Below are 72,089 nucleotides of genomic sequence, written 5' to 3'. Positions count from 1 at the left end.
TGCTCTAATCATTCTTGCTTTTGTCCAATGTGTTAAGTTTTGTAAGGTGGCAGCTTTTAGGGCACAGTGGGAACATAAGGTAAACCCAAAATCTAAGTTTAGTTTATGTCCAGTTCTACCTTCACTTTTTCCAATCATTTCCCCCCACTATTCCCTCCTAAAAATGCAACTTATTTCATTTTGTCAATAGGAAGACACAGTCATTGATGCTTTTCTGGGATTCAGGGTAAAAGCAGTTCTGATGCTCTAGAAATCCAGTGGTTGAACTGGTTTTTCCCAAGAGCAGTCAATGGTAGCACTACCTCATTTAAAAAACTTCACTTATGTGTAACCAAAAAAAAAAAACCAAACAAACCACGAGCTTCATTTTCAATGTTTGTGCTACCATGTGCTGAGTTTTAGTATATAAACTCATGCCACTATTTTTGAAGACGCTAGCACTGTCAAGCTCATAGTTAAAGATGATTTTTTACATGAGTTGGCACATGGAAAAGTTCAGATACTTACATACTTAAACTGTAGCTGGTACAATTCACTAAAGACAAGACTGCCAAAGGAAGAATTAATACAAGTAGTAATATTAGTTTCAATATAACCCATTGTTTTGTCATTGGCAAGATACTAATATATTGTGCACTGTATACACACCAGCAGAGTAGTTACTGTTTTGCCTATGTAGTATCTAGTGAAAACATAGATTTCAAGCAACCCCAAAGAGCAGCTGCTTACAACTATGAGCTCTTTAGTGCAGGGACCATGCCTTGGGTAGGTACAACATCTAATGTAACCGCTTTATTTAGGAGAAATTTGAACTCATCTGGTTTTGTAGACAACTTTCTGAAGAAACATGCCACTAAGTTTGCTCAGATAGTGAGAGCACTTTTCTCCCATTACTGAAACTGCAAAGTAATCTTTCTCCTTTCATCTACTTTCCCCTGTAACTTACATTTAAAGCAGAGCATGGAGATATTCTGCAACTTGAGACACACACCAGTCAAAATAAATCTTTATTGAATGCAATATTAGGCATTCAGCTTTCATTTAAGACAAGAGTTTTCCAAAAAGACTCCCTTTTACAGTTTCTAAAAGCCAAATTCTAGTATAGAAAAAATATTCATGGCAGAAGTCCCCAGATGGTCAGTCCATTTTGTTTGAATTATGAAGTTCAGCATAAACTTAAGCCTTTCTAAAAGGATGATCATTCCTAATAGATGCTAGAAAGAGAAATAGGCAGTTTGCTTAAGAATAAACTGTTTTTAAATCAATTACACCAATTCAAACAAATTCTATACTTTATCCATCTAGAGTGAGGTTCATAGTTTGAGGGTTTTATTAAACCTGTATAAAAGTGGCATTTATTTAAGTGAGTGAAGAAATGCAGCTGGGAGGGCAATTCATCACTATCGGTTTCCAAAATAATCATACCGGCAACCTGAATATTCAACACCATTTCCACAGTACATCAGGTAAACAGCACTTCAGTCCAATAATTTAAAGTGTAGATATTAATGTCTTGCTTTGGAATGCAGATCATAAATCCTCATGTCCAGCAGATGGAGGTGCAGTTGCCAATGTCTCTACTTCTTCTCCTGTAAGAAGGGTCTCACTTAGAATAAAGCCTCTAATTACATTTTTACAATAAGTACCACCATATTTGTCACCTTTTGACTCTGGGAACTTACTGTGTTAAGAGAAACTACCCAAGAGTATCCATCAAGAAAGAACCAGCAACATGTGTCAAGTCATACTGGGGAGAGGCCTGCTTGCATTAGTCTCCTGGTCTTAGCTTTATAAATTGGTTCCAGGCTACAGAGCCTATGCTTACTTGAGCCAGTGTTTCTATATCATATACGTTCCAAAGGACTTAATTAGAATACACTTAAAGCAGAAGCAATCACAATAGCAGCAGCATAGCTTTTTCCATTTTAAGCCTTTGTTTTCAGAGTATTATAATTTTGACTTAAGTTTAAGAATAAGCAATTCAGATATTTTGATAACAAGGAGAGACACCCTCTTCCAATTAAAACAAAAAACTCTTGTACCTATATCCCAAACAGATGTGTAGGAGACTGACACTTAACAGGGAAATAAGGAGAAGTGCCTTTTGAACAGTCTGGTGACATTCAGAGTTATAAGCCCATAATTCACATTGTGAACATGTAATACATCTGTATTCTTTGTTAAACTCAAAATACCTGATCCAAAGCCCACTGAAGTAAATGGGAATATTTCTACTGATTTTAGTGGGCTGTGGGTCGGACACAGAGAACACAGCTAAGACTGCACACACGTGTGGCTAACTTAGCTATTTAGTGAAAATTATATTGAAAGCAAGCATAGCTCAATCCCTTCATGACCTTGGGAAGGGTTAAGGAGTTAAGGGGGGCTTCTGCACAATATGGCTCACATGGACTAATAGATTAAAAATCAACGGGGACCATCACCACTTAGTGTGACTGTCAGCTCCCCCATATTACAGGTCATATATTTCCACCCAGTAATGCTGGCATCAAGCTCAATAATGTGGTCAGATTAAAGCATCTTTTCAGTGGCTCTCAACCTTTCCAGACTACTGTTCCCCTTTCAGAAGTCTGATTTGTCATGCGTACCCCAAATTTCACCTCACTTAAACTACTTGCTTACAAAAATCAGACTAAACTACAGAAGTGTCATAGCACACTATTACTGAAAAATTGCTTACTTCCTCATTTTTACCATATAATTATAAAATAAAGCAATTGGAATATAAATATTGTACTTATATTTCAGTGTATTGTATATAGAGAAGTATAAACGAGTCATTGTATGAAATTTCAATTTGTACTGATTTCATTAGTGCTTTTTATGTAGCCTATTATAAAACTAGACAAATATCTAGATGAGTTGATGTACCCCCAAGAAGACCTCTGTGTACCCCCAAGGGTACACGTAACCCTTGTTGAGAACCACTGTTTCAAGTGACAGATCTGTAACATACATTAGTGATCTGTTCCAGTGGTTAATTTCCCTGACCTAAAAATTTGCACCCTATTTCAAATTTGCATTTTCTAGCTTCAACTTCCAACCATTGGATCTAATTATGCCTTTGTCTGCCAAAATAAAGAGCTCTCAGGTATAAGATATCTTCTCCTTGTGTAGGTATTTCCAGACTCAGATTAAGTTCCCCCAGAGTCTTCTCTTTGAACTTCATGGATTGATCTCATTAAGTCTCTCATTGTAAGGTGTTTTCTCCAGGCCACAAATTCTTGTAGCTCTTTTCTGAATCCCCTCCAGTTTAACAATATGAAAGACCCTGGTATGGATTTTTTTGACACCTTACACAAGAGGGGCTCTCTCCAAAGGGGACAACAAAAATAAAAAGTAGTAGAAAGAAAGGTACTATCAAAAAGAAAGAAGACCAGTAGGACAATAAAATTAAGTACTGATACTTCCTATCTGGGAATGCCTCCTCTACCCACAAACAACTTAAAATTAAAGACATTAAAATAGGAGGCCCAGATTAAGGGTTGATGGATGTGTATACATGCACCCACAGATGAAAAAGTGGAAGTGACTGGATACTCTCAGAACAAATATAGTGACAAAGCTGTAGAATATTCACAGCTTGTAAGCCTGATATGTTAGGCATGCTGTACTAAAGTACTTTTAGTTTAAGGGCCTTTTTTTTAAGTCACTCACCTCTTTTTCCCGTCTGAACACAAATACCATCTTTTTCTTCAAAGCTTTCTGAACAGACACATTTGTAACTGCCAGGGGTATTAATACAGTCTTCATTTTCTCTTAAACACACTTTTTCAGCAAGGTTACACTCATCAATATCTAAAAAAGAAATTAACTGCTTTAAAACAAGCAATTGTTTCATTTATAGTGAAGACTGCTAGCACCCAGTTCCATGAAAGTATCCAACAATCAGCTACATAGGGGGTTTGCAAAGAACTTTCAAGACATATTTAATAATATATGGAAATATACCTATCTCATAGAGCTGGAAGGGACCTTGAAAGGTCATCGAGTCCAGCCCCCTGTCTTCACTAGCAGGACCAAGTACTGATTTTTGCCCCAAACCCCTAAGTAGCCCCCTCAAGGATTGAACTCACAACCCCTGGGTTTGACAGGCCAATGCTCAAACCACTGAGCTATCCCTATAGCTATATCAACAAGGGAAGACAAACATTGCTCTCTTCCTCTGTGGATGTCAAGGCACTTCTAGTATATTCATTTACTGCTCCTCAGTACTGAAGAAGGCAGAAATGCTGCCCATAGTTTTGACTTCTGTCAGAGTAACCTGTCTTGATTCTGCTGACTTCAGACAGAGATGTCAAACTCATTGGGAGGAGTGTGCTGATTCCATGTTTGATTGTAGTTCATGGGGTGGGATAAGTTCAGGACTTTGTACTCGTCTCATATACAGCAAATCTCACAGATGTCAGTTGAAGATTTGCACAGACATCGAGGGGAGATTAGAGGCTTTGTGTAGTAAACCATTTTTTCAGTACCATATGGTCACATTCAGTAAGAAAATGCTCCTCTTTAGACCATCGATACTTCTCCCTGGTTTTTATCTTCCCTCCACTGTTTTGCTCCCTCTTTGTATGTCCTCTGTTCTTCTCTCCAAATTTCCTCCTCCACAGCAACTCCCATTTCCACCCCTCAAGGGCTTCACTCCATCCCTTTTCCCAATGCTAAAATAATCACCAATGAAATAATTAATGTTGACACTGAAGTATCATCCTGGGGCTTCAGAGTTGCCACTCTAATTAGATTAATAGGAGACAGAGTCCACATGTCTGCAGCATTGTTTCAGGCTGCCTGCTAACTCTGGCAGACATGACAAACTACACTGTTCACATTTGCAAGCTTCCCTTTAATAAAAATTAAAGCTTAGAGTCTGCAGAACGTGAGCATGTACAGTAATTCAGGTCAGAAATCATGAGGACTATATGTTTGACTCTCCTGAATGAGTTATCTTGTCACTATAATGGATATACCAGGAACAAACATTAAGTGTTAAACGCAATACCTTTTTCCCCTGTGTAGAAGTGTCTAGTCTTTTTAGGCCTTGCTGTAGATCAGTTTAGCCATATGAAGAGTGTCTGAATATTAGAAGGGATCTCTAGTGTTACCTAAAACCAGTGGACTGCTGAGCTTTTTATTTTATGAAACATTTTGAAGCATTTCCAAACCTGAAGCTCTAACAGACTAACATTAAAGAGACACTCAGCAATAACCCATCTTGTATTCCAGCTTTTGGAACATATGTTGATCCAGCAAGTGCACTACAGTACATTAAGAGTAACTCAAAAATCCAACTAACCTGTACACTTTTCATCTTCTATTGTGTATCCAGACAAGCAGTTTTTACATTTGCCAGGACCTTCTCCTGTGCAGCCTACACAGCTGACATCGCATGCTAAAACAAAACACCATTAATGAATACTGGAATGCAGATGAGCTGTAAACAGAAAAGACTGCATCTTGAACTTAATATCACAAATTTACATCGGGGGGGGGGGGGGGGGGGGAAAGAGTGAAAGAAATTATAGTTCCCCAAATAATACTAACTTGTTCACATGTTCAACATGAAACCACCTATAGGCCCCTCCCCATCTCCCCCCAATCAGGACTGGGCACTATTATAAGGGTGCTTAACTGAACAATAGGACAGCCCCTGATGAGCTCCAAATTAGTTTCTTCACTGTTGTGCATTTAATTTTGTAATCTTCAATTTGGATTTTGGGGAGGAAGGTAATTCAGCTTCCTTGATTTAAAAACAAAACAAAGAATATGAAAAGAAACTGCCTGCGCTGGTTAATATTAACATTTAAACATTCTTTGTGGGCAGTGGCAGTTACACATTAGTAAGCTGAATAGTTTCTATTTAGAATCATAGAATCTCAGCATTGGAAGGGACCTCAGGAGGTCATCTAGACCAACCCCCTGCTCAAAGCAGGACCAATCCCCAGACAGATTTTTGTCCAAGATGGCCCCCTCAAGGATTAAACTCACAACCCTGGGCTTAGCAGGCCAATGCTCAAACCACTGAGCTATCCCTCCTCCCTAAATATGGAACGCTTCACGAATTTGCATGTCATCCTTGCGCAGGGGCCATGCTAATCTTCTCTGTATCGTTCCAATTTATAGCCAGGCAGTTTTCTGCAGTGAGGGTTTAACATGGCAACAGTACATTAGTTTACATTGTGACGACTTTGTGAAACGGAAAAAATTATATATATTTAGTTTTCTTCAAGCATTCCAAAAGAGTCCACTTTAAGTTGAAACCAAGCACAGAAAGTTTGATCAACAAAGAAAGTTTCAGAAAGCTATGAGCAAGGAAAAGCTGAAAATAATTAATGGTATTCTAGGTGTAACTATGTCATCATTTACTGCTGCAAATACTATAAGAGGCTTTAAGTGTCTTATAAACAAAGTTAATTTATAATGGTGATGTAGACAAGGTTGTAACAAAATTGCAGTATGTGTCATTACTAATACATTCAGATTCTGAACACCAGTGACAAACTTCAAGACACGCTACAGATGATGTCAATTATACAAACATCCCTCAAATGAAACATGAAAAAAGGAAGAGGACACAAACAGCAAATTCTCTTATTCTAACTTGTGGTTAGGACAGAAAAAAATTATAGTTAAATTAATATGGGTATTTTTGAAACAATAGTATTAGTCACGCTTGTCTAGCAGAAGAAAGTAAGAGATTTGTTCCATTCTATATAGATCAAATATTACTCTAAATGTTAAGGTAATTGAAAGGAAACCTTTGCATATAAAAGATCCATTTGTGTTTAGACAGTACTGATCATCTTTGCAAGGAGAAGCCTCTACAGCACATTCATCCACATCTGAAACATAAGAAATGACACAGGTTATCTACAACTGTTGAATGTGGTTAACAGTTAGCATAATGTTTAAGTGTTAATCTTCAACATCCTGTAAGAACTACTTTATACAGGTCATGATCCAAGTCCTCTGAAGTCAATAGAAAGACTCTCATCGACTCCCATCCAATGGGGTTGCATCAGGCCCACAATGTCAAATTGTCCTGAAAGCAAAAAGCATTCAGTGCCCAGTATTAATTTGTCCAACTTGAAAATGTATATTTGACACTCAAGTACTAATGAAGCTTCATTCTGCTTAGAGCAGCAGTAAGACAGACACATCAGACTCGAATGATTTCAAGTTAAATAAAAAGCAACTGAGATTGAGAAAACCTCACATCCTGATGGGTTTCCAAGTCTAACACTTGGAGGTATGCATTCTCCTACACTAATCACATAAACACTACAGTAGAACTTCAGAGTTACGAACCCCTGAGTTATGAACTGATCGGTCAACACACATCTCATTTGGAACCAGAAGTACGCAATCAGGCAGCAGCAGAGACTAAAAAAAAAAAAAAGCTAATACAGTACAACACTGTATTAAATGTAAATTACTAAAAAAACAAAGGGAAAATTCAAAATAAGATTTGACACAGTAAGGAAATTGTTTCTGTGCTTGTTTCATTTAAATTAAGATGGCTAAAAGCAGCATTTTCCTTCTGCATAGTAAAGTTTCAAAGTTGTATTAAGTCAATGTTCAGCTGTAAACTTGTGAAAGAACAACCATAATATTTTGTTCAGAGTTACAAACATTTAAGAGTTTCGAACAACCTCCATTCCCAAGGTGTTCATAACACTGAGGTTCTACTGTATGTAACTTGCAATATTCAGACAGTCACTTCTACCTCACTAGAACACTTCTACTTTTGCTGCTCCTATATTACCAAGCCAACAAAGTGTTCTAGGTGTTGTTAAAGATACAAGATTGAAGAGGAAAGTACAATACAGGATTATTTTTTAAAATGCATTTAACTTTGTGTTAGTGTGGACAAGGCCTCGCTTACCCACACAGGTTTCTTCCTCATTTTTGATCCAGCCCTCTTTACAATCCTTGCAGTCTTTGTCAGTTGAGCCAGTGCAAGTTTTACAAGCATCATGGCAAGCTGGAAAGAGATTTTGAGCAGTCAGAGCTACATTAACTTATGCTTTAAACAAATTAGATTTTCTTTCAAAGTTTAAGTCTTCAGGCAACCAAATACTAGGACTGACCAGAAACTACCTGATCACATTAATGTATAAATATTATTCTTCAGAATAAAATCTGAGTTTTTATAAACATCATATATATTATTTTATTTTTAACCCCACACACTTCCATTCACCCACTACCAAAATCTGACTACCTATAGAGTGGAAGAGAGCAAGCACTTTAACTAGCAACACTATATAACAAGCTGGAATTTTTGTTTTTGTATTTTGCATAAGTTTAATGAAGAATAAAGTCAAGTGAAACTAACTACATGAGGTGCGACAGAATGTAGTTACTCACATTAGAATTTAGTAAGTACAGAGAGGTTGGCACCCTTGTGTTGAGAAGAGAGCTGTGAGATTATTTGATCACTGGAAGTGGTTAGAACCAATTTCACCTCTCAACAGAAATATAGCAACTCCTGCAACCCTTTGTTCACTAGCACAGTGTTGGAGCACTAGTTTAGTACTAACCCAGAGCAGTGCTACCTACTGAATCAGCAAAGTTATTTTCTTTTTAGCACCCAATTTTGCTTTAGGATCCAATAACCTGAGATGGTACTGGCCTCAAAAGGCCTGGTGAAACATGCTATGCATCCAGTATTAGGATTTGATACTACTGGATAAATTTCTTTAGATCATAATATGAATCAAGTCAGATGGAAAAAAAAAAAAGTGCTACATAACTGCATTATAACACGGCCAAATAGTGCTACTAATAGTTCAGTTAATGTTAAGTAACATTTTTAGTTAAATCCTACAATCAGGTTTTTTAAGCTACTAAATAAGTCTGCTCTTAACTGAATTGCAAAATTAGAGTGTTAGAATCAAGTTATACAACTGTGAGGTTTTTTGTTTTAGGTGGGACTTAAATGGATTTTGGCTAAAAATATTTTCAAGTGACCAGGATAGACTATTACACAGGCTATAATGTAGACCACTATATGGTAACCTACGGTCAAAATTTCATAGGATATTTGTTACATATTTTAATGTATTATCTCTGCAATTAAAATCAATAGTTACATTTAATAACTGAATTATGTTACAAAGTTACTTAAAGATTACTGTCAGAACAGATTAACAAAAAAACAAAGAACGTTCAGAAGAATGATTTGCCAGATCATCAGATGCTCCACCACAATGGAATATGTGCATGACTGATATATCTCACTAAGACACAATAATCTAACCATTCTGATTTTTTTTCTCGTTTCTTGTCAGCTCATATCCTCTACTTGCATGATTTTCTAAGATATTTTATTTAATATATTAGAATTCTTAATTACTAACAAAGGGTTATACAAAGAGGTAAGCAAATGCTAGTTACCTGCACAAACAGAATGTGTATCATTTTTCAGGATGCTGTAATAACCATCAGCACACTCTAGACAAAACTCTCCTGTGTACTCCCTGTTACAACTGCATGATCCATCCCCACCTCTAGTGCCATCTCCATCACAGTGACCATTTCCATGGCAAGGCCTTTCTGATCCACCACGACATGCTACAAAGAGGGTTAAAACATTATAACTTAGAACTTTTCATTACTATGGGGAAAAAAAAAAAAAAAAACCCTTGAAATTCTAAACAGGAGTATTTTCTATCTTCTTCCAGACCTACCCATCTCCTTCCAACCCCAACCCTTCCATCACCCACCCATTCCCAAATTAGCCAATAAAAAGTGAGAGGAAATTTATTTTTCACGCTGGAAGATCACATCATGTGCAGAACCTCCTCATTAGTTGTGTTCTACTCTTGAAACAAACAAACAAAAAAAGTCCCATGACAGGGTCTTACTTTTGTACTTCAGTATACAGGTCAATACCAATAATCAATGTCTCAGGGACATCTGACATAAAAATAATGCGTTTCAGATAAAGATTGGTTTTCATAAGAATTTTGGAGTTATCTGGAGTTTACCTGTTGTGCTGAATTTCTTTTTATATCATTTCTTGAAAAATAGATTTAAGAAAATAGATTTGCTGAAAAAAGGTAGCAAAGAGGTCTAGATTGAGGAATAGCCCTATCCTTTGCTCACTTGCACATACACATCCAAATGTTTCAACTCCAACCAGCGCCAATATAAAATAGCTATGTCCGTGCTACCTGCTTACTGGAGTTTTGACTAAGTTAATTCCACTTAAGTGAATTTGGGTTTCAGGAAGACAAATAAATTTCATGTAACTTGGAATTCATATAATCAGGCTTCATCTATTTAGCAACTAAGAAAAAGATAGTTGGATTGCGAAGAGTGATCAGATTGCAACTGCAGACAGGTATTAATGGCACTACTTATAGGAGAGGTCAATTTTTGAGCTAACCCTATTACCATGACATCACTTCAGAGGGCAGCCTTGGCCTGCCACTCAGCCAGGTCTGTAGTTCTCTCATAGATGCAGTGTCACTTTGATTTAACCCACTCCTCTTCCCACCTACTTCTCCTACTCTTTTCCCAGATTCACCTCCTCTGCTGCTGTTCCTAAACCTCTCCAGCTGCCTCCCTCCCATTTCTTCTACTCTTCCTTCCACCTGATCCTCAACTGTGGATTTGCCCGCGTCTTCTCCAGCGGCCTCCAGGATGCTTTGCTGTCTCTGGCCTCTCAACTGCTGCTCCATCCTTCAGCTACACTAGCTACTGCCATATGTGCACATACTTCTTGCTATTTACTGTACTGCTATTGTAAATATCACCACAGTATCTGGGTACTAACCCTTCTTTTTGCCTCACTGTTATGGTTCTCCCTGCTCAGCCCCCACTTCAAGATACCACTTCCTTCTCACCTCTTTTGATCTGGACCCCCATTAAATCAGATGGAGTCTCCAGCAAGATTCTATTTTTTTACAAAGCAGTTCAGGACAGACAAGCATTAGATGACTGGATAAAACAGAGCCAATATACTCATGGGCTTAAAATTACTGTAATATTTTTAAATTTAAAGAAATACCAAGGCAGTCTGGTCCATATGTTCCAGCAGGGCAGCAAACTTCAGTAGTTTCTATACAAAACCATTTAAACAAGTCAGGATACTTCTTCTTTCTGTAGAATAAAGACATTCATTTCTTAAAAGGAGTAAAGATTCCTGTTTCTAGCTCATCGCACAACTCAACAAAACTCTGTTTGAAATACACATGTTTAACACTATTCTCACCTTGGCTGACACTATTATAAAAAAAGTGAAGTGTAGTTTTGGAGGACAGAATAAAAATAATCAAAACATACAGATTAAATAATTTTAAAATGGATCACAATTGTTTTCTGTCAACAATGGAAAGAGCTATCTTAATTTAGTGACCAGTTGCTGGAAGCCTTCCGGAATCTGATGGTATTCCAAAACCAAATTACTTTATTTAAATAATGAAAGGTGTGTAATAAACAAAAAAAGTTTAGTTTTTGTAGCTCTCATTTCATATCCCCTGACTTAAAAAAAATAAGGGGAAAGGTAAAGAGTGAGGCAACAGTCCAACAAGCTAATTTTTTTTCTTAAGGTATGGAATATCGTCTACACCAGTGGTGGGCAACCTATGGCCTGTGGGCCACATGCGGCCCATCAGGATAAGCTGATTGCGGGCCACTAGACATTTTGCCGACGTTGACCGTGGCCAATGGGAACTGCGGGAAGCGGCAGGCTGCAGGGACGTGCTGGAGTACATGATGAAGTAATACAAGCACAATTGGCCCTACTAATCCCAGGTTAAATTGGCAGAACTGGCAGTTAGAGGAACTACTTTTTTACCTGTAAACTGAGAAAATATCTGGAATTATGAAGAAGAGACATGGAATCCTACAAAGCCATCCTCACCGAGTATGATTTTTATTTATTTATATTACAGTAGTACATAGAAGTCTTAACCATTGATCGGGATGGGAATAGTAACAGGAACCATCGGATTGTACCGAAGACTATTAGAAAAATGCTACAAGTTCACAAGGGATCAAATCCCTGGACTCACATTAGCATCAACCTCCTATACAGTGAGTAAGTAAGTCAGGAAAACAACAAAAAAAGAGGCAGTATGAACACACTGCTTTGTCTTCAAGGCAATGTTCATCTAGGACAAACAAAAGAAATTTCACAGGCTCATAGATCTAGCAACTCATCCATCCAAGGTAAACAGAACAATATGCCAATTATTGTGCATTATCTTTCAAAATTTAAGAAGAGCTAGATCTTTTTGCTCAAGGTATTTGAATAGAGATCTCAAGATACTTTTAAGAGGAAAGGTTTGCCAGGGTGTCTTAGCTAAATTACTACCTTTCCTCATTGCTGTACTGCATGCCAATTGGGTGCTACCTTCCAGTCCTGAGATTGCTGCATTTCATAATACTTTGCGTATAGAGTAATAAAGTGCTTTTAGAGCCTTTGGAATGAAAGGTGCAGTATAAATATAAAATAAGCTCAGAATAATATCATGGCTACACTATGAACTTTCTCCACAGTTTACCCTGATTCCATAATCCTAACTGAGCAGTAACCATAGAGAAAAAAAATAACTGAGTTATTGTAGCGTGGAGGGGTGGGGGGGAAGTGAGGCTGAGCTATTCTTATTGATCAGACACAGGATTTGGTAACCATGGGTTGTCGTCTTAGATTTTATCCACAAATAAAGACCTCACTAGAGATTTTGTTACCTACAGTTTGAACCACCAGTTCTCTATATGTTCTTCATGCTCTTCTACCATGTTGTTGCATTCAAAGTTACTGCTGTCACACAGGTTCTCTATGATCTCTACAAGACGGATTTCACTAGAAGTAAAAAAAGTTACAAGTTTAAAATTAATTTAAGAATGGAATGTGATCACCGAGTATCTAGACTCCAACCTCTTAACTTTTATTACATGATCACTTTGTGGTGTGATTTGGGCCAGTTCCCAAAGATAGCAACAAAACATCCCCCCGCAGAAGCATAAAGAGTTAGCTAATGTTGCATCATCAACTAAGAAGTCAGCACCAGTGAAGAACAAAATCGCAAGACCCACTTTAATTTTACCAATTATATTTATAGATTATAGTGGGTTGCAAAGGAAAAAAAGAAAACATTTTCAACCACAATATTTTAAATATTTATCTAATGTAAAATCAGATATTGACAAGCAATATAAATCCACAGCTTTTGTAGTAACTCAAATCTAGAAGTTTCACACTAGCATCTTATTACCCAGAGACCAAAATTCAATATTGAATTTGCAGATTGGGAGAAGACTGCAATTCAGACTGGCAGGTTTTTTATCCTGCATATGCAAGAAATGGGAAGGTAAAGCATAAACTGTTCTAGCATTGAAACAGGGAGAAAGTCTGGACCTTTGGATTGCTGTCTGTCAAAGTTGGTCCAATAAAAGATATTACCTCACCCTCCTTATCTCTCTAATATCCTGGGACCAACAATGCTAAAACAACACTGCATTCTACAATAGTGCAGGCATTTAGGGAGAGATTCAGCAGTTTGGGATTAAAATGAAGCCTATGATAGCTCTGACAGAGAAAAAAACAAAACAAAAACACACTACTCAATAAATTGCTAAATAACCTCAAGATTTTCAACAGCATGAGATAATGTAGCTTAGTTTTTGGTGTTGTTGGTAAAAATCAGATCGAGGGTTAAAACACTGGACTGTAGTCTCCACCAAAAACTGCTAATACCCCTGGAAGTATCAAATTGGTTGCATTTTATCAGAAATCATTAAGAACACATAGCTTTACTTTATTATTCTACAAAATATGTTCAATATTTATGCTTTTGTACAGATTGCTATAACATTATGGCAGATGAGAAGCATGGCTTAGTCATAAAAGTTCATAGATATACTGTACCTGGATTCATACTTGGATAGGGTTTTCTCTTCCCAAGCAGTGTTCCCACCACCAAAATTCTTTTTTGCTGTATCCGCTAATCCCTACAGAAGACAAAATACTTTTTAAAAATAAGTTTTATTGAAACAATTATCCATGTAGACCTTTACTATTAAAAAGTAATCACATTTTAAGTGTAATAGGCAAGCAATATTTATAACTTCCACAACATGCAAAGTTGTGATAGGTACCATACAAAAATATAAAACAAGATTTTGAAGCTTACAATCAAATGTTATATGAGACAAAGGGATGAAAGGCAGCAGGGGAAAGGGGAGAAGACAGATGGGAAAAAAGGTAAATTATAATAGTACATGGCGCCTAGATTGTTATTTGCATAATAAGGTTCTGGAATAGTCTTTTATTAAGATTGGTTTCCTGGCTGCCATATGAGAATGTGAGTGAAATCCCAGCCTCACTAAAGTCAATGGAAGTTGTGCCATGGAGTTCAATGGGGCCGGGATTTTATCTCAATACTCGGATATATTTTCCCACATGTAGTACACACTTTCTCACACACACACACACACACACACACACACACACACACACACACACCCCCCAGAAGAGCCAAGGTGACAACAAAGAGCCGGAGCGGACTCCTTACCGCAGCTGGCGCACCACGCCGGGCGGAGAAGCCCTTGAATGAGCCACTGCCCAATTTGCTGAAGTCTCAACCCCCATTAGCTCAGCAGCCCCAAGAAGAGATGCGAACTGAGCATCCCGCCCCAGTACAGCGTGAGGCACCGACCGCCCCTGCCTCGCCAGGCGCCCCGGACCCCTGGAGCGAGGCTCTGCTCTGGGAGGTAACACAAGGCTGGGAGCCTGCCCCGCTCTCGGGGCCCCGGACACCTGGGTTCCATCTCCGTGGACCCCGTGTCCGGCTGACGCCCGCCTCTGCGGCTCCCCCGGCCGCACCCCGCGCTGCCCACCTGGTTGAAGCGGTCCGCGATCCCCCGGCAGGTGGCGCAGGCCTGGCGGGGCCGCGGCCCGGCGCCCAGGGCAGGGGGCAGCAGCAGGGCGGCGCACAGCACCAGCGCCGCGGCCACCGGCGCACTGCCGCGACGGGGGCAGGGTTTCATGGCGCGGGGCAGGGGGAAGCGGGGCGCGGCCGCCCCTCGCTCAGGAGCCGGCTACCGGCAGCGCCACACGAGCCCCCTCGGCTACCCTAGCAACCAGCGACTCGAGCCAAGCCACACCGGCCGGGCCCAGCTGCTGCCCCCATTCGGATTTCCGCGTCAGCTTCACGCGTACTCCGGCCCCGGCGCCCATTGGTGCAGACAGTGAGCCCGAAGGAACGTGGTCCAATCAGAGCTCGCCACGCTCGGGGCCAATGAGAACCCACGTGTAGGCCCAGGGCGGGGATGGGCAGGAAGCCAGAGGAGAAAGAGCGATGGGCGGGCCCGGCTGCACGCTCAGCGGCCATCTTGATTCCGGGCAGCCGGGAGCCCGGCAGCGACCTCGTACCAGTCGCCCATTTCTGTTAGAAGCTGCGTACAGGGGCTTGTATGCCTGCTGTGCTTTGCCCGAATCCAACATGGCCGCCTGGAGCCTCTTGTACGGTCAGGTGACGCCACGCTGTCACGTGCGCCCTGTGTGAGGAGGCCACGTGGCTGACGGGCTGTAGGTGGTGAGTTCAGGCGGCTGCGGAGGCAGGTTGGCCCCGGCTGCTAGGGGCGGGGGGCAGCTGGCCAGTCTGCAACCCCTTCCACACTCAGCCTTCTCCCCCGTGGGGCCCTCGTCACGCGCGGTGCCGGTGCTTCCGGGGGAGGCGGGAGGGGACTCTGGGAGGAGGAGGGGGATTCGTTTGATGTGTCCTATCCACGCGTGACCGTGTGGCAGGCACGTCGCGGTGGGACACTGTACGTGCTCCGCCGACTCCCTTCCCCACAGCGCGCTTCAGTTGATTGAGTGGAGCTGCCCGGCTAGCTAGGCGCCCACGGGCAGAGCTGGGGCTGCCCAGTGGAAGCAGGGGGAGGTTTTCACTAATGCGTGGAAGAGGCCAGGGGGCCCGTACGACAGCGCTGGCTGCTCGAGGAATGCACACGCCGTAATAATAAATAACGTGCAGCAAGGGGCCCATCTGGGCATGTCTCACCCCGCCAGCATGGGAGAGCGACTAAACTGGGTCATTGAGGAAGCTGGGTGGAGGGTGTAGGGAATCTAAGCACCCGGCCATGCATTTAAAATTAAACCAGGGTAAAAAAATGACTTTATATTTATTTTTATTACAAATATTTGCACTGTAAAAAGCAAAAGAAATAGTATTTTTCAGTTCACCTAATACAAGTAGTGTAGTGCAATCTCTTTATCATGAAAGTTGAACTAACAAATGTAGAATTATGTACAAAATTATGTACAAATATAACTGCATTCAAAAACAAAACAATGTAAAACTTTAGCGCCTGTAAGTCCACTCAGTTCTACTTCTTGTTCAGCCAATTGCTCAGGCAAACAAGTTTGGTTACAATTTTCAGGAGATAATGCTGCCCGCTTCTTGTTTACAATGTCACCTGAAAGTGAGAACAGGTATTTGCATGGCACTGTTGTAGCCTGCGTCGCAAGATATTTATGAATCTTCAGCGCAGCTGACACGTATGTCCCTTCATGCTTCAACCACCATTCCAGGGGACATGCGTCCATGCTGGTAACGGGTTCTGCTCGATAACAGTCCAAAGCAGAGCGGATCAACGCACGTTCATTTTTATCATCCTAGTCAGATGCCACCAACAGAAAGTTGGTTTTCTTTTTTGGTGGTTCAGGTTCGGTAGTTTCCTTATCGGAATGTTGCTCTCTTTAGACTTTCGAAAGCATGCTCCACACCTCATCTCTTTCAGATTTTGGATGGCACTTCAGATTCTTAAAGTGGGTTGAGTGCTGTAGCTATTTTTAGAAATCTCACATTGGTACTTTCTTTGCGTTTTGTCAAATATTCTGTGAAAGTGTTCTTAAAAAGCACATGTGCTCGATCATCATCTGAGACTGCTATAACATGAAATATGTGGCAGACTGTGGGTAAAACAGAACAGGAGACAAACAATTCTCCCCCAAGGAGTTCAGTCACAAATTTAATTAACACATTATTTTTTTAATGAGCATCATCAGCATGGAAGCATGTCCTCTGGAATGGTGGCAGAAGCATGAAGGGGCTTATGAATGTTTAGCATAGCTGGCACGTAAATACCTTGCAGTGCTGACTATAAAAGTGCCATGCGAATGCCTGTTCTCACTTTCTGGTGACGTTGTAAATAAGAAGCCGGCAACGGTATCTCCCATAAATGTAAACAAGCTTGTTTGTCTTGGTGATTAGCTGAACAAGAAGTTGGACTGAGTGGACTTGTAGGCTCTAAAGTTTTACATTGTTTTGTTTTTGAGTGCAGTTACATAACTAAAAAACCCCTACATTGTAAGTTACACTTTCACGATAAAGAGATTGCAGTATGGTACTTGTATGAGGTGAATTGAAAAATACTATTTATTTTGTTGATCATTTTTACAGTGCAGATATTTGTAATCAACAATATGAAGTGAGAACTGTACACTTTGTATTCTGTGTTGTAATAGAAATCAATATATATGAAAATGTAGAAAAAACATCCAAAAATATTTAATAAATTTTATTTGGTATTCCATTGTTTAATAGTGTGATTAATCGTGATTAATTTTTTTAATCATAATTTTTTTGAGTTAATTGTGTCAGTTAACTGTGATTAATCAAGAGACCTAATATTTTGATAACCTGGTTATCCCCATTGTCTGAAGAAATCTTAAAAGTTTTCTTCTCAGATTTGCAGTCCAGAATTACAGCCTTCTTTCTTTGATTTCCCCAAACTCAAGAGATGTTAAAACCTAGAAAGACTAGTATGATGTGCACTACATCACCTCACTTTGTAATGAACCCACCCCCTCCCTGGGGAAAAAAAAAAAGAAAAAGCCTGGTATAGGCCTTCTGAGTTTAAAAATACTTTTAAGGCACCTTCAAAACACATTGTCAAAACACCTGATACAGCTCAAGTAAAGAAAATGATCCTTATTGTGGCAAATCCCAAAGGGATGTACCTTCCTTGCAGCATCCTAATTCTGAATGCACTTAGAGTTTTAAATAAAAAAGAAAAGAAAACCTCTTTGTTAAAATGTTAATGTTGCAAAACCAAGCACTCTAAAGTTGATTGTACAGGCAGTCCTAACTCAGCTCATTGATGGGTATGTAGTCTTTAATTACATGATCACTAACTATTTTTTCTACGGGACCTCTGCTCCCATCCAGTGCATTGTGAACAATGCTTTGGGTAGAAATCAAGGTTATGTAGTGAATGAAGGTCTGTAGGACCACTGACTCATTTGTTGTAGAAGTTGGAAGGTGAGTAGTGAATGAGGCAGGGGACTGCAGGAAGAGAAAGGATGGTCTCATGGTTAAGGCAGTTGAATGGGACCCTGGATAATTGGATTCTGTCCCTGCCTCTGCCAGAGAGCTCCTATGTGATGCCAGGCAGGTCACTTAAACCAAACTTTTCAAAGGTAGTCACTAATTGTGTGTTCCTCATTATTCTTGGTGTTCTGTGGAAAAAAAGTAGAGTATGATCAGTAATTAAAGGCTGTATCATAATGCACATGCATCAGGATGCACATGCATCGGGGGGGCAAATTTAGGATTCATAAGCAATTTTAATACTAGGTTTCAGAGTAGCAGCCATGTTAGTCTGTATCTGCAAAAAGAACAGGAGTACTTGTGACACCTTAGAGACTAACAAATTTATTTGAGCATAAGCTTTTGTGGGCTACAGCCCACTTTTTTGGATGCATAGAATGGAACATATATTGAGGAGATATATATACACATACAGAGAGCATGAAAAGGTGGGAGTTGTCTTACCAATTCTGAGAGGCCAATTAAGTAAGAGAAAAAACTTTTGAAGTGATAATCAAGTAATCAAATAATTTTAATACTGGCATTTCCTAACTTTTAAGTGCTTAAGTTCGCAACTTTTGACACAACTATGGTAAAAGTATGTTAATTTCCTAAGTTGTAAACAAACCTTACCTTAGTTCCTCCTGTTCCTATGACACACCGGGCTGTCCAGTTCCTCCATTCATTACAGTCATTCACTAGCTGTGGTAGATCTCAAGTGATGCCAGCACATTCAGTATCCTCTGTCACTGTCTTCTGCCAGTTCTTCCTTGGCCTTCCTTGCTTTCTCTTTCCTCCCTCGGGTACTCTTGGTTTAGCTTGTCTCCCATCTTTCAGAGCTGTGACTTGTTCTTCTTGAGATGTCTTTCACTATTCTATAGAGCTGCTTTAAATCTCCCCTCTGTGCTGCTACTGCTGCCTTATAGTCTTCTGCTGAACCCAGGCAATTCTATCTTGTCCGCAGCTGTCTTTTTTTTTTTTTTTTTTGTCCTTTTCTCTGTATCTTGCATCCACCTCTAAGAGTTCTGCCTGTATCTTGCACTGTTCCTTTTTGGTCTTCAGAGCTTTCAGATCATCAGTTGCTTCCCATGTTCCAGATATAATCCATGCATCTTTCTTCAGCCCCCTTCGGTGGCCTGCTACTTCCTCTGCTGTCTCAACTACCATCTTCTTCCAGTTTGGCATCTGTCTTCCAGACTTTCATCAGTCTGGTCCTGTAAAACAGTAGAATAGTTAAGTGCAATCTGGAAATTGATCTGTGTTTTTTTGTTGTTCTTGAACTTCTTTATTGCTATAACATTCTTGTTTCCATCTTTGTGGGTTTAGTGAGTCTAAGTTGTAATGTGGCCATTCAAATATGATCTGAGCCAACATCTGCTTCTCTGCTGACTCTGACATCCCTCCTGGAAGATGCCCATCTCTTAGATATATACACATTGTCTGTCTGTTTGATAGTTGCATTCTCTAGTGATCTCAGTGAGCTTTTGAATCCTCTTGTTCTGGAAGAGATTTTTAGGGTGTTTGTGCCACAGAGATTCAAGAGTCGTTCACCATTATCAGTTTGGATGCCTGTTGCTGCTGTGCCCATTACTCCTTCCCATCCAGTATAGGTGTTGCTGATTTGTGCATTGAAGTTGCCTATCATTAGCTTGATGTCACGAATAGGGATATCATCCGATACTTGCTGCAGCTTGCAGATGGTGGGAGACCCTGGCGATGCCCAGTTATCTATGCTGGGTGGCTTATACACAGGTTCCAGGTTCCTAATCCTTGCAAAGAGGGACCCCGCCCTTTGTGGGCCTTCTTAAATTTCTTCTGATGGGGGATCAAAAGGAAAATTAAATGTCTCAGCAGTACACCCAAGAATATCTTCTTCATAGACCCAACTCAAAAGGAAAAAGGCAGACAATACCGTCTTACTTTAGGATAGTCTGCTTAGCAGTTTTTGACAAATCATTCTGGCTGGGCTACTGAAATCAGGGTCACTCTGTCAGGCTTACCCTGGGAGTTCACTGTACTCCTCCTAGACTAGGGAGTAGATATCTCCTGGATGGGAGTTCCCCTTGTGGCTTCAGGCGTTGCTCCAGCTGTTTCCTGCTCAAGATGATCTTGCCCCACAGCTGCTTGCAGTTTCCTCCTTTTTAATGGCCTCCTCCTTACCATTCAGGATTGGCAGGGGGAGGGGTTAGCCCTGCACATAGGGTCTCTCTGATGCCTTCCTCATGTCTTATTTATAGTCTAGCTGTTGTTAATCTGTTGTTCACTGGCTCCCAAGCCAGAGGGTCTTCACTGTGATGTTATCCAGCATAATTCATACACCTCTTTATGCATTCATCTTCCTGAGTATAAGATTGTAGCCCCAGCCACCATCTTTTCACTCCCTGCCCATCTTGTCTCATTGTTCAGATGGTACTTCTTCATTTCTTGTGTAACTTGTGCCAGCTTTCCTGTACTATACAAAGTATATACATTCCACATGCCTATTCTGGTTACAGATTTGGTTATCAGGATTCAGTATCTTGAGATCTCAGCTTTCTTTTGGCTTTTGCTGATAACTGTCATACTTGGGTTTTGACCTCCATCTTTACCTACCATTCTCAAATTTCGGTTTGACTGAACTGTTTCAGTTGCATTACGGTTTTACCTGAATGGGGAGCAAACCTAACTGCAGAACCCTCCTCTTTTATCCGGGCTTCGGAATGGCATTGTTGCTAATATATGGCAGTGGCAAAAGTTACAAACCAAGAAAAATGGAGAAAAAATTCTTTTGTGTAAAACCAAACTGACTTCTGGATGTATCATCAACAGCGTTGGAACCTTTAGTTTTACAGTACAGACCTCTGGGGTAACACAATAATTGGTTGTCATTCTCTCTATGGGCCAAACAGTAGAGGGAGATGAGACACACACTTTGCCAGTGGGTTTCACAGGTATTTGCTGACAGCAGAGGAATGGTCAGACTCAGGAATCCTGGGGTCAATTCCAGGTTCTCAAGTGTACATGTTCTAGTAGTTACAGACCATTATACCTCTGATCCCTTCTATTTCTGCCCCTCGTTCTGTCTGGTCCCTGTCCCAGTCTTCCTTTTGGCTGGTGTGTTGGTCTCCCCTCTCTGCTCTTCTCCCTTCTACATTCCAGTTAAGTTACCTCCCTCTCCTCTATACTGCCTGGGTGCTATCAGGGGGCATTGAGAGCACATTAGAGAGGGACTCCTTGCTCACAGTTCCAGTGTATGGCACCACAGTGGCCCATGGCAGTCAGCAGGAGCAATTACAAAGAAAGTTCTGCTCAGCACTCACATTCCGAGTGTCATCAGCAATGGTGTAGTCCTAAACTACAGTGTCTCCGTACCAGCCTGATCCTTTACGCCTCATGCTACTCTAACTCTGCCCCCACTCTGTAAGGGATGGTGCACAGTGGTGTAGCAGAGCCAGAACGCCATGCTGGTGCATTCCAGTTCCACTACGCCACTATTCCTCAGTTGCTCTGTGGGGATGGAACATGTGCCGCCTAGTCAGCACGTAGGACAGGGATCGGCAACCTTTGGCACGCAACTTGCCAGGGTAAGCACCCAAGCGGGCTGGGCCGGTTTGTTTACCTGCCACGTCCGCAGGTTCGGCCGATCGTGGCTCCCACTGGCTGCGGTTCGCCACTCCAGGCCAATGGAGGTGGTGGGAAGCGGCAGCCAGCACATCCCTCAGCCTGCGCCGCTTCCCGCTGCCCCCATTGGCCTGGAGCGGCAAACCGCGGCCAGTGGGAGCCGCGATCGGCCGAACCTGTGGACGCGGCAGGTAAACAAACCGGCCCGGCCCGCATGCCAAAGGTTGCTGATCCCTGACGTAGGAGATGTGGGGGGTGGAGGGGGGTTGGAGCGGGACATGATGTCTGCAGACAGAATCTGCAGAGAATTTAACTACCATGCTCTAACATCCCCCAACTGAGCATGGGTGAATTATGATTTCCAGAGCTGTATAACTTGGGCAAATTTGAGTGGATTTTCATGGGAACAGCAAAAGGCACATTCCTGGCACCAGGATGAGCTTCAGTTGTAAGAATTTTTTAAACATGGGGAAAATATATTGTTTTGCCCTAATTTTGTTCTTGTAAACATCTGAACTGTTTTTCCGGAAACTGCCTCAGAAATAAGCTTGTCTCTGTCACCAACAGAAGTTGGTCCAATAAAAGATATAACCTAACTTACCTTGTCTCTCTAATATCCTAGGACCAACATGGCTACAACAACACTGCATGCAATCATTAAAGTCAGGCTATTTCACGCCACAGGGAGGAGCAAATTACAAAGATATGGGACCCGCACAGAAAACACTGTGCCACCAGCTCCTTCTCTTTTATGCTTGTGGTGGCAGTATGCTATGTGGAGAAAAGTTGTCTCTTAAGGCAGAGCATAAGACATTAAGGCTTTATAGATCAAAGCCAAAACCTTAAACTTCAGGCAGTCAATGCAAATCATGGAACACTGGCTGAGTATACTCTTGGCAAGATACTCCACTTTGTTAGTATATATGAAAACCTGATTGATTATTTGATCTGTTAGTCATGCACTAGGCTACATGTACAGTAGCATTGTCTTTCCCTTTATATTTTAATAAAATGCATTAGTCTCCCCTTTTCCCCTTGTAGGCACATTGTCATGATGTTAATATGATTTCATTTTTTCCCCTTGTCAGCTTTGATCTCTGATAACAGACTATATGTGGATTTCACATCCAGCATGGCTGACAAGAGGAGTACAGGTGGACAGTCACTCTTGCTGTTGCTGATCATTGCTGTGGCCTTTGCACATTTAACTGTCTGTCCATTTACAAAAGTGGAGGAGAGTTTCAACCTCCAAGCCATCCATGACATTGTGTACCACAGACTGGACTTGGAGAAGGTGAATAGGAATTTATGGTCTGTTCAAGATAACCATCTCTCTCTTTCTTGACCAGCACAAATGCAACATGAAGCATAAGAGCATTATTTATTTAGTTCTGCTACAATCATCTGTTCTTAGATGTTATTTCTAGCTTGCCTGTCTTACTGAGCCTTTCTTTTCTTTGCAGTACGACCATCATGAATTTCCTGGAGTTGTCCCAAGAACGTTTCTTGGACCAGTCTTTATTGCTGCGCTTTCCAGCCCAGCTATATTCATGCTGTCAAGGTTGCAAATGTCCAAGTTTTACTCCCAACTGATAGGTATGAACCTTAAATCAGGTCTGAAAGGAGATCTTGTACAGTGCTGTATTCTGCAGTACTGGTCTGTAACACTGTTGTAAGATATAGTGTTTTTGATCAATGCTAGAGAATATGGTAGTATATTTATTTTATAAGTGAACTTGCAAGACTGAAGTTGTTTAACTTAATGCTAACTTAAAGGTTCCACCATCCTTTTTGGACCAGGTAAACAACACAAAGAAAGTTATATTAAAGTAACAGAGTTCTAACAGAAAACTGAGGGAATGGGGGAAGGGAATTCAGAATTCACTTCCAAGATTTTCTGCATATATTGTGTTTTATTTAGACATACCAGCATCTACCGGTAGTCTGGTGGGTCTGTCTACCTGCTAGACAGTCAGCCACACCCTGGGAGCTGGGGACCAGGGAAGTGTTTGTCTCTCTTGGTCCTCCTTCTCTGAATGAGCTGGGTCCTCACTTATATCTTCCTGCTGGGAATCAGCGCCAATCATTGGCTGCTGCTTAGTTGGATTTGGTCACTCCCAGCACCTGTCTTCTGGGCTTCTCCTTTGGCCAGGGCTTGCTGCTCCCTGGCTCCGCAGGCCCTTAAAGGGGCAGACCACCCTGCTACACCACCCCATGTAACATCATTCACAGAACTCAACCCCTTCGATACTGAGTCACAATCAAACAAGGATGGATTGCATTGGAAACACTACCTTGGATACTTTTTTCTTTTAAGTCTGATCTAAAATATTGTATTGTAACATAATTTGCCTGTTTCTTTATACACTCCTTACCCCATCTTTTAAATATTGCACTACTTACAATATTCTTTGTATTTGTGCAATAGTAATTTAATATTTCTTAACATTCCTCTTTGTTGTTGCCTCCATCAATAAGCAACCTGACATTGCTTTCTTATCTATACTTTTTTTTTCCTCACAAAAGTCCGAGGAAGTCTGGGGCTTAGTGTGATTTATGCACTATGGAAATTAAAGAAAGAAGTTAGAAAGCAGTTTGGATCAACAGTATCAACGATCTTCTGTCTAATAACTGTTACGCAGTTTCATCTAATGTTTTATTGCACTCGAACACTTCCCAATATGTTCGCACTTCCTGTTGGTAAGCATTTATTTTGAGGATGTCATTTATATTTTGAAATTATTTCTATTATTATTGATTGTGAATGCATATGGCAGGGGTGGCCAACCTGAGCCTGAGAAGGAGCCAGAATTTACCAATGTACATTGCCAAAGAGCCACAGTAATACGTCAGCAGCCCCCCATCAGCTATCCCCGCTCCCAGTGCCTCCCACCCACCGCCAGCCCCGCCAATCAGCGCCTTCCCCTCCCTCCCCGCACCTCCTGATCAGCTGTTTCATGGTGTGCAGGAGGCTCTGGGGGGGGGAGGAGGAGGAGCGAGGGCTCGGCAGGCTCAGAGGAGGTGGTGGGAAAGGGTGGAGAGGGGGCAGAGCAGAGCCAGGGATTGAGCAGAAAGCAGCCCCTGGCACACTGGAAAGTTGGCGCCTGTAGCTCCAGTCCCGGAGTCGGTGCCTATACAAGGAGCCGTATATTAACTTCTGAAGAGCCACAGGTGGCTCCGGAGCCACAGGTTGGCTCCTGGCATATGGACAAATTAATGCAGTCAGACCAAGTTAATGTATATATGCTTGATGGCTGGACTGTGTGGCAAGGAATCTGGAGAACTGTGGTTGTATGTTTTATAGCATATGTGTTAAAATAATTTGTTAAACTGAAGTTGTATTTAAATATATAGGGAGTTTACCAAGTGACTTTGATTAAGTAGAGATTTGACTACATTTATTTTATTTATAAAACATGCGGCCATTGCACAGCCTCTGGACATTCTTGCAGTTTAATAATCTGTAATAAAGGTAAAGCTAGTCTGTGCAGGAGACAGAGCTACCTCAGGGGCCAGTCCAAGACTATGCAATGAACTCCCTTCCGAAATAAGGACCATCAGAAACCTCAGCACTTCCCTCCCCAAGTGCAATATGCTCTTCTTTGACTTGATCTAAATGCATTTGAAAAATAAAAAATCCCCCAAACCAGAAGATTCCACTGCACACACAATTCTCCCTCTGGAGAGAGGATGGGAGAAACAACCAGACACATGTGGCAGATATTAGTCGTGTCACTTAATGCACTACTGGAAGGTGCTCAGATGAGGGCAGTATAAGAACCTATATAGAACAGAATAAAAACACATTGAATCATCAGGTGACTTCTGTACAGCAATAACCTTTTCAAAGCACTGTACAAGGTGCTGAGACTCCTAAAATACTTTTCTACTATTAGTCTTTCATATAAGCAATTGCTGTAATTGCCACGTGGATGCTTTGTGATCATGACTGGTCCGCAATATGATCTTTGTTAGGATGTGGCCTGCACTATGAAAAAAGTAGAGAACCCATAGTGTATAGAGATGTGACATGTGCAACTAGCCACCCAAATGTATTCATATTTCCTTGTTCTTAGGAGACGCAGGGTGCATTTTCTTCTTGATGCTTGGATTTGAGTGCCATTAGCATTAATGCAAGGTATGCATAGGTCATGAGAATAACAAGCATACTAGCTGTCACTGAATAAATTATAATAGTAATTACCATACCACTTAGATTCAGAAAAGCTTTCAGTACCCTGTCACGAGTAGAGTTGTTCATGTCACTCGTTAAATATACTCTCTGGGGAGGGATTCCAGACTCCTTCCTTTGTGATACATCCGTTCCTAGTTAGCTAGTGCATCACACTAGAGTACTTTACAAAGGGCCCCATTCTGAATACCTTTCTCTGGCTTCAGTGAAAGCTTTGCTGCAGTAGGAATACTGAATAGGACCCAAAATGGGAGGAAATACTTGAATTAAAAAAACCTTAAAGATGTCCAGTGGTTAATATAGTGTTTTTATATCTTTTTACAGTTCTCTTAGCACTTACATCTTGGATACAGCAAAAACACGGACCATTTATTTGGTTCTCAGCACTGGCAATTATTGTTTTTAGATCAGAGCTCTGTATCTTCTTAGGCCTCATGCTTCTGGTGACATTACTAAGTAAAAGAATCTCCATTTTAAAGATGCTTTCCCATGCTGTTGCTGCTGGCGTTGTTTGGTTGGGTAAGTGCTAATTTTTTTTCATTTAAATTAATATCTAATATTTCCTCTTTTTTCTAAGGTCTTCTTTTATTTAAAAATATGCATGCAGTAAAACTTACTTAATAGAAAGTGAAAGTTAAGAATAAATTCCCTCTATTTTCACCACAAGAAAGCTAATGTATTCATTAAACTGGTGAAATTTTACTCTGGGAGAAATGCATGATATTTATCAAAAAATCTTAGGACCATATTGTCTCCTAAACAAAAGGAACTAATGTAGTGGCCAGAAAATGCTGCACGTTTCAACTTGTGAAGTTTCCTAGAGTGCGCTGTTATGGTAAGGTGAGATGGAGTTTCCCACTCACAACGGTCAGGGGGGTTGGCCATCATTACCATCAAATGGCCTGAAATCTACCACCCGTAACAAGCTCAGACCGGGAATGAGATGTAATGTGATGTGACACAAGATGATATTGAGGAAGACGGAAGGAGGGAGGCTTACACAAATCAGGTTCTAGGGATAGTTGAGTTGCCTGGTACATGGTATGTTCCCATCCTTTATTATTTCATTTCTTTAATTTGAATAGATTAGGTGTTGGTCACTGCTGAAAGACTGTGAAATCGCCTAGGTCTCAAGCCATCTGTGGAGGGCTGGAGCATATGTAGGTAGATTATTGAGCCTCCTCATGGCAACATGGCTCTCTTAAAAAGCATGCTCTCAGAGTCTGCCTGATGTTGGTTGCATCAATACACTGCCATTTTAGGGGCAGCGGGGAGGGTGTTACAGCATGGAGAGGAGAAACAGTGTAAGATAATTCTGAGCACATCAGCATTCACTTACTCTGCATTACCTAATGGCACTGTGAGATGGAGGATGCTACAGAGAGAAGCCACTCCCTGCTCCACATCCTTCCTGACCCACAGTCCAGACTATTGTTCACACTGGACATAGAGGAAGAGCACAGTATGAGTCTCTCTCTAATTGTGCCTGTGATTTCTACAATGAAATGCAAACTGTGCAACCACCTGTCACATTTCTATGTCAGCACAAGACTCAGAGTCTGACCTGGCTCCCAGTGGTTTTGATTGGCATTAGATCAGGCTCATAGGGTATCCCAGTCTATGTTCATCTCTTAGGCAAATGTTCAGCTTGGATGAGCTCCGCAGTCTAAGATATTTTTTTCTTCTTCTAGGACTAACAGTTGCTGTGGACTCTGTGTTTTGGAGGCAGCTTCTATGGCCAGAGGGGAAAGTGCTTTGGTATAATATAGTTTTAAATAAAAGTTCAAACTGGGGAGTATCCTTTAAGTATATATAGAAAATAAAGACATGGCCTTATGTCAGCTAAACTAAATATTTGTATTGATTTATTCATGGGACTCAGCTGTGAATGATTGAAATGTTTGGCATCAATGACAGAATTCAGTTGAAATTTACCTTGTGGGGTCCAATTCCAAGACATACCTCTCTCCTGTCCTCCTCTTGGTGCCTGCTCCTGCCCCATTAAAGTCAAAGAAAGCTTTTTCATTGACTTCCATGGGCACAGGATCAAGCTCTTTGTGCAGTCCTGCATTGTCCTTCAATCTCTTCACTGCCTTATTTTTCCCTCTTCTCTCCCTCTTGGTTGTGAATTCCACTGTCCTCCCCGTCACCTAGGCCTTGGGCTGCATCTACACTGGCAAAAACAGAACCCATCATTCCCCGCCAGTGCAGTGGTGGCAACAGCGGTTGCAGCTGTAATACAGGCAGCGACTAAGAGTAGGGTTAGGTGATCCAGTTGCAAAAACATCTGAATCCTGTCTATGCTGTAGCTTCTGCTGCTGGTAGCACCAGTGGAACAACCCTGATATATATATATATTTTAAGGGTACAACTTTTCCTATGTAGTCACGGCCTTGGTGTCATATTAACTCACCACCACTTCAGGCAGTTATTCCTTTACAAAACTTCTACAATTTGCCCTTTCCTTTTTGTATTTACTGCTAAGGGCCTGATTTGAAAATCACTCCTTGACTCCTCCTCTCTTACCTCATTGCCTCTAACCTTGAAAAGAGAAGAGGGCTTTTCATGGGAGTGCATTTTATCTCTCTATCCCCTTGAATCCAGCTCCCTTTCCGGCAACAGTTTGACTTGCTACCCACTTCTCATTGTCTAACTGTTTAACATTCCCAGCACAGCGTTTGCAATAGGAAGAGAGTGGGAAAAGACCAGTGGGTCACTGACTGCAATTGCAAGGGCAGCTGAGTACAAAGGGTGGGGGAGAAGGGAAGCTGTAAAGTGCAGGAGCATTAAAAAAAAAAAAAGAAAAAAGATGTTTTCAAATTACTTTGAAATAATTTGGAACAATGTGATAGCTGTAAACTAAATAAATTTATTGCATACTTGCAAAAGTTTGGCATAATATCTGAAAGGATAAAGTTATTTTAACCCAGACATTTGCTGATAACAATAACATCCTTAACTCCCTTTTCATCTTAAAGACTTCTCCCTTCTTGTGGTATTTCTATTCAGCCCTGCCTCGTGCTTTGGGATGCAGCATTATATTTGTGCCTCTAGGTGCAGCAGACAAAAGGACTCGGGTATTAATTCTACCAACGCTGGGTTTTATTTTTTTGTATTCCTTTCTCCCACATAAAGAGCTGCGGTTTATCATATACACTTTCCCCATCTTCAACATAGTGGCTGCCAAAGGCTGCACACGAATGTAAGTTCAGAGTAATGCTTCTTGAAAAGATTATTCTCAGTTCAAAACTTGTTAGTAGCTTACAAGATGCTGGTCAGTTCTTTTGTCACTTAGAGGAGAAAGGGAGATTAAATGTAATGTGCTAGCCAAAGGAGGGCATGTGATAGGGCCAGATTCTGTACCTGAATTGTTGTGGCCAGCAGTGGCAGCACAGGTTGGAAGTTGGCTGCCTTATACTAGCTCAGCACAAAGCTCTGAAGGTTCTCCCTAGCAAGAGCCACAGTGGGGTGCTCTAGGATTGGACTATGGGGCATGGGCCACTCTTTTATGAGCATCCTTCTTCTAACCTAGCAATGCCCCAGGAACATGTTATTTGGGCACCCAGCAGGAGTAAGATGGGGGGCAGGGCTGGGCTTTGGATTGCTAGCTGCCAGCCAGAAAATGGAAGTAGTTTAGCACAGTGGTTCTCAACCTGTTGTTGGACTATGTTTAAGGGGTCTGCAAAAGACTTGGACTGAAAACTGATAGAATTCAACAGGCAGTAGATCTCCAAAGATGTCCACGCCTCCATTCAAAATTTCCAAACTGGTCTGCACCTCCATTCGAAAATTTGCAGAGGTCCGCAAATGAAAAAAGATTGAGAACCCCTGGTTTAGCACTCTCTTTGCAATACATATGTGAACCTGTTTGGGAAAGCTTTTGTTACAGTTCCAGAATTTGGCCCATAGTCCTAGCCTTGTAACCAGATAGTTAAAATATCATTTATTAAATAAGTCATCAGTTAAGGCCGGAACTGTTACAACACTATAAATAAAATGGGATAGCTATTGTCTGACCATCATTAAAATGATTTATTAGAAATCTTATTTTATATGCTGTATAAATATAGGTTTTTGTTCTCCTTGATGAACGTGTGACTCCAGTTAATGAAAGTTATAAGTAGATATCTGCAGCAGGTTGTACCCCCAGCATAGTGTTATAATTCAGTTAATTTCACCCACAAGAGAAAGGGAGCACTGTATAGCTGTACTGTTTATTACCTTACTCAGGAGACTACTTAGTGCTAACATTTAACTATAGTGTTTATCTTAAAGAACTGAATTTAGTTGTTTAGATAAACAAATTAAAGTGAAATTCCAAAGTGCTTTGGAGAATTGTATATTTATTTCTATAGCTAAAGGTTAAAAACTCAGAAGTGTTAAAGGGTTATATTCTGAATATTTTATTATTCGTTGTAATTGTAACTATTAATTTGTCATTAAAAATAATTCCTTTAGAATTGGGGGAAAGAAATGCAGTGTTATAATTTTTTCATTAATATAATAGAACTTTCAGGCATCCTCACTCTTGCTTTTGTCCAACAGTGAAACTTTTTATTTTTAAAATGTTCTGCCCCAATAACTACAGTACTTACAAAATGTAAACGCATGATCAACAGCTAATTTTCATTCTGGTTTTTTTACCCCTTCACAGTTTGCATAACTACAAAAAATCCTGGCTATATAAACTAGGATCGCTGTTGGTTATGACACATCTCCTTATTAATGCTGCTTATTCAGGAACATCATTATATGTTTCACATTTCAACTACCCTGGAGGAGTTGCAATACAGAAATTACATGAGTTGGTGCCTTCAACAGCAGGTATGTAAAGTTGGTTCGAATGTAAAGCAGTGTTCATCTAACTTCAGTTTTGAGGACTCTTTGCTATACATTTCTCATAAATACATTAGATATTGTTTATTTTGGAATATTTACATGCATCTTTATTTAGCTAATTAGTCACTTAGAGGTATACTGTAGTTACAAGCATTTTGAAATAGTATTGTTTTTGTTGTAGATGTCTCTGTCCATATTGATGTGGCTGCTGCACAGACTGGAATTTCTCGATTTTTGGAAGTCAACTCGAATTGGAGGTATGTCATGAGCAAGGGGTTTTTGTCAAGACAGTAAACATTGTTTTTCCTTCTTGTGTGCATGCATGCTGGCAAACCTGATGGGCACTGATTCTTACACAGTGTATGTGTTAAGTTATAATCAGGGACAATCCAAATCTTCAGGGAATTTTGGTAAAGTCTGTAGGAATTCTCCACCAAACATGGAGCGTCTGTGAAGCTTTTTATTTTCTGTTTTTCTTGGCCCATTTATTGTTTAAGTACCAGAGATAATTTAAAGACACAAGAGGGAAAATCAAAAAATCTCTTAGCTTATTAAACTCAACTACCTTTGGGGTGACTGGATAAAAATGTGTCCTAGATAACCCTCAAAATCCTTCTTTACTTCACTGGATCTTGCAAAACACGTTGTGGTAGTCTATCACTTTTCAGCTGATGGCAGTAGAGTGTAAATAACCATTTATCCTGATTTTTAAGGACAGTGGCAAATATCTTAAATTGAAAAAATGTAACAAAATGTTCCGGTATTCGCATGTTCAAATATAGCCTTAGTTATGTGGAATATCCTTTCCATCATATAGAATATCAAACACAACAGTCATGCCCATGGATGAGGGCATCTACTGAGTGATTTGGGTCAGATCATCAGGAATGAAGTGGTTAACAATTTTGGCATTTAAGGGGCCCACTATTAAGATGAATATGGGAAGTTAGTATCTCCGGATACCAGTGTTCCAGTTTCTCAGCATGCAGGCTAAAAAAGACTACAGTGCACTTTCAATTCTCAAGGTGATCTCCACAATCATGGTCTAGGTCATTTATTTTAAAATGGAAGCTTAGTCAAAAGATATCAGCAAAAGGTGTGCAAAGGACTTGATCTTATAACTATTCAAGGCAATAGAAAAACTCCCATTGATAGAAGCAGAATTTGGTCTGAATTTAAGATAATTCCCAAATTACTTGTGCCTGGGGATTTCTACTTGGCCCAGGTCATGATTTTCAGGATCAGACTTATTGTTATTTGTGTTACTGTAATGCCTAGGAGCCCATGTTATGTACAAGGACCCCATAGTGCTAGGCATTATATATTAAAAAAAAAAAAAAAAAAGTTGTAATTTAGTTCTTGGGGTGACCTGAGAACTCATGATTTTTGGTCAGGGAGGAGGGAAAATGAGAAGGAAGAAGCAATTAGCTTTTGACAGGAGTGCAGAAGTTAGCCAGTTTGGCACCACTTATTGTTGCTACTTTTTCCTCAATCTAATGACAATACTGAATATGTTAAAGGGGACATTTCCTCACTGCTGTTCAACTCTCATGTTGGACTGCTCTTCACATGTTGGGATCTGGAGGAAGCTCTAAATCATGAGTTATCAGAAATAATTGTACAATGTTCCCCCCATGTGGTAGGACAGATATGGTAACTAGAGTACCCCAATTCTTGTTTATTCAGCAAGCTACTTTACTGAACTATTGGACTGGACTATTTTACGTTTTCTGTATATGATGCCTAATTTTGATGAATTTTAACCAGTTTTTGCTTCCCATTGGTGGTGCAGCATAGAATGTGAGGCCATAATGTGATGGGGGAAAAAAAGTAATAGCATTTTGTCACTCTGACAGATGTTGCAGCCTCATATGGAGGGGCAGTTTGTCCCTCACTTTGCTCATCAGAAAGGTGCCTCAAGGAAAGGCTGATTCATCATAAGGATCAACACAGGAGAGGTCAGGGATAAACAGCAGCTGACCACCATACACACTGGCACCAGGTTCTCATCACACAGCACAATAATGCAAAGAATCAGGGTAGCTCCAGACCTTCCCACTGGCACGAGGAAGCAAGAGCCCTTCAGATGGGTAGAAAATAATTTACTGTCTTCACAGACTGTAGACATAAAAGGATAATCACATTTATGGATAGAGTGGCTAAGCAGACTGATGATTCATCAGGATAACTGCAGTGTATAACTAGCAGTGTTTTGAAGTGGCATGCCCAGATATTCTATTTGCCTCAAGACAAATGCAGGAATTCCATTATCTGCCTTCAAAGAGAGACTGAAAGAAACTTTATGGAGATTCTAACACTGGATGGGTCTATAATCTTGTTTGCCTTTCCTCCATTAGCATGAACTCTTTGAAACAGGATGAAAGGTGCTGTATGAGCATAAGGTATTATTTTAAAATAATATTCAGGAAAGCTTGCATCATAATGATAGCTCTTTTACTAGCCCAGAGAGAGACTATGGGATTGGAATTGGCAAGGCTCTTGGCCAGATGTCATGTTCTCTCCACCAGATGTCCCATCTCAAAAGGTAGCTAGATCTGATAGTCCTTAAACTGCCTAGTCCCTGAAAGGTGGTTTCTTAGGAGAGATGATAAATATGTAGTTTGCATACATTAATGTACCATTACACAGTATATTTACAGGCTTCTTGGGATTCTACAGAATGTGCTTCATGCTGTGGCATCATCTTTGAAATTAGCGTTCTTAATGAGATTTTGCTGGAATGAAGGTTCTGTTTCTATTAACTTTTGTTATCCTTGCCCCTCTTGACTTCTCCATCACTGAGAGTTGCATCTCAGAGGTGAATACTGAGGGACAAGCAGTTGCTAGAGGACAAATGTATTTCCTGTAAGTTTTTCTCATCAGCTCAATGCTCATTAATTTGATTCAGCCTCAGCAAAGATGAGGCTGATTATTTCATGTCAAAAATAAGTTAGACAGATTGATCAGAGCTGAGTTTTAGTGTTAGAGTTTTGGAAACTTTCATTCTGGAATTACGGCCCTTCCTCTTGCTAATCCACAACTGGCAACTTTAGAGTAACCTTCAGATCCCACCAGGGAAGAAACAACTTAGATGGATTGGTGGACATACAAGTTGACACATAAGGAAGTTTGTTCATTCCCTCTTCCTTGCTGCACTGTTGCAAGGTGTAGAAGTGGGAACTCTAATTACACAAGGGAAGCAAATTGATAACTTAAACATAACTTTAGAAATTAGCTAAAAGATTTATCTTTATGAATCATTTATGTACAATGGAAAAGATACACATATAATGTGAAAATATAAATATTTCTTATCTTCCCACTATGTGGAACCTAATGCATCATGGTACACAGTCTCGTGAAGGCTATGATTTAACCTGAATCATTTACTTAAGAAAATAGCATTCCCTTAGGGCTATTATATTTTCATGGGCATGCTATGTTTCTATCTATCCTCCTTTAACGTATTTATCTTCCCAACAGCCCTGTGTGCTTGGGCTGTCATCTCCATTTTACAGATGGGGAACTGAGGAATGAAGCAACAAGTGGCCAGATATTTAGGTGTCTAAAGATGCAGATAGGCAATGAGGCCTAGATCCTCAAAGGTATTTAGGTACCTAACTCCTGTTGATTTCACTGAGAGTTAGGTATCTAAATGTCTTTGAAGATCTGGGCCCTAGTATAATTTACATAAGTACCTCAGCAGGTTAGGCGCTTCACATGCATGCATAGGCATTTCTGTAAATCATGCCAAGTACCAATCTGCATCTTCAGGCACCTAAATGCCTTTGTAACTCTGGCCCCATGGTCACACAGGAAGCCTGTGGCAGAGCAGGGAATGGAACCCAGGGACTCCCAAGTCCTACACTAGAGCCCTAACCTGTAGGCAATTCTTCCTCGTTTTATCAGGGGGGAGATGATTCAGCACCATCATGATGTGGGGCCCCCACTGCAACTGCCTGCCAGCAATGGGAGAGTGCCCCTTCTGCAGCCTATCCCAGTTCTCCCAGAAATAAGTCAGACCCTAATGAAAGCTAGCCCACTCCCCCTCCCCTGCAAATCACAAGCCTCACTGTAAACCTTTTCTCCACAGCTTTCAAATAGAGGGGCAGAGAGGAAATATACTATGAGCAGCTCATAGATCTCTATGGACTACCCTAGTAGCAGCAGGAAGAGTTGCTAATGCAATGTTTGACTTCCTTTAAACATTAGCACTTATTTCTGTGGCTCACATAATGAAGCATAATGAGAATTAGACTGAGAATCTTTTTGTTCCTTTTATGTTGTTTTTGATAGTACATGTCTATGCAGATAACTAGCAGAAGTTTAGTATGTTCTGAAAAGAATGCAAATAAATCCACTGCATACTCCTTACAGGTATGACAAAAGGGAAGATGTTAAACCTGGGGACCAGTTGATGTTGTCTTATACACACATTCTAATGGAAATGGATCCCATTCAAATATCTCATTACAAGACGACCCATCGGCCACTTGCACATGTATCAGGCATCAGTAGAATTGGGTTGAACCTTACCGCACTACCTCCTTTTACTTTAAACTTAAAACCAAAATTAATACTGTTAGAAAAGCTTGCTAGCTCTTCTCGACTATAAAGAAGTTTTTTGACATAACTTCACTGATGGCTTGATAATCTCCACAATAACTGCAGTTTGCCTTTCTAACAACGCAATTCAGCAGCTGTGGAAAAAATACAATCTTTGTATTGATTATTTACCTAAACCTCTGCTTCTTACATAAATTACAGAAAGCTTTCCAACGTTATGTAAATTCAATCCACATCATGATTGAGCTGTATATTGTATGTATCTTCAAGGTCAGCATTATTAAATAAATTGATTTGATTTAGTTTGGGCCTGATTACCAATGCAATATATACATGTTTTTAAATGCCTGGTATGAAAGATATAATGGAGCAGGCATATGCTATTCTGTGGTATTTAATCCTTGGGCATTACAGATGTGCTTGATGGTTCTACTGTATAAATAGTGATGTTTCCCACTAAATTGCTATGTGAAATTTTAATAATCTCATTTTGTATTATAGCAAAGCCACATTCATTGGAGCTTTGTCACTATACATAATTGTGCCTTGTAAACTGTTAAATAATTAAAGTTACAAGAATCCATTTGAAGAACAATTGTACTTTTTGGCAAGCACCACCTTGAGACAGAGCTGGGTAGTAAAAGCGGGTTCATCACATTCTTACACTGAACATGGAGAAAGGACAACTTAGATTTCAGAGAAAAATATTTAGGATTTTGTTTAATAATCCTTCTTCCCCTCACAACCAAACTATCTTGACATGTGATAAAGACACATACCTATAAAAACATTAATTTTTATAAATTTCAGGGAATTAAGTTGTCCGGGAAGACTTTGCAAATGGATATGGCTAGAACATATTTAGGAGACAAATGTACTATATAGTATAGGTTTGATATCTCCTTGTGTTTAAAGATCATACTTTGAGACTGATTCACTCAGCTTTCATGCAGTTTAGACTTCAAGCTATATAAGCTTTCACACAGACATATGATCAAAATCAGCACTGAATCCACCACCTCTCACCAGTAATTCCTGCTAAGTAAACCTGCATAGTCTACTGAAGTAAATAAGGGATGTGGTTTATCAATTAAAATTGTGACATCTTGTTTTCTTAAACATACTAGATATGGTGTGGTGAGAGGTCCAGCAGCGTATGAAAATTCAATGCCAGTGACAAGTATAAACTTGATGGAGTTTAGCAATTGAATATGTAATTCTTCCTTATTGTCTGAAAATTCAAGAGGTAAAATTTCTTACTGAACAAAAAATTTTCCCACTGAAAAAGAAGCAGGTGCTCACCTTCCCACTCATGGAAGTGCATGTTTACAGTTCTAGGATTTTGTTTTCTTCTTAAGCCCCCACGTAAGATTCCGTGCTCATGCATGGGAGGAACTGATAATATTGGGTGGAGCCTGCTCCATTGTAGCAGTTCAGGCTTTCCCACGCAGTATTCTGGCAAGGCTGATTCTGCAAAACCTGTTAATCCAGTCTTTGGCCTCCCTTGAAATTGCCACTGGTGAAGTGCCATCTATTTGATTTCCCTTTGAGAAAAAAACTTATCTAACTCCCTCCAGAGCCATCCTAAGCATCAAATAGCATGGGATGCACTGAAAAAAGTACATGTGCAAGCATGTAAGTTTACAAAACACAAAGGAAAGATTTGAGTGAATTCATCTTTCCAAATCTCAAAGTTCAGATTTTTTTTGGTCTTAAAGTTTTGCAAAACAGCTTCAAAGGCACCGGCATTTAGAAGAAAATCACCTGTTTTCAGGTGTATTGTTAAACAAAAAATAATCTAACTCCTATGAAACCTTAGTTTAAAAAACTTTCCATTGACTTCAGTATATTCTCCCACCCCAAAAAAAAAAAAAAAAAAAAAATTTTAATGAAGTAAAGATTAAGTGTGCAGTACCACAACATGCCACTGAAACAAATAAATACCCTAACTGTCACTGTAGAGAAGCAACTATATATTTTCAGATTGAAGTGGAAAGTATTGCACCATTTATTTACTACTATTTTTTTTTTTAAATAGTTAGGCTTAAGTCTTTCATCCTTTAGATAGCTTTAAGTGAGAAGTCAGTAAATAGGTGGTGCACTCAGCTATTGCTGACTGAATTTATGAACTAATTTTCCAACTTTTGTGAATGGCTAGGTATGGGGTTTATTTTGTTTGTTTTTTGGTTGGTTGCTTTTGATAAAAACTTTAAGAAGCCCTTTGACCTAAGCTGCAGCTATCCTTAAGTTTAGAAATATACTCAGAGGAGAAATAGCACCATTGTGTGTTGCTTTCTTGATGTATCAATCAGCGTACATTTAAAGGCACAAACCTTGTGGGTTTTTTGCAAATATTTTTTTACACTGAAAGTTGTCTTTAAAAAGTTTACCATTTTGGTTAGTTTCTGTAAAATCTGAACTTGTAGGTACCATTGTTAATTAATACATAATGCTTCCAGAACATTTTAACTTCTAAAGAACACCAGACCATGTCTTCTTTCAAAATATTCTCTGTTCACAATGACGTAACATAAACCTCGTGCAGTGAAATCTTGCCAGAGATGATCGTTTGGAAAAATATACACCCAGCTTACCCGTATATGCTGCAACCTTATCTTCATCATGTCTTTTTTTGTGGATGAAATTTCCCTTTTTTTAAACTATCAGATTGGCATCAGCAGAGGATGCCTCTGCTGCAGAGCCAGGCCTGTGCAAGAGAATCCTCACTGTTAGCTACCTTTGCCCTACTTTCCTCCTAAATTTAGGAGTGCTCTTCACAGCACACACTTAAACAGTAGAAGACGACCACCCCCCCCACATGCTTTTACTTGTAGTTCTGAATGCGTAGATTCCCTCTACACAAATGAGTTTAATTCTTCAAACTGCAATAAGAAAACAAAACCACAAACCAAGCATGATATCAATATAAGCAAGACTGTTTGACCACAGCTTTCACTGTTAGTGGGTTACACAACTGGTCACAGCTTTGTCTTAAATGTAGTTTGCCACTATGACTGGTTGAAGCGGGGGGGAGGGGGGGCAGGAATAAAAGCATCATTAATGAGAATCCTAACCTTAAATGTTACACTAAATTGCTTTTCTAAGGAATATAGTATTTTTGCCCTGAGATTCCCCCCACCCCCCGTGGTGGGTGCTGTTCCTTTTAATAGTTGAATTGCATTACATTTGTTAATATAAAGTTACAATGAAGTGATCAAATCTGAGTACCCTAAATTTTAATTTCAGATATTTTCTTATAGGTGGAGCTGGTAACACTGCTTGACATCTTCCATTATATGACTGTTTTCTGTTGCTTATTACTTTGCCAAACTTTAACCAGTTGGGCTGAAATTTTCATGCTGGGTTTCTGCCTCAGGCTGAACTTTATTTTGGAAAGGTTTTTCAGTCATTTCTAAGAAAGAGACTAAGGAAAAATACGTTTTACCTACACTAAAAAATTCTAGCAGTCTTGAGAAATTTACCTCCCCCATGCTTCACAGTAGGGACTTGAAATTTGGTAGGAGATGGATTTCAGAGCAGGGATTTTTGCCATCCCTTTGAAAAGCCACCTACATTTGGTCGTTAGGTCTTTGAAAAGTTACTGGTCAGATATGCTCAGACTTCAAAGATTTTAATTGCTAAACACTTACAAGATTCTGTCCACTCTGAGTATACTCAAGCCTGTCACAGCTTCTAGTGCTGACCAGACTGCACATGCATCATTCTCAGAGTGACTGAGCAGGACTTGTTCCCAGCCTGAGTGAAGTCTAGACTAGAACTGAGCAGGGACCCAGTCTTTCGCATGTTCTCATTGACCCACTGTGCTGATGCCCAGGCAATGTAGAGAAGAAAGCCACCTGGACTTAAATGCAGAAGGCACAAGAACCAGACCCAGATGGGAAAGCACTAGGTTAGAACAAATTCTGTTCTCAGGTGGCCAAGTATAATTCCCATATATTTCAGTGGTGTTATTGTGCATATAGTTGAGAACAGAATTTAGTTTTAACTGTTCCATTAACTGCCTATTTTCAAAATGTTTTGGGAAGTGTCATGTAGTAACTATTAAGCCACTGGGAGAATATCTCCACAACCTTTACTCAGGTCAAGTAGGCATACTGAAATCACTAGAAGTACTTGCAGTAAGACGCTACTCAAGTAAGGGCTACAAAATATAGCCTTTGAAATCCAGAGAGCTAAATATACCAATTAATCTCCCTTCCATATAGTGTTTTGTGCTAAAATATATGATTCTGTATATGTATTTTAGTCAGTTTCATTCTCACATTAAACAGTTTTTCTACAGGTTTTCTGAAACGAAAAAGGCAGTGTTCAATAGCACTAGAAATTGCAAATAAAATGTTTAATTTCAGAAACTGAGTTCACCATTTATAAATACACTAAAACATAGTAAATGTAAAATTAGATTAGCATAGGTACAGTATTTTAACAAAACTACAATTTTTCTAAAAAGTCATAGGCAAATGAACGACTTGCTTCCCAAAAGTATTTAATCAAACTGAAATGGGAAGATGACTCTAGTAGTTGAAAGAAAAACATGGAAAACATTGTTTAAAATTTAAATGCTGGCTATTTTTACTCTATTTTTGAAGTTTAGAGGGTTCTACAACAACTCATTTGTAGGGCCCTGCTAAATTCACAGCTATTAAAAATGCGTCACGGACTGTGAAATCTGGTCTTGTGTGTGCTTTTACCTTATGCTATACAGATTTCACAGGGGAGACCAGTGTTTCTCAAATTGGGGGTCCTGACCCAAAAGGGAGTTGCAGGGGATCACAAGGCTATTTTAGGTGGGTCGCAGTATTGCCACCCTTACTTCTGCACTGCCTTCAGAGCTAGGCAGCTGGAGAGTGGCAGCTGCTGACTGAGGGCCCAATTCTGCAGGCAGCAGTGCAGAAGGGTGGCAATGGAGGGATAGCTCAGTGGTTTGAGCATTAGCCTGCTAAACCCCAGGGTTGTGAATTCAATCCTTGAGGGGGCCACTTAGGGATCTGGGGCAAAATCAGTACTTGGTCCTGCTAGTGAAGGCAGGGGGCTGGACTCAATGACCTTTCAGGGTCCCTTCCAGTTCTGAGATATGTATTCTATGGAGATATACCTACCATATCATGCCATCCTTACTTCTCTGGTATGGCTGGTGGCGGCTCTGCCTTCAGAGATGGGCTCCCAGCCAACAGTCTACAGCTGCCCAGCTCTGCAGGTGTAGCCACCACCAGAAGCAGCGCAGAAGGGTAGCAGTACTGCAACCCCCCCAACCCCACAATAATCTTGCAACCCCCCCACAATTCCTTTTTGGGTCAAGACCCCTACAATTACAACACTGAAATGTCAGATTTAAATAGCTGAAATCATGACATTTATCATTTTTAAAATCCTATAATAGACCGTGAATTTGATAGGGCCTACTCATTTGCATGATGGACACCAACAATTTTGAATCAACCCTACTACATAAAATTCTAAGCAGTGCACCATATCCATAAGGCTATTCTTCAGAATCAGAGTTGGTTATTTTTGTCCTAGGAACTTTAAGACAATTTGTTATACCCGGCTGTAATCATGTTGGGAACCAGGGCACAATTTCTACGCCAGGGAACCCTTATAATTTTGATGCACTAAAGATTAAAAAAGGCTTTAGAACATCAGATCTTTCACTGTAAATTTCTTGCCTTTTCATACACTGCATTAAACAACAAGCATTCATTCACAAACTTTGATAAAAACTTCCAAAAAGAGCTTATATAAATACTCAGAGTATTTCTGTAATTCAGTTACAATGTAAAACCTGAATAGGAGAACAGCACATGGGAAATTTTATTACAGATTATTGTATAACTGATGTTCCATAATACCTCTAAATTTAGTTACATTTTCAAATAGTAAGTCAATAGTTTCCTGTCATAGTAAACTTCTTCCATAATAATTCTTCATAACCCTTTACGTACTTTAGGGCTTGCAATTAAAAACTGCTAAGTAAAAAGATGGCTTGAACTCCACCTTTTATGTACAGCTTTCTTTTGACAGCTACAAAAGCTATTTTGCTGCAATTAAAGCAATGTTTAACTAAAATACAGTACCTGGTTTATGGTTTTTACATAATTGAATAAAAAACTACAGAATAGAACTGTTTACATCTTTTTTGCCATTCTATTAAAACAAATGACCGCGCTTTAAGTTCATTTACAATTATGGATTAAAACCTACATAATTATGTATAATTTGACAAGACAGGCTATTTCTAGTGTGAACTTTTAAAAAACATATATACAATATCTGGCCTGAAGAACTATGAATAAGGCACATGTAGACATTTTAATGAAAGCTGACAAAACTAAAATTTTGAATTACAGTCACTGATTAGATGTCATACATGGCCCCTACTGGAGCAATTTAACAATCCAAATATTTAATATCCAGTGAGCAACAATAGTTTTAGTCTGGCAATTTGTTCATTAGTTTCAATACTGGAAGTATATTAAGGGAAGATTCACTTTCAAAAAGATAAGTTTTTCAAAGTGTTCAATCATTAGCCTTGACTGACTAAAGCTGCTGTTTTCATTGGATGTATTGAACAATCTCTCTGAAGGAACAATACTTGGTGGACAACCCAAGAATCTGACAGCCAATTTTGACAATACTGGCCAAGATGACTTCTTAAAATCCCAGTAAGTTAGTGGATCACAGTTATGCTCAAGCACTTCTTCCTCCAAGTATGAGAGCACCATTTCCTCTGGTAACTTTGCCTTCTCTTTTAGATCTTTTGATTTTTTCATGTCAGCCATAAGTGACCAAAGATTATCCTCCCCACAGGAGTTTGTAGATGGTGAACCTATATCGCACCCATTAGAAACAGGTTTATCATCATCTGAGGTAGAACTCAATATTTCCAGCTCCCTGATTAAGTCCAGTTTATACTGTTCAGCCTCCTCCTCTGTAAATAAGGATGTTTTATAGCGGGGGTCTAAAAGTGTAGCAAAAATGTACCTTGGATCATGAAGTGTGCTGGACAATCTACTCGCCATAGCTTCTTTCAAGGATTTTAACATGGTGTCAATGCCCATTGTTTCCTCAAACAACATCTCTATTTTCCTGTTAAGTATGTGAATCATTGGAATCACCTGGCTTAAAGTGGACATGTGTGTACTCATCTCTCTACTTGCAACTTCAAATGGTTTCAGAGCATGACACACAGATTGCATAACTACCCACTGATCACAACTTATCAGCTCCCTAAAGCTGCACTCTATTGACATTTCATCAATTGCTCTTTTCTGTTCAATTAAGCGTTCAAGCATATGGAATGATGTATTCCATTTGGATGGAACATCTTGAATAAGTTGATGCTGGGGCAACTCATATTCTTTTTGTAACTCAGCTAATTTCTCCTTTGCTTTTGCTGACCGATGAACACGTTCACAAATCTTTCTTGCAATACTAAGCAAATTTTGAACCATTCTCTGACTTTTAATAGCCTCATTTACTATGAGATTAACAGTGTGACCAAAACACTGCACACTCGAATGATCGCTTTCATTTAAAGTTTTTCCTATACTTTGATTATCAGTAACAGTAATCCCAATCTGAAGGCCAATGGAAGTTATCCAGGCTTCCCACCAATATTCTAGCTGTTTTTGAATACTGATGCCATTGTAGTCACAATCAATCTGTGACACGTTTAAAAGTGCTGTACAATGGTAATCTTCACACTGTGGTCTAAATGAGGACTCAAATGTTACCCAGTGAGCAGTAAGAGTTAGATATTCTCGTGTTTGATTGCTCATCCATATTCCTGATGTAAAATGTATTACTCCGCTTTCAGCTTTTTTCAGATGTGAAATAATTATTTGTTTCACATTATCATACATTTCTGGAATTGCTGTCCTAGAAAAATACGATGGTGAAGGTAAAGAATACTGAGGTTGCAAGTATTCAAGCAGCCTGTTAAAGCCAATGTTGTCTACAAAAGAATATGGCTGAAGGTCAAGTGCAATCATTTCAGCTACAAGACTTGTAATTTTTTTGGCAACTGGGTGAGAATCACAAAACTTGTCATTGGTTTCATCAAAGGTTGAAGATCCTAATAATTCTGTGCTCAGTGGCTTGTGATTATCCATAGAAGAGGACAACACCGTCTCTGAAACATCAGTTTTCAGCACATTGTTATGAAACCGCTGCAAATGTCTTAGAAGGCAACTTGTACCTAAATTTATTGGCTTTTTCCCCCTGCTTATTGTACGTCCACAGTGCATACATATTACTTTAGTTGAATCTGCAGAACAAATTGAAAAGTGATTCCACAGTTTTGAGGTCTTCTTGCTATTGACAGGAAATATAATTGGATTACCATTTGTAACCATTGTGGGTAAGTCAATCAATTTTGAGGATGAACATTCTGCAGAAGCCAAAGTAGCATAAGGAGAATTTGCCAAACTTGCATCTATAAAACTCTTTTGGTTCCCAATCACTTCAGGGTGGCGTCTATATAGATGTCTCATCAAGCAGCTTGTGCCTACATCTCCTTTTTTCCCACAACTTATCATACAACTGCAGTATCTACATATAGCTTTTAGACTGTCCACTGGAGACAGTGAAAAATGATGCCAAACTTCTGATTTAAGCCTTTTCATAATCCTTTTATTCTGCTGAAACACAGAGCTACGTTCAAATATCAATGGACTTAATCCGTCACACTGCTTCTCAGGAGACGACACTAAGGAGGCTTCACCTATATCATCAGCTGACAACATCGATGAGTCTTCCACCAGAGCATCTCCAGAAGGGAGAGTAGAATGGATCTCCTCTGCCATTCTATCTGGAGAGGAAGAAGCAGACATTGATTCTTTAATCAGTTTTCCTGGAGAGGACGACACAGAATTCATATCACCATCAGAGGGCAGTAAAGAAGGCAATAAAGTTGGAGGAGCAGAGTACAAGGGTGGTATGCTTGTACCACCGCCATTCTCCTGCAAAACAATAGAACGATGGGCTCTCCACATGTGCCTTATTAAGCAACTAGTTCCAAGATCTTTTCCATTCTTTCCTCTGCTGAATTCATTCATGCAGTGGATGCAAACTGCTTTAGAATTATCTAAAGGAGACAAATAAAAATGTTTCCAGACAGCAGATCTTCTTCTGGAACCTGATGTACTCTTTGGAATTGGAAGAGTTTTCTCTGCTACATTCTCCACAGTTTCATCATATTGATTGTTGGGTAGGGGTGGAGACGACCCAGCCATGACTTCTTCTTTGATGCACTTTTCAGAAACTGAAAGGTCTGATATTTCTTCAGAAGAGACTATAGAAACAGATTCCTCAATTACTTGATCTGGAGATGGTATCTTAGAAGCAATTTTCTTGACCAGTTTTATAGGCGATAACACAGCACTTAAATCTCCAACATCTGCAGACTGAGCAGGCAGTAACAATGAAGGTGAAGAAAGAGAAGCTAGACCCGGCATACTTCCATTTTCTTGAATAAGTACAGTAGGATGAGCTCTCCTCACATGCCTCATGAGACAACTTGTACTTAGGTCCTTTTCATTTTTACCCCTGCTAAATTCTTTCATACAGTACATACATATTGCTTTAGTGCTGTCTCGAGGGGATATAAAAAAATGATTCCAAGCAGGGGATTTTTTCCGGGAGCTTATATTTCTGCTAGAAAGGAGGCTTTGTGTCACAGCTTCCATTGCTACATCATAAAGAGTACTACTATACTGAGAAAACAGAGATCCATAATCATCTTCATTTTCTGTAGATAAATATTTGCCAGGATTGTTATTGATGAAATGTTTTTCTTTGACTTCTTGTTCATCACTACTGTCTGTATGTTTCAAATCTTCATGTTCGTCTTTTATATCCATTCTTTCCAAAGTACAATTATTTATGCCATCATCTTCTTGCTCTACTTTTAAATTGTTGATTTTATCTAACACAAAATTACTGTCCATTTTTGGGGAATATGCCTTATTTTTTTCCATGGGTGACAAATTATTCTTGCTGAGTCTTCATGTATTAAGAAATAAATAAAAAGTAAAGATGATTTAAAATTTAATTTAAATGATATATCCTGCGTAATGCACAAACAAAAATGATTCAGTATAACCCTTGGGTTTTGTATTCTATATTTTTGTTGTGCAAATTTAAATATCATTAGTCACAAAAAAAAGTACTGAAAAATTATAGCTCTAGTTTGTAAAATCTCAATTTCTTTCCGGGACCAGGAGATCTCAGGTCACAAATTAATTTCTCAAAGACAGCTACTGTTAAATATTTCATGTTGTAGACATAAGCCTATGAAGTGAATGTTCTGTTTTCTTCATCAAGGAAGCCATTCTGTTGATGTTGATTAGGTAATTATGATCCTTTCACACCATCTAGAAATAAAAAGAAAACCATGTTAAACAGTTCAGATTATTATAATACAAGAAAAATTAAGATATACCAGGGATCAGCAACCTTTGGCATGTGGTTCGCCAGGGTAAGCACCATGGCGGGCCGGTTTGTTTACTTGCCACTTCTGCAGGTTTGGCCGATTGCAGCTCCCACTGGCCACGATTCGCCACTCCAGGCCAATGGGGGTGGCGGGAAGCGGCGGCAAGCACATCCCTCGGCCCGCACCAGTTCCCGCAGCCCCCATTGCCCTGGAGCAGCGAACCGCGGCCAGTGGGAACCGCGATCGGCCGAACCTGCGGACGCAGCAGGTAAACAAACCGGCCCAGCCCGCCAGGATGCTTACCCCGGTGAGCCGTGTGCTAAAGGTTGCCGATCCCTGAGATATACTTCTAGAAACAGTGGGCTTATTTAATACATAATCCCCCCGCAAAAAACCCTGACAGTTTATGATGTCAAAAAAAAAAAAGGGGGGGGGGCGGAGGGGACTTTCACTCTCTCGAGCACACAGGTGGAAACGCTAGTTATTTTAGCTTTGAGTTTTGCACTTAGGGATTTTAGTTTTGCTTTGTTTCACATTTCAGTGATTGAATTCAATCTCCAAATTTGTTATAATTCTTCAGAGAACAACTGAATGTTCCATATAATATGTTTAGAAACATTTATTAAGTTTTAATGAGGAAATACTTATCCTTTGAAATGCATCCAGCTTTCTGGAACCTTTGGGTTCCTCTAGCTGAACAACCACAGTCCTCACAAACTCAAAAATTCCCTCCATCACTCCCCTCACCTTGGATGCAAGTCGCTTTTGATTTTTTTTTTTTTTTTTTTTTTTTTAATTAAATGCAGTAACTGTTTCTTCAAGATAATTGAACTATACACAAAAACCAATGAAGCTGCTTGGCTCTGTCAGCAACTTCCTTCTCTGACACAACAGGAGGCAGCTGCTTTTCTAGCAAAACTGCAGGCTTCCATATTGACACCTTGGATTTCAATCTCTCTATCACCCTGCCCCTTCTTACTAATAAGGGCTAAGAAGGTCACAGAAGCAGAAGTTGAAGTTGTAATGGGCCACAGCTTGAAATTCTGCTATGAAGGCAGCTGTTCCCTCTGACTTAACTGCCTGTGGTTCATCAGAGCACTTCTGGTCTGATATCTGAGAAAGCCTGTCAATCTGGGACTCAGGTGCTGGGTTTACCAAACATGGTTAAGGTGAGGGAAGAACAGAGGTTGGCAGCAAGGCTGGAGAGCAGAGCTCCTGGCTGACTCCTAGTAAATGTCACTGATTAAAACTGATCTGCATTTAAATGCTAGAGAAGGATCAAACACAAAACCTGACACTTAACACTACAAAATGCACTCTTGTCTGTGTAAGTTACATTTTTAGGGACTAAAATTCACCCAGTGTGGGGAAGGCACGCAACAGAATGCACAGATTTTAGGCAGGCTTGGACATATGTTTGTAAAAATGTCCTTGCTAATTCTCCCTGCCTGTGTTTCACATATACAGGTGGCTTCTCTGTAGACTCTGCAATGTGGTGGATACAAAGATTATCCGGACACAAGGCAGAGTAACAATACATGGCAAATGTAGTGACACAGGAAAAGGTTTGTGGTACCAAGAAGCTTTGACAGAGCTGTCAACTCTCCCAGTAAACATGATTTTTGGCCTCAGTTGTAGGCAATCTTGGGAGGTCACCAAAAGCTGCAGCCTTTGTATGACTTTCGGACCTGGAGGAAAAAGCCCTTTTGTTTGGTTAGCTTCAGTATTTTCCTACCTTCTACGGAAGAACAGTCTACCATAGCTGCTGCAAGAGGTAGAGCTCCCTCCTGGGAGAAGCAGAAAGAGTCTATATCATTTTCACATGTAGAAAAGGGGCAGCAGAAGGAGCACAGCAGCTCTGCTCCCTCCTCCCTACCCTCCTGTGCAAAGTGACAGTTGCCTCTTCTCCTTCCACCCAAGAAGGAAAAGAAGAGGACCCTCGCTGATCACCAGGCTTGGCAGGTGGAGCCCTCTTGATGCTGCAAAAGGGGGCAGATGTGGGCTATGAGTGGGGCAGAAGAGAATCAAGAAAATTAACTGGCATTTTTGGTTTTGGAGAGAATATAGAAGCCCTGCACAACAATATCAGGCAGCATTCAATACAGATTTGTGTAATGTGATCTCAATTTGGGACTTTGAGCGAGAGCTTCTGCAGCTGGAGCCAAAAATCACCTCACTTGCTACAAAGTAGTGAAAGCTGGTAACACATGATCACACACATACAGAGGAGTGGGCAAGGAGTCCTCAAAGAGGAAATCAAAGAAAATGGGGGTGGGGAGGAGCGCAGAGAGGAGGAAATAAAATATTTGGCAGATGGTGAGTGTATACAAATTAGCTAATACATGTCTCTTAAATATGCACATGTGCATAAACACAGGAATTCTGGGCCTACAGACTAGTTCCCAATTTGAGAAACCTTAAACAGCCTTTTTTTCCAGGAATTATTCAACCCTCATCTTCTAATAATCAGATCCCTTTAAGGTGACAAGATGAGCATCCTATGAGAGAGATTCTTACAGTGGCATACAATGAAGTCTAAACCTGTTTATAACCACGCTACAGGATTTATGCATGCTTGCACACTGGGCACAGAAACTCTACTCCAGCTTAAGAGCTACTTCTAGAAGTACAGGATATTCAAGGAAAAGGTTTTTGCTTCGTGTAAGAGACATGCATAAGACAGATACCCCACAACACATATTTAATGCAAACTGTATAAATACTATGGTTTTTCCAATGACAAATATGGCTGCTAACCCTTATGAAAACTCATTTCAAGTTTCAGAAACCATTCACCTCTCACAAAGTATGAAGCGTATATGCTGGGTGAAATATGGAGATTAATAATATATGGGGAGGGGGTAAAGACGGATAGGTAAGTGTATTTTTGTAGAGTTGAATGCTTTTGAGTTTTGAAGAAAACTGCTATGTTCTCTTAAGGGTTTTTCCTCTGGAAGTGAGCAAATGCTTCTTTCTAATGAAACTCCACATGAATTTTCTCCTGGAAATAGCACTGTTACTATGGTGTGTACACTGGAAACAACTTTAAAAAAGAGTTTGAAATTTTTGTCATTTATTCGGAATTAAGAAAATTCAGCCTCAGTCACGAGCTCATCATTTGGTATCTTAAGAAAAAAACATTTGATGTAATTTTAAATGTAAATACCTTGTGTACTTCAGTACACACACAGTTTTGTAATATTTGTTAAAATGCAAAGTTTACAAATGGCTATTGTAAAATACTGCAAGCAAAATTCTGAAGTGCATAAAATTTTCAAACTCCAACTGAAAGTCATTTGTGCCTTTGAAAATCTCAAGTTCATATACACAAACAATGAAATACAGATAATTAAGGAAGGTAATAATGGTAATGAAAGTCCAAATATTTTTGATAGGAGAAAACAGAAATAAAGAAAAACCATTTGTTCAAATCTACTACTATTATCGAGGCCAAAAAGAAGCATTTCTGAAAAACAAACATCTCTAGGTGTTGAGTAAATATAGCAAAACATGCGTCAAAGAATACTTCCACATATGTAGATAACTTGTTTCTGAAAACAAATAAGGTACCCAGAGGTTGAGAAAATTTTGGATTTCATACTGACTAGTAGGTTAGTGTTAATTGTGGACCTAAATATCCCTGGGAATCCTTCAGCAAGTGATCATTTATAACAATAGGTGTTTTAAAAGGTGCTTGAGTTATAAAACTAAAGTATATAAAACTAGCAACATATATGGTTGCTTTAAGGCAGTGGTTCTCAATCAGGGATATGCGTACCCTGGGGGTACACAAAGGTCTTTGGGGGAGGGGGTATATCAACTCATCTAAATATTTGCCTAGTTTTACAACAAGCAAGCAGTAAAATTCAGCTAGAAATAAAGAAAATATTGTTCAATACTTGGGGAAAAATTTAAACAACATTTGTAAATATGATTGAGAGAATAAAGACAGCTAAAGAAAAGAGAGCAGACATTAGACATGTCAGTTTTCCATGGAAAACTAATAGGAAAACTGGAAATGCTGTCAAATTTACTAGCTTGTCCACAGATTTAGAAAACATGGAAAAACCCAAGTGTCCAGTGGAGATACTAGACCTCATTGGTGTTCTCCAATTCTAACAAAGAAACTCAGGGCTCTGAGTGGCTTACATTTCTCAACTGATGTCGTATTTCAGACTTTAAAATAAATTATGGAATATTACTTAGCACACGCTTCTATAGTTCTTTATATTTTCCAAGTGTTGTACAAACATTAAGTAAAATTTAGGAAATTAAATATGATTAGAGATTTGTAGGACTATAGTGCTAGATTTTGGTAGTGAGGAAAGATGAAAGAGTATCTGGCAAATTAGATATTAATCAATAAGAAACAGACATCAATGTCTAACAGATATGTCTTAAAAGAACTAACATATAACTGTTTATTTTTTAAATTAATGAACTTGTTTGAAGAAAAAAAATATAGAACAAGACAGTTTATGAAAGGAGATGACAACCTAGGAAATTATTATTCTAATGTTTATCTGGTACTGAAGTGAAACAGGTCAATATTAAAATAATAAAAAAGAGTATTAATATGCAACCACTAAGAATAACATGGTGAATGATAAGCAACATAAGTTGATAAAAAAACAATTATGCCAGATAAACCTGTTAGCCGCCCTTTGACAAAATTACATGTTCACTAAACAAAGATTGGGAATGCAGTGGAATTAATTTATCTAGAGAGACTTTATACCAAAAGCTTTCAATCCAGCCCCGCCTGGAAAGGAAAATACAAAAGTTGGAAAGTTACCATAAGATTATATTAAAAGATAGTGACTAGGGCTCCATTCCTGGAATCAGATCTATGTAGGCAGAGATTTACACTCTCAGAGTCCTACTGAAGTTGACAGGGCTCTGCATAGGCACAGATAGCTGCCAGAGTGGATCAAATTGCAGGATTAGTACTTTAGTTCCCCAAAATTGGTCTTGGGACCTAAAGGAATAGATCCTGTGCTGAGCCTCACAGCAGAACTTGGGAGGGGGTGGGGAGGCAAGAATTGGGAAGCGGCTAAAGAGGGTCTAAGTATCAGAGGGGTAGCCATGTTAGTCTGTATCCACAAAAACAAGAGGAGTCTGCTGGCACCTTAAAGACTAACAGCCCTTAAAGAGGGTCTGTGACTAAGTCACTTTTGTACCACCTGATTTTTCAGCCAGCTGAGGAGAGAAGAAGAAATGTATGGTTTACTGGGACTGCCCACAGGCTGTCCCCTAGCCTACCGCAGCCAAGAATTTCTGTAGCACCATGGAGACAGCTCCTTCCCTGTCCCTAGTGCCAATAACTATACCAGGAGTTGCAAGTGGGATGTACAGGGCTACACAAAGTGATCATGTGATTCTTGAGCTGGGGGAGTTCTCCCTGTAGCTGACTGCATCATGTTTACACCCCCTAAATGCCACTGGAACAGCTTACAGTGGTTGGGGGCCAGACATATTTACTATCTTCATTAATCCTCCAGGAGATGAGTAAAGTACATACTGATACGGTCTGTAAATTATATCAATGTAGGAGTGGCACCTGAGAACAATTATAAAAAGATCTGAATAGTTTAGAGAAATTTTAATAAGATAATTTAGAGAAGTGTAAATTAATAAGTGGGATAAATTACCACCATCACTCATCACAAAATCAAAATAAGAGTAATATCTAGAACAGTCATCAGAAGAGTAACGAAGAAAAGGATTTGGCAGAAAAAAAAAAAAAAAGGGACAAATTCACTTTTAAGAGACCAATGATTACTAATACTGAAAAATACCTGACTGTAAACGCTGAAAGAATGTTAAAAATCTGTTTTACTTGTGTTTATGCTCTTAATTTCTTTTTCAAACTCGATTCACTTTTAACAGTGACAAATTGGAACAACAGGGGAACAATCTTGTGATTAAGCACTGGGCTAGGACTCCAGATATCTGGATTAAATTCCCAGTGCTGCCACATGATCTTGTGGAAATCTTAGTGTCTCTGCACCTCAGTTCCTCACACTTAAAACAGAGATAATATGTTTCTCTCACTCTCTTGTCTATTCAGATTATGTAAACTCTTTAGGGCAAGGACTGTCTTACAGTAAGTTTCTACAGTGCCTAACACAACAAGGTCCTGTTTTAGGTGTGGGTCTCTAGGCACTACTGAAATACTTATTGGAATAAAAAAAAATATGTTTGGTAATTTAAAAATATTCTAGATTTGGGACCTGAAGGGAAACAACTTATTTTAGGAGGGACTAGGATAGTGGAAAATTCTACTCTCTACATTGGGGTACACACAAAATCATTACTAGCTGTTTGAATTGCAACAGAGAAGAAAAAGAGCATCCATTTCTGCCCTCAAACTGCTGAGAATCAATATCAATGAAGTTACACTGGTAAAAAACCTGTGTAAGTGAGCAGAAACAGGCCCAGAATGTTGTGCCATGTCTCTACCAGGATAGGGACAGAATGTTGGACTCAGATGGTACGTGGAGATTCTGTGACAGTTGGACGCAGGCTGTTGGGAAAGGCAAGGCAGCATCTGAAGTGCAGTGATAGCAGCTGATTCCCCCCACCCCAGCCACTTCCCTAGGAAGGCAGGAAACCAGAACAGGCAGAAAGGAGAGTACAAGACAGACCAGGGTAAAGCACGAGGAGGAAAGTGAAAATGAACTGTGGAAAATGATGGAACAGCATAAGAAACCCACAGACCTAGGCAGACAGAGCAGAGTGGAAGGACTGAGGAACCCAGCTACAAAGGTATGTGAGCTCCTAACTGTTCTCTCACTTTCTGTGGAGGGCTCGGATTTATCAGAGACAATTCATCTCTCCCCGCATAACTAAAATATCTAGGTGCCTGGTCCGAGACTGAGACCAAGTCAATAATTCATTCTGGTCAGGGGTAACAGGTGTGAAGATGTGAGTATGCAGCCACAACTATCACCATCTGGGTTATTCAGCCCTAGTAACAAATGCAGGGGGTTGACTTTTCCAGCTGTATCTTCGGCTATAGAAACTATGCTACAATGTGAAAATTAGCAATACAATTACTTACAGTATAAATCACAAAATAATTTTACTGTGTGTAAACAGGAACCATTTTGCTTATATTAAAAATTAGAGTAGGTCTGTTGATTTCAAGTTACATTTTTGTTCTTTAACAGTCTCTTGGTTACCCAGCCTCCCTCTACCTACCCCATCACAAAAAATAATGTAGTAAGATGACACCAATAGAAAGCTCAGAAATGACTGTTTCAGTTAAAAGGACACAGTCAAGCTGAAATATAGCCAGCTTTACAAAATACATCAAAAGTGGATTCAAGTCAACATGACCCAACCCCAACTTCCCCAGGCTAATTTGTGATTTTACAATTGCCTTCTCCCTTCTTAACCTTGCTGCTCCAGTCTTCATCAGGTCCATAGAGGCCACTGCCGGATGCTCTTTATACCCTTGGAAAGGGTACAGGGAATGAAGCAACCCCCCCCCCCCAATATCCCAGCGCTTCTCGCTCACATAGGTATTAAGCCCCTCACACAGGCACACCCCAACACCTGATTCTTCCTGGTTCTGCCCAAGCATTCTGGGTTCAAATTTGGAATCAGCAGCAACTCTGCTACCGTATTACTTTTAACACATTTCCTGAAACATGTGAAAAAGAGCCTACCTCGGAACACAGAGAAGATATGCTAGTGTACAAGGCAAGAAGTGAAACAGACCAGCAATTAAATAATGAAAAGACTATACAAATCACTGTCAAGAACTAAAGGAAAAAAATTCCTGACCAAAAAATTTCAGATACAAGTATGATTCCTACGTTGATGAAGTCCCTTTAAAAACTTTACTCGGACATTTTGTAATTTAAACATGTAATTTAAAATAAAAGCATTCTAAGGAATGCGGTCCTATTTTAAATTTAAATAATTGATCAGACACTGTTTACTCACACTAGCCCTCCACTCACTATGCAGCATCTTCATAAATGGAGATTTTGTTCCTCAAATATTATACATGTTCTAGCTATGTGTATGAAACTAGGAAGAGAAACAATAGAAAGATTATATTGTGCCCACATGAGTAGTATGTTTGGCGAAAGTTTAGCTCTAAAGCTTGTATTAAGGCGCCTGATTCTCAAAACTGCAAAGCATCCAAAGTTCCCAATTACCTCCATGATGGATGTTGGTTGCTCAGCATTATTGAAAATCAAGAGGGTGTCTAAATAATGACTAAGAAGCCAAACTTTAGATATTTTTGAAAATGTTGGCATTCATTCTGTGTTTTTCATAAGTCACTTGAAAATTAGACATTTATATTCCTGTAGCAGCTACATGCCTCAACCAAGCTGGAGCTCCGTTGTGCCAGACAAATATAAACAATCCCTACCCCAAGGATTACAGTCTAAAAGTAGTTCTTGCTTTGCACATTTTGAGAGTAAGTGCTGATCATTTTGCAAGTTCTAACCCAGCAATACAGTTCATTTTAGCCAGACAGAAAACACCCTAATACAAAAATCATTAAATATATATTAACTTTAAGTTACAGTTGCTCTGCTAAATTTAAAAAAAAAAAAATACATAAAACGTTACAATTCCAAAAATCTAATGGACCCAAAAGAGAAAATTATTACAAGCGTACACAATATCAAGTGTTAACTCTGACTTAAATTTCTTTGTCATTTGCAGAAGTAATATTGTAATAACTTGTGGGAGTTTTGTGTAGTAACTATGGGTAAGATTTTCAGAAATTCTCAAGGCTGGCCTAATTCTGCTTCCACTGAATTCAATGGGAGATTGTCTCAGAGACATTTTGATCATTTAGACAAACAAGTTTTCCATGTCAGGTTATACAAGTTTATTAACATTATTAGAAGACCTAGGACAGTATTACTATGAAAAGTCATTTGTTGAATATTAGGGTTTCTTTTTCAACAGAAAAACTGCTATTTAGGTTTCATTTGTTCATAGGATTTTTTAGCACGGGACATCAAAGCTGCTGTTAAAGTCTAGTGCTATAAGCTATCGGGGGATGAGGGGATCAGCAACAAAAGGACTGGAATAGGAGAACAATATGGTGGAGAATGAAAAGGTGAGAGTGATAGCAAGGTAAAAAGGGATCAGAGATCAGGGAAAAGAGAAAAACAGATGAGAGAAAAAAGAATTTAAGACAAGAGAAACAATTATCCCACTACAAACTGCATTTCGTTGGTTGAAAATACCAGGTCAACTTTTAGAAAAGCCACCAGAGAGTCAGAGAACAGCTCCTTTCTGATCTTGTTTCTCCCCCACACCATCCCTTCACACAGCATAACACTACGCCTCAGACAACCCTCCCCCCAAACAGAACCACTCATTAGCCACATTGCAGAACCTTGCTCTTTCCCTACTTCATGACACCCAGTCTGCTCTGCTCCCCTACTGTACCTGTGCCATGGAAAGACCTAAACATGTCAGTGATCTGGTATGCACAGTGGACATAGAGAGTGCAGCTGCGAAATGAAGAGGTATTGGGGGGGGCAGGGGGGGGAAAGAGGACACGTCTCCCTTAACCCTGCTCCAGACTATATCTATATCTAGGAAAAAGAACATATTCATAAGTTTTCAAATGTAAGAATAATAATTTTGCTGAAACAAGGAATAAAATGACAAGTGATTCAAGATAGTCAGTACTGGTGGAGGCATAAGGTGAGGGAGAGAGACTGGCTGGGCAGCTGGTGGATCTGGATGTTGTATCTACTCAGTTTTGCTGTTTTTCTTCCTGAAAATATCCTTATAAATATTAACGGAGTAGTAGGAAAACCCCCCCACAGATTTTAAAGGATTTTTTAAAAATTTAGAATACATCATTTAAAGGATGCTCTAACCAAAACTGGATTTTTATTTATTTTAAGTTACTCGATTTTTTAAAATTCAAGTTGAAAGATCAACTATGAAACTGCAAGGACACTTTCATTATGTGTCAGTTTTCTTTCATACTAATGAGAATCAGCTCCCAGGAAGGTCTGTTTTAATCCCCAAGGGCCACCCAGAACTGTTGATCTCTACACATAATTCCCACTGACATCAATATGAGCTGGACTTTGATGGACTGAATACAGTGAAGTGTCTTTAGATAGATTTATTTACAGCCTATGGAGATTTTTCATTATTTTATTACAGTAGTACCTCAGAGTTACGAACACCAGAGTTACAAACTGACCAGTCAACCACACACCTCATTTGGAACCGATAATACACAATCAGGCAGCAGCAGAGACCAAAAAAAGAGCAAATACAGTACAGTACTGTGTTAAATGTAAACTACTAAAAATAAATGGACAGTTTAAAAAAGTTTTGACAACGTAAAGAAACTTATTTCATTTAAATTAAGATGGCTAAAAGCAGCACTTTTCTTCAGCATAGTAAAGTTTCAAAGCTGTATTAAGTCAATGTTCAGTTGTAAACTTTTGAAAGAACAACCGTAACATCTTGTTCAGAGTTACAAACAACCTCCATTCCTGAGGTGTTCGTAACTCTGAGGTTCTACTGTATGTTACATTTATATAGAGACAGGGTACTATATTTACACAAAGCCTTTGTTTGCTGGAACTGAAAGCCTGATTATGCATATGGAGGTGAATTAATAAAATAGATACATGTGTTGAGGCAGAGGGTCCCTGAAAAAGCAGTATGTATATTCTATGAGGTAATGAGTACTAAATCAAAATCTTCCATATTAATTTTGCTGCTAAGTTTGACTACTGTTTTACAGTTAGCTCTGTTAAGAGCTCTGAATAGTTTTATATATATAGCTACCAAAAGTTACCATAAATTACAAATGATTTTTCTAGTTCATCTCTATTCTAGGCTTTCCTCAAAATTCAAATATTTCCAAACCCCTTGGTTTTTTCTGTTAACGGGGTTTAACAGAGCTGGTCTTTTCCTGGGTTCATCCTAACATGTTTCTCCGATTCTCTTCTGCTGCAACTAACAATGGACCATGACAAATGTGCTAGCTTGGAAACTTCCTATAAGTCTTTAAAAAATAAAAAAATAATAATAATAAAAAAAAACAACAACAAAAAAACACTTTGGAAATGCTTTACCTTGCCTATCATGGAAACAACTGTGACCAGATCACCCAATGAAGTTTATACTTGAGGACCCAAAATAATGTACGATGTGCTTATAATCCTAAGTAAACTGTAAATTCACTACAGGCACCCGAACCTTCCACTGTGCCATAAGGCCCATACACCATTTTAGAACAGTAAGTTTCCTCTCTAACTTCAATAACGAGCCCACTCCTAGACCCCACTATGATAGTTTTACAGAGGCTTTTTCTGCCCACTTGTCAGCAATCAGCCAGCTCTTCAGCATACAACTACTCTAGGCTTCATGCCAGGAGTCGCTGATCCTAGTCTCTGTTGCATGCACATTTTGCTCGCCTTCTGCTGCTTAGGCAAGACTGCAGCAGAAAGAGGCAGTTGTTACCGAGAGGGCCAGCAAGGGAAAAGGTAGTGGTTCCCACCATGGCAGCATCTGGTACAAGAAGGAATTCTGACACAGACTCATCTCCTCCCTGGCACACCAAAACCCCAGTCTCCTCCTCCCCAAGGAGCTGGTCATAAAAGATAACTGTCCTATTGATGCAGGCATGGGTAAATAAAATTTTGCTCAAAAAGGTGAAATTGAAATAGGACAGGAATGTAATTTATATGAAAAAAATAATTTTAATATTTTGCATACTCTAAGTGCTTCACAAACTTTAATCCACACAACACTCCCTGTAACATAGATAAGTAATATCGAAGTGTCATCTGTGGCTCAGTGGTTAAGGTTGCATCGAGGGTGGTTTGTGTGTTTGTTTTTTTAAATTCAAAGTAGTTTAAATGGCTTCACAGAGTATGAAAATTAGTGTTTTCCCTAAGCAAAATTATACCATTTATTCTTTATATCACTTACAGGTCTAATTTCCTAGAAAACTGGAAGTAAATCCTTTTAACAAACCTAATATTTTTTGGGTGTGAGGAAGAGGAACTGAACAAAATAAATGGAACAAAGGAGAGGAGCAGAGACAAAAGAGGAAAGGCACTTTGTTCCCTCCCTCTGCCCTCCAACCCCAACAGCAAAGACACTCCTGAAGCTGTGGCTAACATAACATGTGGCTCCTTGAAAGCTGCCCTTTTAGCCCTACTTCCTCAGTGCATGTACAGGGTATCAGCCCACCTGCCAAACATTTTCTTCTACTTAACTGTGAGAACACATGCAACAGCCACTAGCATATTCTCATTCACCCCTCCTTGGACTGTCTGTAGCCTTCTAAAGAGTGGAGGAATATGGGGGGGAGACAGAACAAAAATAATCAAGATAGAAAGCAAAGAAAAAAGAAAAAGGGGGTCAGAAAAAATGTAGATGACTGTATCTCTACCAGGGATCGGCAACCTTTGGCATGGGGCCCACCAGGGTAAGCACCCTGGCAAGCCGGGCTGGTATGTTTACCTGCCGCGTCCACAGGTTTGGCCGATCACGGCTCCCACTGGCCGTGGTTCGCCATCCCAGGCCAATAGGGGCTGCAGGAAGCGGCGCAGGCTGAGGGATGTGCTGGCCGCTGCTTCCCACCACCTCCATTGGCCTGGAGCGGCGAACCATGGCCGGTGGGAGCCGCGATTGGCCGAACCTGCGGACGCAGCAGGTAAACAAACCAGCCTGGCCCGCCAGCCAAAGGTTGCCGATCCCTGATCTATACCAATGCATGATGGGAGAGACCAGAGGGTGTGCTAATCCCCTAATTAATCACCAGGAGGGCTCCAACAAGATTAGGAGAGCCACTAGTTTAGGTGGTGTTCTAAAAATTAGAAGTGACATTTTTAAAATTTCAGGGAACGTGTCTGATATTGCTAGATCCCTATAACTTGCAACTAGACTTGCTTTAACAATCATACTAAGCAGATACACAAACAAAATCTAGTGAATAAGCTAGATGTTTTAATTTTTTTTAGTTGTTTCTATTTAGACTAAAGGCTAATGAATAAAACATCTCTAAAATTTTACACCAGAACTATGAGATTTCAAACTTTAGACATCAGCCCTTTTGAGAAGCAGAAAAGAACGTACTTGCTAGCAGAATTAAAAGGTCTGCAGAAGCAGGATCTCTGCTCCTATGAAACTTGCAGTTCCATACCGCAGGCAACCTGCCAAGTAGCACATCATCTCAGTTGCACAGGAGTTAAGCCTCACTGACACACACAACTCTAAGGGTATGTCTACACAGCAGTTTAACACTCATGGCTGGCCCAGGTCAGCTGACTTGAGCTCATGGGGCTTGGGCTGCAAAACTGCTCTGTAGATGTTTCGGCTCCGGGTCCCACAGCAATTTTATTGCCCCGCAGCCTAAACCCTGAGAGCTCAAGTCAGCTGACCTGGGCCAGCCACAGCCATGCCCATGGGTCGTTTATTCCTCAGTAGACATACCCTTAGGGTACGTCTACGTTGCAATGTAAGCACAGGGTTAGTAGAACTTTAGTTAGCAGACCCTCGGTATGTTAACCCTAGGGCTTAAGGGTCTACACTCATTTGTAAACCCAGGCTAGGAACCCCTGAGTCCCAACCTAGTACTCCAGCATCTACACTGTATTATGTGAGCCCAAATCCAACCATGCATATCCCAGACTTCCTAGCGCCCCTCCATAATGCAGCTGCTCTAGCCCTTTGTTCATAGTGCAGTATGGAAAAACCTGACTGTCCCCAAACTTGACTGTCCAGAGGACAAAACACATTGGCCTGTGGAATTCTTTTGATGGACTCCCAGAACACAAGTCCAGTGGGGTTTCATCTACACTGCAAAGCAATATTGAACCCTGAGTCCCAGCTTGACTCAGGTTAGAACTCCTACACCCTGTGGGGTCCTGGGACCTTATATCTGGGCCCTGGGATAGCATAACATATGTGTAGATGTAAGGAGGGTTAGGGCCTGAGCCTAAATTCAAACCCTGGGCTTACACTGCAGTGCAGACATATCCTAAATTACTCTCATGCTGCTCTTGTACAGACTGGGAGCAGAGCCACGCTATGCAATTCCATGCACCAGCACACAATGACCTGTGCACAATATGCTTTGTGCTGAGGTCTATTTTGGTGCATACACATTATATGTCTATTTACTCTTAATATACTATACAATATTTCTTATTAATACCTAGACAAATGACTTTTACTGCAAGTTAATACAATAAATTTAACCCCTATATGAAAACAATTATAGCCAAACATGAAGTAGTAAGAAACTGACTGGTTAAACATTTACACAGAGATTCTATTTTCTTTATATTTCATACTCCCCAACATGTTAAATTTCATCTTACACACTCCCATAAAAACCTTAATTCTAACTAACAGGACACACTCAGCTCTAATATAGGCATATATTCTATTGTATAGTGCCCCAAAGCATGCTCAAAGTTACACATAAGCCCTATCCCAAAGGGCTTACAATTTAAAGTTAAGATACAATGAATGAGCATGACAAAGAATGGGGAGTGAAATGTATGAATTGTAAGGGGAATGAAATATTTATATACATTTCCATACTACTTAATGTCTAGTGTTAACTGCTTATAAGATTATATTATCTACTGCAGCAACCTTAGCTTGCAGTCAATAGTTATTTTACCTAGGATTATCCTCAAGAATTATTTCTTGAATTACAGCTGAGACATGATGGCCATTTACAATAGAGCTAAAGTGGATATTTTCATATTTTCAATTAATGCTTTTAACCTTGAGAGCTGCATTAGAAAATTGCTTTAGGAACATCTATAAAAAGCTGCAGTATTTGACATTATATAATGAAATGATGTGAAGTAGGTACTAAAATTCACTGATGTGCACATTACATTTCAGTTTTAAATACCTGCAACAAATATATATTTTAATATTTAAAATTACATATTACCATATTCTGGAGAATGTAATATTGTCTATTTTCATAAAGTCCCTTTAGAGGATGCTAGAGTTGAATAGGAAGGCCACTACAGAGAGAAACTGCTCTTTCCATCCCCATTCCTATAATTCTGTCTGAGACAGCCATGGTCGATTATTTCCCCTTAACTGAGGCTATGTCTACACTACCGCGGTAAGTCGACCTACGCTATGCAACTCCAGCTATGTGAATAAGGTAGCTGGAGTCGATGTACCTTCGGTCGAGTTACCGCCAGGTCTACACTGCGGGGAGTCGACAGGAGAAACTCTCCCGTTGACTTACCTTACTCTTTTCATCGGGGGTAGAGTACAGGGGTCGACTGGAGAGCGATCTGCTGTCGATTTGGTGGGTCTTCACTAGATCCGCTAAATCGACCACTGCTGGATCGATCTCAGAGCGTCGATCCCGGCTGTAGTGTAGACTAGCCTAAGCTCTAAATAAGGAAAAGATCCCAAGGCAAAACTAGTACACAACAGGACCTCTCAGGCTTACCACAGACATATGACCTAGAAGAATTGTCATCTTACTGTCTCTTTGAACTTTTGATAAATTTTGAGAAAATATGTGAAGCTATTATAGTGTTTAAGTAAGCCTATCAATGTTTCCAGACTCAACATTTTGCCTACCTTAATATTTCATCCATCTGTTGTCACTGTCCACATGATCCAATGAATGCATCCATTTTAAAAATTAATTTAAATTGGATTTATGAAAGAAAAAAAAATAACACGTTCGAAAACCCTACACAAGAATAAATAGTGTTTATTGTCAAGCTACATTAATATATTATGAACAGCTCTTCCCCACTGTATTTGTGCTCTATTTTTTTTTTTTTTTTTAAACAGGCAATAAAGTGTATCCTGCTCTTCTGATGACCTGTGCTTACTGATCAGAGTGAAAATGCAGAGGGAAACCTTAGGCCTAGCACTTGTCCTTTCACAGGATAAAGATCTAAAAACCATTAGGTATTTTGGCAAGCAAGGGTGTTGATTTCAAAAGCAACTAAGGGATTTAGGATCACAAATGAGACACTTGCTTCTAAATTCTATAAGCACTTATGCAATTCCCCCCCACACTCACACTAAATTATTAATTGCTGCACAAATTAAGTCACTTTCACGATCACGGATTCAAGTCCCTTCTGTAACAGCTGGCCTTGCTCTAAATGAAGGGAAAAAAGAGGTACAAACTGGAAAAAAAGAATTGTCCAACAGTTTATTGACAGAGACTTACATATCTGCTCCACTGTGTTCCATTGGCTTCACTTCAGGTTCAATACATGCTATCCAAATTGATGCTGAGGCGTCTACCTGAGAGGGGGTGGGGGGCGGGGGGGAAGAAACATTTTTTTATTTTAAACGTAAGAAATTTTCAGTGTTGTCAACTATCACGATTTTGTCCCAAGTCTTGCAGTATTTTGAGTTTTTTATTTTTTTTGCTTTAAGTCCCAGGTCCTGGGACATGAAATTCTCAGCTTTCAACTGATAAATTTCCAGCCTCAGTTGTGGACAAAAGCTGGACAATTTGAACTCTATGAACCTTGTAAAGACAAATAACACACCCATGGTTTTAACCCAAACTCACAATTTTTGGAACCTGACGCTATTATTGCGTGCTTAGGGTTGGCAATACTGATTTCTCCCTCAAAATGAGGTCAAGGCATGCCACCCACTTCTCCCCACACACGGGACTTGCATCACATTGGAAACAGTTCACTCAAAAGAGCCTATCAATTTATTACATTACAGACAGAAGATCTACCTGACAGCAAATTATTCCTTCCCTCCATAAACTGAATATGCTGCTTCAGTGCTTCTAGCCCAACAGAATCTTGTATTAATCAACATGTACTACAGCACATGATCACCATACACTAAACTCATATATCATGTTCTATACCCTGTATTTGTTCCAAAAACAGGTATTTTGAATTAACAAGTAGGAATCAAAGAATAATTACAATGGGCCAGAAATCAGTCCCCCAGAACAGAAGACACACAGGAGGTACTGAGAGTCTGGAGGAGGAAAATGCTAACGTTCACTTTTTATATCTTTTAAAAAACTGACTCTCCTGGTGAGAGGAGCTGGGCTGGAGGCCTGTAGATTTTAAAGGCTATGCCCCTCTAGCCCCACATATCTTCAGCCAGTGACAGGAGCTATCCTGTAGGGTCATCTACTGCTCCACAGCTTCCCCTACATCTGAAACTACAACTCAAGCAGAAGGCATGATACCACTGACAGATATCCCCTAAGGCTGCTCAGGAACTCCAAACTGTATTATCTTATCATTCATATTTCCAGGCAGAAATCCTTGGATTCTGCTGGGAATGGTAGACATTTTGGCACTTTCCCTCCACTTCATGGTTCTCCAAGAATCCACATGGGGTAAGGAGCAGTCAGAACAATGTGTGCGTGAGTGCAGAGGGGAAGAGATGGGGGACAGGTGGGATAATTCAGCCCAGCAGAATTACAATAATCAGTACTACTCTGCAAAAATAGTGAGTTATATCTTTAAAATAATTTATAATAAACTCCACCACCAACATATTGAGAAACTGAGCAGAGGAGGGGCTAGGTGACTTGCCCAAGGTAATGGAGAGAATCAGCATGAAATATTGAAATTGAAAGTTGAGAGAGTTAAGCACCTTATGGGCACATTCCCATCCTGTATCCCAGGGGTGGGCAAACTTTTTGGCCCAAGGGCCACATTGGGGTTGCAAAACTGTATGGAGGGCCACGTAGGGAAGGCTGTGCCTCCCCAAACAGCCTGGCCTCCACGCCCTCCCACTTCCCGCCCCCTGAGTGCCCCCCTCAGAATCCCCAACCCATCCAACCCCCCCCGCTCCTTGTCCCCTAACCACCCCCTCCCAGGACTCCCACCCCAACCACCCCCAGGACCCCACCCCCTATCAAACCCCCCTGCTCCCAGTCCCCTGACCCCATCCACACCCGCGCTCCTTGACAGGCCCCCCAGGACCCCATGCCTATCCAACCCCCCCCATCCCCTGACCGCCCCCCAGAACCTCCGCCCAATCCAATCATCCCCTGTCCCTGTCCCCTGACTGCCCCCTGGAACTTCCTCGCCCCTAGCCCCCTTACCATGCCGCTCAGAGCAGCATGTCTGGCAGCCGCGCCGCCCTGCCGGAGCCAGACACGCTGCCGCGCTGCTCGGCAGGAGCGCGCAACCCCGCCGCCCAGAGCGCTGCCCACTTGGCGGCGTGGCAGCAGGGGGCAGAGGCTAGCCTCCCCGGCTGGGAGCTCAAGGCCAGGCAGGACGGTCCCACGGGCCAGATGTGGCCCGTGGGCCGTAGTTTGCCCACCTCTGCTCTATCCCATAGTATCTCACCATCTATAGAGCAGTTACTAGTATCTGAAATATTCACAAGGAAAAACAAAACTATTTGAATTTGAAGGTTTTCTGCATTGTATTATAAATTCAAAAGAGAACACTTGAGAATTATCACTAAGACACAAACCTTAAAACGTAAAACCATGTCCATTTTCCAGTGAAAAGAGGCCAATAATCAAGCACAGACTTGATCTGTTGCTTATGAAAAGACATAATTTATGCAAAGATGGCTTTTGTATTAATAAGTCAAAATCTGTGCTTTCAGTGCAAAGGTAGACCTTTATTCAACCCAGCAAATAAAATGAAATTTTAGGGGGGCCGAAATTACACACAAATGAATTTTGCACAGCTCTAGTAAAAGCAGACATGTTTCACTGTCTGGAAAAGCTATAGTTTCTTTTGACAAAATGCAATGAGCTTCTAGTCAGCTATAAAAATGAATTAATAACTCTAAGTTTGAACAGAATAATCAATCCTCGTTCAGCCCTGCATCACTACTTAAATTATTACTTTAAAAAAGACAATTTTATCATACAATTTTACAGACTGGATTGTTTCCTACTTTAATAAAAACGGTAGTAATATTGTAACATTTATTGTGCCAGCTTCCACTGGAAACTAATACATTATGAATCTCAGAAAGATCAACACATTTTAAAAACACCATGGTTTTAAGTTTTCAAGAGTTCAGGACAAATTATGATATTTTTAAATTAAATATGGTACAAATAAAAAGAAGAATGCCAAGATTATGTTCTCCTATTCTGCTTGTCACTTTAACGTGGCACGGCCATAACATAATAAATTGTCCAGTACTGAAATAGTGCGTTACAAGGATACTATCACATAGATTAAGTCAAAAGTTTATCTAACTTTTAATTAGTTGTAACCTGGTGGCACCTTTATGTTCTAATTTATTTTAAAACCTCCAACTTTAAAACCCACATAAATAGCTTTTTGAGTCATCAAAATCAGCATGCACTCCACCTGTTAGTTCAGCAGCTGAAATTAACACATTCTCACAATTGTGCACATTTCTACTGACACTAATGATGCTGGTGCAAATGCAGGAACAAAGAGCCACAGTGGCACAGAAAGCAGGGCAATTTTGCCAAACAGAAAAGGACACATTTGTTAGGGAAAATGTATTTCCAAACTTCTACAAAGGTGAACAGTTAAGACAGATGAGTTTTAAACATATTAAGCAGTTTTCACTAGTCTGTGTCAGTACTAACAATATTCTTGAAATATCTCTACTTAAAAAAATATTGATACTACAAAGTTATTAGGCTCAGTGCCTGAATTATTATTATAATCTATTCAGGTTTTTATCTCTTACCCATCACCAAGGTATCTGACCTACTGGGTGAAGGTCTATGGTTTGTGATATGCAGATCAGACTTAATGATTATAATAATTCCCTTCTATCTAAAAAGATCTAATATTTACAGTTCTTTGGTTGCCTCAATTAGGATGTGAATGTAATTAAGTAAAGAAAGTCTACTTTATTTTCCTTCAATGTACTCTGCAGTGGGATATTGAGAATTTCTAATTATGAAAGAAAATCTCAAAACCAGATTTTCCCCTACATGGAAATTATTTGATCTGGGGATGGAAATGATGAGTTCTTCCCCAGACCTTTGCAGATTTACCCTGGCATTTTTGTGTTGACTGTGATGAGGGGCATGAGGCAGTATGGTGTTCAGGGAGAGAAGACAGAACATTTTACAGAGAACTCATGTCCCTCAGTCCCAAGCCCTCCCTTACCCAGAAACAGATTCCCAAAGGTAGTCTTCAGTTAGGTCATGGAAAAATGAGAGAGATTAACACATGCCTGCTGGGGGACTGCGGCAAGAGGATCGGCTATTTCCCAACAATCTAAGCATTTTTATGGGTTTTTCTGTAGTATCTAGTTAGGAAAATCTGGTTGGAGGATCCCATGCATTACAACATCAGATCACCCTTAGAGACGATTTGAATTTTTTTTTTTTTTTTTTAAATAAAGTGGGCTTCTCAGATTCTCTCATTCTCTATAGGCGACCCTGACATTTTATTTTTTGTTTTAATTTTATAAATACCAGCAGGGTGAACTCTGGTCTTTTCTGGTTTTCCTGGAGGACTGTATGCCTCAGATATACATTACTATTTGTATTGGAGTATTGCCTACAGAGCCTAACCACGGTCCAGGGCCCCACTATGCTAGCCATCGTACAGACAAGTAACAAGAATACACTTCCTACCCCATATAGCTTGCAATCTCGATTTATGACAAGATTGAACAGGTGGATGGGGGAAAAAAAAAACAGGTCTGGAGAGGGTGGGAGAACAAGGTAACAGTAAAACAAGTGGGTTTTGCAAAGTAGACAGTCGTCTCAGTTCACAGTATAAACATGTTTATATATTTAGCACTCACACTAATTGAAGATGTTGTGTCTAACAAAATCTTCCTTTATCCAAAGTGTCAGCAATTGAAGTTAAACAGGTTTTATTAAAAACAGTAAATTTTAAACAATGTGATTAAAAACTTTCCCCTCTGAACTGCTCATCTTACAGTTTTTTGTGAGGCAAAAATTTCATATATTCTCCACCCAATTTAGATTTTGCTTACATTACTCAATTTACACAGAAAAACTCCCACTGTTGCTAACATCTATTTGGCTACAGGGGTGTTAGCAATATTGGAAACCCTAATGTAGATGGTTCTGACTCCGATACTATGTCAATTAGACTTGCTCCCTCCAGGGTAGTCATGAATTGTCTTCCAACCCAGACAGGACTCCTATCTCTAACTTAAAATCAAAGGGGGGGGGAGGGGAAGAGGAGGGGATTTTTCAGGACTTCTTTATCCATCATAAAGAAGCAACAAATAAAAAGATATATAAGCTCTAAATTTCCTCTGCATCCACCTTTAAAATTCTACATTTCCATCATAACATCCCTCCCCTACCCCAACCCTTACAATATTTGAAAGAAATGGTGATTTTCATGGTTATAGGTATGACTTTTTGGGCAGGAAAGAGGGAGCTGACAGGGATTCTCCAAGTATCTGAGGGGTAGCCGTGTTAGTCTTTAAGGTGCCACCGTACTCCTCGTTGTTGATACAGACTAACAGATTTATTTGGGCATAAGCTTTCGTGGGTAAAAAAACCACTTCTTCAGATGCAGACTCTCCCCCGCACACATCCTGCAAATTATAGGTCACTGTTAAAGAAAAAGTAAGGGACTGTGTCCCCTTCTCCATTTTTTAAATACATATGTAAAGCCTAAAAAATTTGTTTTAATGGGGGTTGAAACGATATCTTCATTAAAGATTCAGTAAACATATTCCTTCAGTTAAGGCATGATAGGTAAAGGTAAAGACCTTTGAGGTCCCCAAGAAGTCCTGTAGCAAAACCAGGAAAGACCGGATTTGACATTCCTGCTATTTCTAATATATAAATAAGATGGGGGGAAGGGAGAAAATCAGGCCTTTTTATGCATCATAATCCAGCAAGAAATGTGCACTCCTAACTTTAAAAAAACATTTACAGGTTATCATTAATGCCAACAGGATCCTTTCATAATTTAACTTGCATACCTTTAATATTTTCACAATTTTGGTCATCTATTGCACATGCACGCTATGTTTTTCAAAATAGCTAACATCTATTATAATGAACTGGTGTGCAATAAGGAAGTTTGCTATTCTATTACAATGTGCTATAAAAAAAGTAATAAAGATCCAAAACATGTACATATTGAAGTATTTTCAAGATTTTGTTAAAAAATGGAAAGTTAATATTAAAAACTCAATTGGACTAGATGACAGTCAAATTCTGCAGGCTTTACAGACAGGTCTCTCTTAAAACCAAGGGCAGTTTTGTCTGAATACCAACTGCAGGACTGGGGACCCTCAAAGGAGGGAGGCGTGGAGATGGTGTCCAGATTATTGCTGATGCTAGCCCTGATGGTCTTTCCTCTAAAATCCAGTGTCCACCTCAAAACAATTATTTAGACCTGATGTCTAGAGTCTCGTTTGTAAATTGTATGTTCGTGTATGAGAGTCCAGAACGCACTTTCCATCTCAGCTTGTGCGCACACAAATGGGGGCGGGGGTGTGTCTTGTTGAGCACACACTTTCCATCTCAGACTGCATGTTACACACATTTACACCTAGATGCAGTACGCTGGGCAGGGAGTTCCCCATTACTCGTTAAGCCCGCACCCCAGCATGCGTTACGAAGCTGGACACAGCAATCACAGCTCTGCAGAGCGCAATGCCTGCCTAGCGGGGCCCTGGGCTATTCTTATTCACTCTTAGCCATCTTAGATCGGGTTCACACCGGCCACATGGTCACTTCTTCCTCCCGCCCCCAAGCGAAGGGCCCGGTTCCTCCCGCGGCCTCTGGGCGCAGTCCCTGGGGGGAGGGGGGGGGGATCGGGCTGGCCTGACGCTGTACGGGACGGACAGCAACGGACGGAGACAATGCAAGTCGCGCGCTGCCATGCATGCGAAGCGGGCCCCGGGCCTCCAGAGAGGGCTCGCCGGGAGCCCTCCACCCAGCCTGCCGGATACCGCGGAGGGAGCACAGCAGCTCCCCAGGCAGATCAGACCCGCACCCCCCACACCGGGGTCGGGGAGAGCCCCTTCCAGGGGAGCGGTACCGGGCACCCCCCAACCCCAGCGGAGCCCCCCCCCCCCAGGGCCTCAGAGACAATGGAGCGGGCGAGCAGCAGGGGCCTAGTCCCCCGCTTCCTGTGCCTCGCCACTGCACGCCCCCTCCCCGGCCTGGCGGCGCTGCCCTGAGGGCGCTCCCGGCCGGAACACTGCGCGGGGAGCCCCGGGAGCCAGCGGCTCGGGCACCCGGGAACTGGCGCCGCTGAGGCAGAGCCAGCCAGTGGTGGGGGCAGTAGGAGCCCGGGGAGCGGGAGAACCGGATCGCCCCACTCCAGCCCCCGCCCTGCGCCACAGCGCGACCACTCACCTCGCCGGTCAGCCGCCGCGGAAGCGGGAGGCCACCAGTTACCGCCACCCGGCCGGGCCCGAAGGAGTTAAAGGGAAGGGTCAGGCAGGACCGTCCCATTCATTAGTCGGGCGCTTTGTCTCCAGCTGCCGCCGCCGCGACGCTGATCGGCTCCCCCGGCTCGGCCGCCACAGCGCACACCGCGCAGGCGCCACGGGCGGGGGCGGGGCACGCAGCGGAACGGAACGGCACCACGTACGGCGCGTAACGTGTCGTCGTACAGGCAAAGCGATGCAAAATGGCCGTCTCAGGCGCGTCTGGGTCCGGCTCCAGAGTGAGCGCGCATGGGACGTTTGGGGCGCTGAACGGTTACTAGGCTCTGCGCGTAGCCGCGCCGCGCCCTCTTCCTTAGCAGAGGAGGGCGGTGAGTGAGAACAGGTCCCTCGCTGGGAGGGACTGGCACGGACCACAGGGCGGCCCCGTCCCTACGGGGTTTCCTGGGCTGGGGTGGGTGCCTGGCGGAGCTAGCCTGGGTGGGGCTCCCGTTGACTGCGCTGAAAGGGGAGGACTCTCCCCGCTTCATGCAGCGTTTGGGGATGAGACACCCGCCCCGCAGCGTCGGGGATGGGGAACTTCGCTGGGCTCGGGGTCTAGGGTGACCAGACGTCCCGATTTTATAGGGACCGTCCCGATTTTGGGGTCTTTTTCTTATATAGGCTCCTATTACCCCCCACCCCGTCCCGATTTTTCACACTTGCTGTCTGGTCACCCTAGCGGGGGTCTCATCCCCAAAGGCACCTGGCATAGGGAGCGCTCACAGGTGTTTTATGACGAGAGCTTTAAATCCAGTCCCTAGTACGGCACCCGCTCTGAAGAGCTCCATCTATAGGTGAGGGTTTAATCTGCAGTATGTTCATCACTTACTCTAGTCAAAGCCCTGTGTTCATGGTCAGATCCCAAGTAGCGCTCTCTCTCATCCCAAGCAGAGCTTCACCATATATATTCATCCCCAAATATGTATATTATCCAACATAGTTATGGTTTCACTATTCATTTACGGGTATGCTCACACTACACTTTTCACTTACATTGAATATGATCCAATCGTGGGTTTTGGGATCTAAGCCCCAGTGTGCCAAATAGTGGCATAAGAATTATGCTCACCATATTTTGGGGGTAAAATACCTAATAAATCTAGTTCTAATTTGGGAGAGTTCTCTGTTCAGACTTGTAGTCTTAACTGTGATACATTTGCTCCCTTCACCAGGCATTTGGGGATCTCCAGAACACACATCTTCAGCCGGCACTAAGAATACTTTCCTATGCATTTTTGCAATACATCTATCTCCCATTCTGGCTAGGTCTTCACTATATGTTTGGGGTCTAATCCAAAATACATCTGGCAGCTGCCCTGGAGAGGGCTTCACAAAGTTTTGATGTCTAATCATGGACCAGTCGTTGCTCTCTGCAATTCAATTTTGAGGTACACCTCTCATGTCAGGGTAGTAAACATGTTTTGATAGGTCACCTATTTTAATGCAATTGGTCCACTTCCAAAGGGCTCTAAAGAGGAATTGCTGTCCTGAGAGGCCAATCTGTGACAATTTGGTAGGCTTTTATATTGATCTCTTGATCTCGGTCTTTGAGGAGGCAGCTATAGACTTCCCCCTTTTCTTAACTTTGGGCTCACAGATCACCATGGGTAGCAAAAAATCTCACATCCAACATGGTGCTATTGTTAAATAATAATTTAAAAAATGATACTGTGTCTGTGTAGATGACAAAAGTTTCTGTCTCAACCCTAGTGCTAAATCTCAATAAGCAGATTTATTTCAAGAAGTGGAAAGCCTGGTTAATTCAAGCTGACTTTTTGTGCATGTATCTTCACTCAAATTTGTTTCTGGCTGATGTAACCATCCCATTATGGCAACTCAGTAAAATCACCTCCCCGAACAGTGTGAAACTATGATCGACCTGCTGAGATTGACACAATGCAACTATAGGCGCTGCATGACCTATGTTGATCCTGACAGTCCTCCACAGCATCTGTCCCACTCCGTGACAGTGACTGCTGTGGTCACAACTGTAAACTCCAGTGCCCAGGGTCACAGAGGCTGAAAGCCAACCCCTGCTTAAAGCCCTCCATGTGTTTTTGCAATTCCTTTTCCTGATTGTACATCTTGGCAGCTCATCTAGCAGCGTTCCCTTGTTGCGTGCAACTGACCGTGTCAGCTCCACATACTAGACATGCTTCTGCACAGGAGGTATTGGCTCTCTTAGGCCTGAGGGGAGAAGAGGCTGTGCAAACACAGTTATGGACTAGCTATAGAACTATGGACATCTACAAACAAATTGCATGCTTCCCTCACATCCGATGCTTTGTTATAATGGAATGGAGATAATGGCTGTGGTTTGAAATGTTTAGTGTGTAGTTGCTAATGCAGCCAGTGAGAGAAATCTTAAGACATGGTCTATGTCCCAAAACACTTGACAGTTTTATTACATGGTGGTAACTGTAACTTTAAGCATGTGAGAGCAGACTGGTGTGTGCGTATCTCTTGTCTTTGCTCTACCCCTACCCCCGGCAACTATCTCCTGCAGCATATAACACCCTCCCCCTCCCCCCCCCCCACCAATTCCAGGTCACCTGCCCCTTTCCTTTCCATTAAGACATTACATCTTCAGAAACCAGGTGTGCATAAAAAAGTTCGTAGATACTGTGAACTTTAAGAAAAGCTGTTTTTTCTGGGAGGTTTTATCTCAGGAACCTCTCGCTCAAATGAGCCCAAATTTATATCAATAATCCTATTAGACAGCAAATTTCAAGACAATACAACT

General features: G+C 40.6%; 3 protein-coding genes and 1 pseudogene across 4 annotated transcripts; 1 reads left to right on the top strand and 3 right to left on the bottom strand.

The window, feature by feature from the left end:
• Positions 1–989: 989 nt before the first annotated feature.
• CRELD2 (cysteine rich with EGF like domains 2) lies at positions 990–15,171 on the bottom strand. Its single transcript, XM_024215687.2, has 10 exons — positions 14,872–15,171; positions 13,901–13,983; positions 12,725–12,835; positions 11,036–11,127; positions 9,418–9,594; positions 7,904–8,002; positions 6,777–6,860; positions 5,315–5,410; positions 3,679–3,819; positions 990–1,589 (listed from the first exon to the last, which is right to left on the bottom strand). The coding sequence occupies exons 1-10, from the start codon at positions 15,019–15,021 to the stop codon at positions 1,531–1,533; spliced, it is 1,092 nt and encodes a 363-aa protein (XP_024071455.1). The 5' UTR covers positions 15,022–15,171; the 3' UTR covers positions 990–1,530.
• LOC112117678 lies at positions 6,058–6,157 on the bottom strand (annotated as a pseudogene).
• Positions 14,614–36,115, top strand: ALG12 (ALG12 alpha-1,6-mannosyltransferase). 2 transcript variants are annotated; one of them, XM_024215675.1, is made up of 10 exons: positions 14,614–14,745; positions 23,036–23,241; positions 23,411–23,543; positions 24,474–24,647; positions 26,464–26,658; positions 27,831–27,934; positions 29,118–29,341; positions 30,794–30,963; positions 31,160–31,235; positions 35,356–36,115. In XM_024215675.1, exons 2-10 carry the CDS (start codon positions 23,080–23,082, stop codon positions 35,591–35,593), a joined length of 1,476 nt encoding a protein of 491 aa, XP_024071443.1. In that variant the 5' UTR covers positions 14,614–14,745; positions 23,036–23,079; the 3' UTR covers positions 35,594–36,115. The 2 variants fall into 2 exon arrangements, with proteins under 2 accessions (XP_024071443.1, XP_024071435.1); XM_024215667.1 differs by lacking the exon at positions 14,614–14,745 and adding an exon at positions 15,523–15,569.
• Positions 36,116–41,352: 5,237 nt separating this feature from the next.
• ZBED4 (zinc finger BED-type containing 4) lies at positions 41,353–69,439 on the bottom strand. Its single transcript, XM_024215653.2, has 3 exons — positions 69,273–69,439; positions 62,193–62,269; positions 41,353–45,938 (listed from the first exon to the last, which is right to left on the bottom strand). The coding sequence occupies exon 3, from the start codon at positions 45,540–45,542 to the stop codon at positions 42,021–42,023; it is 3,522 nt and encodes a 1,173-aa protein (XP_024071421.2). The 5' UTR covers positions 45,543–45,938; positions 62,193–62,269; positions 69,273–69,439; the 3' UTR covers positions 41,353–42,020.
• Between the last annotated feature and the right edge of the window lie 2,650 nt (positions 69,440–72,089).

This window comes from Terrapene carolina, unplaced genomic scaffold (genome assembly GCF_002925995.2).
Source record: "Terrapene carolina triunguis isolate 2854851 unplaced genomic scaffold, T_m_triunguis-2.0 Scaffold68, whole genome shotgun sequence".
NCBI classification, from domain to species: Eukaryota; Metazoa; Chordata; order Testudines; family Emydidae; genus Terrapene; species Terrapene triunguis.
This window is presented reverse-complemented; position numbering and strand designations above follow the sequence as displayed.

What these genes read in the sequence shown, in the direction of transcription:
- CRELD2 (XM_024215687.2), bottom strand. Translation starts at nt 15,021, where the DNA reads ATGAAACCCTGCCCCCGTCGCGGCAGTGCGCCGGTGGCCGCGGCGCTG. An exon ending in CTATCCAAGTATGAATCCAG is followed by an intron (nt 12,836 to 13,900) that starts GTACAGTATATC and finishes TTTTACTTCTAG; the next exon opens with TGAAATCCGTCTTGTAGAGA. An exon ending in GAGAACTGGTGGTTCAAACT is followed by an intron (nt 11,128 to 12,724) that starts GTAGGTAACAAA and finishes TTTATTCTACAG; the next exon opens with AAAGAAGAAGTATCCTGACT.
- ALG12 (XM_024215675.1), top strand. Translation starts at nt 23,080, where the DNA reads ATGGCTGACAAGAGGAGTACAGGTGGACAGTCACTCTTGCTGTTGCTG. An exon ending in TATGTTCGCACTTCCTGTTG is followed by an intron (nt 24,648 to 26,463) that starts GTAAGCATTTAT and finishes ATCTTTTTACAG; the next exon opens with TTCTCTTAGCACTTACATCT. An exon ending in GTTGGTGCCTTCAACAGCAG is followed by an intron (nt 30,964 to 31,159) that starts GTATGTAAAGTT and finishes TTTTTGTTGTAG; the next exon opens with ATGTCTCTGTCCATATTGAT.
- ZBED4 (XM_024215653.2), bottom strand. Translation starts at nt 45,542, where the DNA reads ATGGAAAAAAATAAGGCATATTCCCCAAAAATGGACAGTAATTTTGTG.